Source organism: Nicotiana tabacum, chromosome 9, assembly GCF_000715075.1.
Source record: "Nicotiana tabacum cultivar K326 chromosome 9, ASM71507v2, whole genome shotgun sequence".
NCBI classification, from domain to species: domain Eukaryota; kingdom Viridiplantae; phylum Streptophyta; class Magnoliopsida; order Solanales; family Solanaceae; genus Nicotiana; species Nicotiana tabacum.
The window spans coordinates 93,500,315-93,572,403 of NC_134088.1; the positions used below are offsets into that span (position 1 = coordinate 93,500,315).

At 40.1% G+C, this 72,089-nt stretch overlaps 4 protein-coding genes across 4 annotated transcripts; 2 read left to right on the plus strand and 2 right to left on the minus strand.

The window, feature by feature from the left end:
* The first annotated feature begins 12,508 nt into the window (after positions 1–12,508).
* Positions 12,509–17,979, plus strand: LOC107787978 (translation initiation factor eIF2B subunit gamma). The gene is made up of 13 exons (XM_075221859.1): positions 12,509–12,691; positions 12,779–12,874; positions 12,976–13,053; positions 14,530–14,610; positions 14,687–14,906; positions 14,989–15,047; positions 15,955–16,004; positions 16,138–16,225; positions 16,324–16,584; positions 16,682–16,774; positions 17,074–17,178; positions 17,326–17,442; positions 17,626–17,979. Exons 1-13 carry the CDS (start codon positions 12,545–12,547, stop codon positions 17,698–17,700), a joined length of 1,470 nt encoding a protein of 489 aa, XP_075077960.1. The 5' UTR covers positions 12,509–12,544; the 3' UTR covers positions 17,701–17,979.
* Positions 17,980–19,697: 1,718 nt separating this feature from the next.
* On the minus strand, positions 19,698–22,676 carry LOC107787976 (feruloyl CoA ortho-hydroxylase 1-like). Its single transcript, XM_075221860.1, has 2 exons — positions 22,061–22,676; positions 19,698–20,487 (listed from the first exon to the last, which is right to left on the minus strand). The coding sequence occupies exons 1-2, from the start codon at positions 22,558–22,560 to the stop codon at positions 19,914–19,916; spliced, it is 1,074 nt and encodes a 357-aa protein (XP_075077961.1). The 5' UTR covers positions 22,561–22,676; the 3' UTR covers positions 19,698–19,913.
* Positions 22,677–36,868: 14,192 nt separating this feature from the next.
* Positions 36,869–39,791, minus strand: LOC107787977 (bi-functional coumaroyl CoA and feruloyl CoA ortho-hydroxylase F6H2-2-1-like). Its single transcript, XM_016609607.2, has 2 exons — positions 39,100–39,791; positions 36,869–37,609 (listed from the first exon to the last, which is right to left on the minus strand). The coding sequence occupies exons 1-2, from the start codon at positions 39,600–39,602 to the stop codon at positions 37,030–37,032; spliced, it is 1,083 nt and encodes a 360-aa protein (XP_016465093.2). The 5' UTR covers positions 39,603–39,791; the 3' UTR covers positions 36,869–37,029.
* Positions 39,792–55,344: 15,553 nt separating this feature from the next.
* LOC107789900 (uncharacterized) lies at positions 55,345–58,536 on the plus strand. Its single transcript, XM_075221196.1, has 5 exons — positions 55,345–56,090; positions 56,259–56,680; positions 56,777–56,875; positions 57,680–57,894; positions 58,186–58,536. Exons 1-5 carry the CDS (start codon positions 55,345–55,347, stop codon positions 58,534–58,536), a joined length of 1,833 nt encoding a protein of 610 aa, XP_075077297.1.
* The last annotated feature ends 13,553 nt before the right edge of the window (positions 58,537–72,089 follow it).

Genomic DNA, 72,089 nt, shown 5'->3' on the forward strand with positions numbered 1-72,089 from the left:
GGAGAGAACGCCCCAAGTGATTCACTTGGGGCAATAGAAATTGGAGGCTCCCCGTTGCTCCCCTCATTTTCCTTCTGAGATGATTCGTGAGGCACGGGCCTTGAAGACCCTTTCCATTGAAGGAGACCACGGAAATGATGATCCCTTCCATGATTATTTTACTGGGTCGATAATACTACCGGTCTGAGCGACTTGGAGGTCCCGAGGAAGGACTCGGGTGAGGCATCGAGCCTTTTTAACGAAGTGCAGCGAACTCTGAATCGGGTAAGCCTCAACTCCCTTTGTTGGTATTACCCTTGAGTTTGTTTCTCTTTTAACTTATTTTATTCTTTCTGCGTAGGCCTCAACGCTTCATCGGGAAGCATATCAAAGATTGGTTCTTCGGTTGTAGTATCTTTCGATCCGCTATTTTTGGGCGGCCAATCGAATGAGAGCGGCCTCTCGTCTTTCGTCCAATAATTCAAGGCTCGTGTCCATGGTCTCGTTATTCGACTCCTTTGTTGCATATCGAAACCTGATGCTAGGTTCTCCGACCTCAACCGGGATCAAAGCTTCGTCACCATAAACCAATAAGAATGGTGTTGCTCAGGTACTGGATTTCGATGTTGTGCGATATGCCCATAGGACCTCGGGGGCAATATTTCTCTCCATTTTCCTTTGGCGTTGGTCAATCTCTTCTTAAGATTTTGGATGATGGTTTTGTTGGTCGATTCGGCTTGTCCGTTTCCGCTGGGATGGTACGGTGTTGATAGGATCCTTTTGATTTTGTGATCCTCGAGAAATTTAGTTACTTTGCTGCCGATGAATTATTTTCCATTATCACATACAATCTCGGCTGGCACCCCGAATCGACATATGATGTGGTCCCAAATGAAGTCTATCACTTCTTTTTGTCTAACTTTTTCGAAAGCCTGTGCTTCAACCCATTTGGAAAAATAATCAGTCATAAACAAAATAAACTGAGCTTTACCTCGGTCTGATGGGAGGGGCCCAACGATGTCCATCCCCCATTTCATGAAAGGCCATGGAGATAAGACCGAGTGGAGGAGCTCCCCGGGTTGATGAATAATGGGCGCATGTCTTTGACATTTGTCACATTTTCGAACGAACTCCCTTACATCCTTGTTCATATCGGTCCAATAATATCTTGCTCTGGTTATTTTGTGGACCAACGAATCGGCACCGAAATGATTTCCACATGTGCCTTTGTGAATTTCACGTAAGATGTAATCGGTGTCTCCTGGTCCCAAACATATTGCCAGTGGACCATCGAACGTCCTCCTAAATAGCGTTCCGTCTTCGGACAAGGTGAACTGTGCTGCCTTTTTACGCAGAGCCCTCGAATCTTTTGGATCTGACGGAAGCTTCCCATTTTTGAAGTACTCTATGTATTTGCTTCTCCAATCCCAGGTTAAACTCGTGGAGTTTATCTCGGCGTGGCCTTTTTCGATTACCGATCTCATGAGTTGTATGACAGTCCCCGAGTTAAGTTCGTCATCTTCGACTGACGAACCTAAGTTTGCAAAAGTGTTGGCCTCGCTGTTTTGTTCTCGAGGTACATGTTGCAAAGTCCATTCCTTAAATCGAAGTAGAGTAACTTGTAGTTTATCCAAGTACCTTTGTATTCGATCTTCTCGGACTTCAAAAGTCCCGTTGACTTTATTTACCACGAGGAGGGAATCATATTTAGCCTCTATGACCTCGGCTCCCAAGCTTCTAGCTAGTTCGAGACCTGCAATCATGGCCTCATACTCGGCCTCATTGTTAGTAACTTTTGTAGTTCTAATAGACTGTCTTACTACATTACCTGTATGTGATTTTAGTTCGATGCCCAGTCTGAACCCTTTTGCGTTCAAGGCACCGTCTGTAAAAAGGGTCCAGACTCCCGAAGAGATACCCAATTTTATCAATAATTCCTTTTCAATCTCGGGTACGAATGCCGGCATAAAGTCAGCCATGAAGTCTGCTAAGATTTGGGATTTGATAGCGGTTCGAGGTCGATACTCGATGCCGTACCTGCCGATCTCTATGGACCATTTGGCCAATCAACCTGAAAGTTCAGGTATATGCAAAATATTTCGAAGAGGATAAGTTGTTACAACATGTATCGGATGACACTGGAAATATGGTTTTAGTTTCCTAGAGACACTTATCAAAGCAAGCGCTAATTTTTTTAAGTGTGGATATCTAGTTTCGGCCTCGCCTAAAGTTCGACTGACATAATAAATAGGGAATTGCGTACCTCGTTCTTCTAGAATCAAGATTCCATTTATCGCTATCTCTGAGATAGCTAAATACATATAAAGCTGTTCATTTGCCTTCGGGGTATGAAGCAACGGCGGGCTCGATAAATACAGTTTTAGCTTTTCCAAAGCCTGCTGACATTCCGGAGTCCATGCAAAATTGCTTTTCTTCTTAAGCAGAGAGAAAAACTGGTGGCTCCTATCTGAGGATATCAAAATGAATCGTCCTAGGGCGGCTATCTGCCCCGTTAATCTTTGTACGATTTTTACATTATCTACCACTGTGATGTCTTTGATAGCTTTGTTCTTATCGGGATTAATCTCGATTCCTCGATTGGACACCATGAAACCAAGAAACTTGCCTGAGCCGACCCTGAATATACATTTTTTGGGGTTGAGCTTCATATTGTATTCCCTCAGTATGTCGAAAGTTTCCTGCAAATGCTTTAAATGATCCTATGCTCGTAGGAATTTAACTAACTTGTCATCAATATAAACTTTCATTGATTTTCTTATTTGCTTTTCGAACATTCGGCTTACTAGGCGTTGATAAGTTGCACTAGCATTTTTTAGACCGAATGACATTATATTATAACAGTAGGTACCGTACTTAGTGATAAACGAGGTCTTTTCTTGATCCACCGGGTTCATCTGTATTTGGTTGTACCCGAAATAGGCATCGAGAAAATTGAGAATCTCGTGGCCGGCCGTGGCATCGATCATACGATCGATATTAGGCAAAAGAAAAGAATCCTTAGGGTATGCTTTATTCAGGTCTTTATAATCTATGCACATTCTAAGTTTGTTCCCCTTTTTAGGGACTCCTACTGCATTTTCTAGCCATTCGGGGTATTTTACTTCCCGAATGGATCATATTTTAAGAAGTTTGGTTACCTCGTCTTTGATGAAAGCATGTTTAACCTCGGACTGGGGCCTCCTTTTTTGTTTTACCAGGTGGAATTTTGGGTCCAAGCGTAGCCTATGAGTGGTGATTCCCGGTGGGATCCCTGTCATGTCAAGATGGGACCAAGCAAAACAGTTCATGTAAGCTATAAGAAATTGAATAAGCTTTTTCCTGAGCTCGGGATCTAACCTCGTGCCCAGGTATACCTTTCATTCTGGCAGATGTTCGATTAACATGATTTGCTCCAGTTCTTTGACCGTTGATTGGGTAGCGTCGGAATCATCGGGGACCACGAAGGATCGAGGGACCCCATGTTCATCATCTTCGCCAGTCTTCTGATTCTCTAGTTGGGTCGAAGCTGACGTTTGTGATTGCTATTTGATATTCCGTTCCCCCTTCGAATCCGATCCTTCTGTCGATGATAGTGAAGATATCAAAATTACTTCATCGACGACAAATATCTCTTTCGCGGCCGGTTGCTCTCCATAGACCATTTTGACTCCCTCCGATGTTGGGAATTTCAGAACCTGGTGGAGGGTCGAGGGTATAGCTCTCATATTGTGGATCCACGGTCTTCCAAAAAAGGCGTTATACCTCATGTCGCCTTCTATTACGTGAAACTTCATTTCTTGGATGGTTCCGGCCACATTTATTGGCAGAATTATCTTGCCCTTAGTAGTCTCACATTCCATATTAAATTTGTTTAGAACCAAGGTTGCGGGCATGACCCGATCCTGTAAACCGAGCTACTCTACGACCTTCGATCTAATAATGTTGGCTGAACTACCTGGATCAATTAACACACGTTTAACTTGAGTTTTATTCATAAGTACAGATATTACCAGTGCATTGTTATGGGGTTGCATGACTCCTTCTGCATCTTCATCATTAAAGGACAATGTTCCTATGGGTGCGTAATCCTAAGTCCGAGATCGCTTCTCTCTTATGATCGACATCTTAGTGCGTTTAAGCACCTGCCCCTGGGGGTATCGATCCCAACAATGATCATGTGAATGATGTATTGTGGCTCTTCTTGTTCATTTTGTCTACTGAAACCCCTATTTTTGAAATGGTTTTTGGCCGGTCACTTAAAAATTCTCGAAGGTGCCCTTTATTGAATAATCGGGCTACCTCCGCTCTCAGCTACCTGCAATCTTCCATTTTGTGGCCTTGAGTGCCATGATATTCACACATTTGATTGGGATTTCTCTGGGCAGGATCAGTCTGCAGAGGTCGAGGCCATTTAGTATCTTTGATGTGTCCGATAGCCGACATGATGGCGGATGCATCGATGTTGAATTTATATTCCGATAATCATGGTGCTTCCTTGGGTCTGGTATGCCTGTCGAACCCGTTCCTGTTCATCATCCCTCGAGACCCTTGGCCTCGATCACCTCTTTTATCGCCTTATACGGGGTTATGGTTCGTTACCCCTATGATCTCCATTATACGACCATTATATGTCCCTGATCGGCCTTGATTCTCGATTGATGTCCCTTTTAATAACGGACCCAAAACCCAACCGGTCGTCTTCAACTCTGATCTTCGATTGATACCGATTGTGTACATCGGCCCAGGTAATAGCTCGGTACTCAATCAGGTTCTGCTTCAACCACCGTGAAGCCACCGAGCTTCGTTCGTTTAGATCTTGAGTGAAAGCTTGAACAGCCCAATCGTCTATGACTGGCGGTAGATCCATTCGTTCCATTTGGAAACGAGATACGAATTCCCTTAGCATCTCGTTATCTTTTTATCTCACCTTGAAAAGGCCCGATTTCTTGGTCTTGACCTTTATGGCTCCAGCGTGTGCTTTTACGAAAGAATCTGCAAGCATAGCAAAAGAATCGATAGAGTTAGACGGTAAATTATGATACCATATCATTGCTCCCTTTGATAGGGTTTCACTAAATTTTTTCAATAATACAGATTCAATCGCATCGTCCTCTAGGTCGTTCCCTTTAATGGCACATGTGTAAGAGGTGACGTGTTCGTTGGGGTCTGTCGTTCCATTATATTTAGGAATTTCTGGTATGCGGAACTTATTGGGGATCGGTTTCGGGCCTGCGCTCGGGGGAAGGGCTTTTGTACGAATTTTTGGGAATCCAAGCCTTTCAATATCGGTGGTGCCCCCGGGATCTGATCAACCCTGAAGTTATACGTTTCCACTTTTTTGTCATTTGCCTCAATCCTCTTTTCTCCTGACTCTATTCGTTTTGTCAGTTCCTCGAGCATCTTAATAATTTCGGGATTAGTCCCCGATTCTTGCTCATTTGACCTTACTATAGCTGGGCCCATTTTGTGGGTGACTTATTGGGGTGGACTAGGCTCGAGCCTGGTCGGTGCCTGGGTTTGGCTGTGCAACTGGGCTATTTCTACTTGTTGAGCTTGCAACATTTCGAAAATCATACGCAAGTTGATTCTGTTTTCCTCATCGTTTTGGGTATTTCGAGCTGCAGATCGAGTTTCACCATGAATGTTATTTTCAGGGTCGGAACGTTGGTTTGCCTTGATAGCCACATGTGAATTAACGTCTATTGGTTCTTCGACCCGAGCTCCAACGGGATCGACAAGTGGACTTTCACCCCGGGCGTTAAGTTGTTGTTCTCATCTTGAAGGCTAGTTTCGTTGTCGATAAGTATGGCCATTAATCGTGAATTCGTCATTTTCAGCGTGAAATCAAAGATATTTCCAAGAGCAAGTATAAAATAGTGTGTTTCATAGAGATTCGTACCAAATAACCACTATTATCCTTAGCCTCACGGTGGGCGCCAAACTGTTTACCCGAAAAATGGATAGAGTTAAATTTATACGTAGTTCTAAGGATACGTGGTATAGCTTGGTACAAATCGGAAAAGTATGTAGATAAATATCGAATATTGACTGTAAAAAAGGAATGAAATAAAAACCAAACTAAATAGAAAACGATTTATGGATAAGCAAGATGAATCAATGTACAAGGCTCACAAAAGGATAATTTCTCATGTATCTATATGTGAATATCAATAATCTTTTCAATAAGGGAGTGTGTAGATGCCTTAATGTTCCACCTTTTACAGAAATGATAGCCACTCTTTTATAGTGGAGGAATCCTACTTTGGATATAATAAAAAATACATAGTGGGAATCCCATGATAGATTAGTTATTTTAGCTTTTCCTTAATTCCTGCCGAGATTCTCTCACCAAGTGCGGCTACAACGACTCTTGTCTCTTAGCTCGATCTTGGTTGGACTTGATATTGGTCGATTCCCAGATTTCGAGCTCGATACTGACTCGAGCTCGATGTTGACTCGGGCTCGGTATTGAGTTCGATGACGCCACTTCACATCATAGTTCGATTTGGACTCGAGCTCGGTATTGATTGGTCCCTGAATCTTGAGTTTGGTAACCTGGCTTCGGATCTCATCTCGGTATTATGAAAATGACCCTCGGTCCATCATGTTCTAATCTTGACTAATCACATGAAGAGCAAAATCGGTTTTGACCGTATACAATAATGTATGTATTATGTAAGTTAATTGATTCATTTACTGATTATTTCTTACATAACCAAAATATTATGATGACATTTTCATCAATGTTTTATCAATTATCAAGCATAAAAGCATATTAATATAGCTCCAACGATAAAATTATATAATCGTAATTCCCATAAAACATACTTCACTATGGTATATTGTAAATACTTTTCAGTTTTATTTTTTAAAAATCGAAACAAACCAAAAATTTGAAAAAACTATTATAAATATATTATATTATGAATGTTCATTGAGTACTCTGTTGTAAATAAGCTTCCTGAAGAAACTTATCTATATGAGACTCCGCCGTAAATATGTTTATCCATTTAGTACTCTATTGGAAATAAGTCTCCTGAAGAAGCTTATCCTTTCGGTACCCCGTTATGGATAAACATTACCCCCGATAGAAGATTATCCATATCTCGTACCGTTATGGATAAACATTACCCCCGGTAGAAGATTATCCATATCTGGTATAATGCGTTTATCCTTTCGGTACCCCGTTATAGATAAACATTACCCCCGGTAGAAGATTATCCATATCTGGTATAATGAGCTTATCCTTTCGGTACCCCGTTATGGATAAACATTATCCTCGGTAGAAGATTATCCATATCTGGTATAATGAGCTTATCCTTTCGGTACCCCGTTATGGATAAACATTACCCAGGTAAAAAATTATCTATATCTGGTACAGTAGCAACTTATACAACAACTTACAGAAGCAGATTACACAGCAACTTGCTTTCTTCTATAAAACTAGAGAAAATTTCAGTTCATTATGTACATAACTTTAAAGTTTGAATAATATATCAGTTTATCTCTATACTTGTCTTTACTTTACAGCCTTTATTTTATAACACGTTATCAGCACGAGACTCTGTCATCTCGAGCAAATATTTTGAAAGTATTAGAGGTACGAACTTTCTTTTTCTAAATAATGTCAAATCTTTCTAAACTTGAATTTGTTGCCCTGGATATATCGGGCAAAAGCTACATGTCTTAGGTGCTTGATGCTGAAATTCATCTTGATGCGATGGGTCTAGCAAACACCATCAAGGACAAAAATCAAGCATCAAACCAAGACCGTGCCAAAGCAATGATATTCCAACGCCATCACCTTGATGAAGGCTTGAAAATGAAATATCTCACTATTAAAGATCCAGTCATACTGTTGAATAATTTTAAAGATAAATATGACCACCTGAAGATGGTCCTTCTTCCACGGGCACGTTATGATTAGACTCATCTAAGGCTACAAGATTTTAAATCTATCAGTGAGTATAATTCTACTATGTTCAGAATTATTTTCCAATTGAAACTATGTGGTGATAATATTACTCATCATGATATGTTGGAAAAAACTTTCACCATTTTTCATGCCTCGAATATGCTCCTACAGCAGCAATATCAAGAGATGGGATTCAAAAGGTATTCTGAACTTATCTCACTTCTTCTTGTAGCCGAGAAACATAATGGGATATTAATGAAAAACCATGAAAGCCGACCTACAGGTTCTTGTCCGTTCCCTGAAGTGAATGAGACGAGCTTCCACCAAGCTAAGCGTGGAAGAGGACGTGGCCCCAGTCATGGTCATGGTCGTGGTCGGGGAAGAAACACTAATCATGGTAATAATAATGCACCAAAGAACCCTCCTCACCCCCAGTAGTGGAAAGGGAAGTAACAAAAGCACAAAGCGGTCCAAGCGGCAAAGGTAGAAAATGCATGTTGTAGATGTGGAGGAAAAAGGCACTGGTCACGTACCTGTCGTACGCCAAAGCACCTGTTTGAGCTATACCAAGCCTCCCCGAAGAAGACAGAGAAAAATGCTGAAGCAAATTTTATTTATGAAGATAATTTAGACTTCATGCATTTGGATGTAGCTGATACTTTGCACTCCCGGAAGGAGAAACAAGTCATGTGATCGGTGATGAATCTGTAGAAATGTAAATATTTTAATTTTTGTTATTTGTAGTAGATAATATGGTTATGTAATTGTTGTGCATAAATAAAAGTTATGCTTTGATAATGATGTTTACTATCATATTTATTTTGTTTATGAAGAAATTTTCTCTCATGATACCAGAAGTGTGTGGGCAATATTTGATAGTACAAAATATATCAACAACCCCTGAAGAGCTAGTTGTTTGTCTAGAAGACATATGCCACCAGTAGTGTCCGATAAATATTTGATTGTGGATAATAAACGAAGGCTATCGAAGAGCTTATGTACAAATATGTCATTTATATTATATGATTATGGTCAAAACATATGTTGTTGTAAACCTGAAGTTTACTAATACAAATGGTTATCATATTGAGACTACAAATGATTGGAAGATTGAAAATCTTCATGTTTCCACAATCATAGGGGGGTAAAATAATATGTATGTGAGAAGTGACCTGCCTTATTCTTCAATTTGTACTATATCATGTATCACAGTAAACCAGAAGTTTACTAATACAAAAGCAATCACAGTAAATCAGAAGTTTTACTGAGGCAAAGAAGTTACCCGCCTTATTCTTTAATTTGTACTATATCATGTATCACAGTAAACTAGAAGTTTACTAAAGCAAAAGTTTATGCCATAGTAAACCAGAAGTTTACTAAGAGATAGCACATGACATGATAAACTTGAAGTTTTCATTTGCCATTTTTAAATGAGCTATTTGAAAATTCAGATAAGCATATACTAAAGAACTAGAAGATTCTTCAGGAATTCTCATGTGTTGCTTGTTCTCATAATGAATTGATTATACCAGCTAAAGTTGGGACTAAGACCCTTGAATTATGGAATATATAAAAGGTGAATATGGGCTCATTCACCTATTATGTGAACCACTTATAGATGATATATGAGATGGTTACATGTGTGTTTATTGTCAACCTGCAGTTTGGCATTTGAAATTGCTTTTCTCAATTAAAAACATAATTTTAAGATTATGAAATCAAGATAGTTCATCTTGATGATACTGGTTTATATCCAAGCTAGTTTAGCGTTGAATAACTCCTATTAATGGCTAAACTATTGCTTATGATAACAAAGCCTCATGTGTTAGTCTAAGATTTTCTAAATTGCATACAACAACACTTGTATGCATCAGACCAACAAAATATGATAAGTCCTCCCCTCACAATTGGTTTAGGATCAGAAACCAAATATTTTTACTATCTAATAACTTTTGATGTGTGGTATATGATTAAGTTATCTACCACAATGCACAAAGATAACTTTTCCAAAGAAGATTGGGGATATGTGTTAGTTTTTCTAACATTTGGTGGATAGAATAAACAACTGAAAAATATGCTATATGAATCGAATTATCATTAATATGATCCTCACTTAGAATATATTTCAAGTCAAATGCCAGAAGCATTTGCTGATCCAAAATTAAATATCATATTTCAGTTGCAAATGCTCCTATTAAAATCAAAGTCCCTGAAGGATAAAGTTTACTGCACGCATGAAGCGTAGTAAACCGATTCGTTCCAAAGGTAACAATCCTTAAAAAATGATGGGAGCAAATAATCAAAATGATCATAATGAGGAAGAAATGAGCTCTAGAAGAACCCACGGCATAACATTTCATGAAACTCCAAAAGAAGTTCAGGTACCTGAAAATAAAGAAAGTGATGAGATCTCAACAAGTTATGTCGCTTAGGAACCGATACAAAATGATCGTCGACGTTATATTTGATACAATATAGTTCATAATATTGTAAAAGATTGTGAGGATCGGACCTGTAATCCAGACACCTGAAGATGTCGTGCCATCTAAATGCAAGTCATAACCTATATGACTCATTTGATTAAGCCTATATGAAGATCCCTGAAGGATTTAAAATGCCTGAAGCAAATCCAAAATCTCGGAAAATGTATTCAATCAGATTACAAAGATCTTGTATGGTTTAAAGCAATCTGGGCGTATGCGGTATAATCGCCTTAGTGAATATTTGCTGAAAGAGGGTTACATAAAAGATGATATTTGTCCATGTATTTTTATAAAGAAAATGATATCAAATTTTTTTATACTTGTTGTTTATGTTGATGACATAAATCTTGTTGAAACTCTAGAAGAGCTCCAAAAGATAATTGAATATCTTAAGAAAGAATTTGAGATGAAAGATTTTGGGAAGACAAAACTTTATCTTGGTCTGCAAATTGAACATTTAGCAGACGGGATCTTTATCCATCAATCTGCCTATACAGAAAGGATCTTAAAACGCTTTTACATGGACAAAGCGCACCCATTGAGTACACCAATGGTTGTTCGATCACTTGAAGTGAATAAGGATTTGGTATGATCTCCAGAAGAGGATGAGGAACTCCTTGATCCCCAAATACCTTATCTTAGTGTAATTGGTGCACTTATGTATCTTGCTAATGCTACAAGGCATGACATAGCATTTTCTGTTAATTTACTAGCAAGATATAGTTATTCCCCTACACGAAAATATTGGAACGAGTATTAAGCATATATTGCGATATTTAAAGGAAACACTTGATATGAGTTTATTTTATTCTAATAAAGGTAGTGTAGATCTTGTTGGTTATGCAGATGCAAGTTATTTATCTGATCCACATAAAGCTCGATCTCAAACTGGGTACATGTTTACATGTGGAGGTACTGTCATATCATGGCGCTCCACAAAGCAATCTATTGTTGCTACTTCTTCAAATCATACTGAGATAATAGATATTCATGAAGCAAGTAGGGAATGCGTATGGCCGGGATCAGTGATTCATTTTATTCAAGGAAAATGCGGTTTGGAATGTGATAAAGGATCCACAATTTTATACGAAGATAATGCTGCATGCATAGCCCAATTAAATGGGGGATTTATAAAAGGAGATAAATGGTGACATTGATGTGCAATAAATCCGTTCAAGTGATAATCCGGCAGATTTATTCACTAAATCTTTGTCAACTTCAACTTTTGAGAAGATGGTATACAAAATTGGAATGCGGATACTCAAATATTTGAAACATGATTTTTATCAGAGGGAGTAAAATACGCGTTATACTCTTTTTTCCTTATTAAGGTTTTTCCCACAGGGTTTTCCTTATAAGTTTTTTTAGACAACTAGTTATGCGTATTATTAAATATGTGTACTTTTTTTCCTTCACTAGAATTTTTTTCCCACGAATTTTTTCCTAGTAAGGTTTTAGTGAGGCACATTATCTTTTAATGAACATCCAAGAGTGAGTGTTATAAATATATTATATTATGAATGTTTATTTAGTACTCTGTTATAAATAAGCTTTCTGAAGAAGTTTATCTATATGAGACTCCGCCGTAAATATGTTTATCTATTTAGTACTCTATTGGAAATAAGTCTCATGAAGAAGCTTATCTTTTCGGTATCCCGTTATGGATAAACATTACCCCGGTAGAGTATTATCCATATCTGGTATAATGAGCTTATGCTTTCAGTACCCCGTTATGGATAAACATTACCCCCGGTAGAAGATTATCCATATATGGTATAATGAGCTTATCCTTTCGGTACCTCGTTATGGATAAACATTACCTCCGGTAGAAGATTATCCATATCTGGTATAATGAGCTTATCCTTTCGATACACCGTTATGGATAAACATTACCCCGGTAGAAGATTATCCATATCTGATATAATGAGCTTATCATTTCGATATCCCGTTATGGATAAATATTATCCTAGTAGAAGATTATCTATATCTGGTACAGTAGCAGCTTACACAACAGCTTAGAGAAGCAATTTACATTATGTACATAACTTTAAAGTTTGAATAATATATCAGTTTATATCTATACTTGTCTTTTACTTTTCGGCCTTTATTTTATAACAAAGATTAAATTTTTTTGACTGTGTACTTCATCAATCCCTTTTACGTTAAAATGACCAAAAACTCCTTAAACCTCAACGCCATCGCCCCTCTGAAGTGTGAAAAAGCTCTTCTCCGCGGTTACTTCATACCCATGGATTTTCAAGTGGTAGTATTAGCAGGTGGCTTCTCAAAAAGCCTTGTTCCTCTTGTTTCCAAGGTCTCCTCCTTTTACCCTTTTTCTCTTTTAGCCCTTTCCCATTTTTTCCTATTACTTTTATAAGTTCTTCTCCAATAAAATCTGCAGGAGGTGCCCAAAGCGTTGCTTCCAGTGGCAAACCGGCCGGTTCTGTCTTACGTGCTGGAGCATTTTGAGCAAAACAATCTCAAGGATTTTATTGTTGTGAGTTAATTGTGTTTTGAGCACTGAACTATTTCTTGTGTTAATTATGGAAATTAGGGTTATTTAATTGAATAGTGTGGTTGATTGTGGTATTTTATCAGGTTGTTGAAGGGGAAAGTGCAGCTCTTCTTGTTGGGGGTTGGATTTCAAATGCTTATGTTGATCGCCTACATGTTGAGGTAATTCTTGGATCACTTTATGTGGCAGTGTTTGAGTGGACATGGAATTTAAGAAAGAAAAAAATAACTTTTGAATCTTGTGGTCTAAAACAAGCTATAGATATTTATAGGGTTATAAATCATCTCAGCAACGGTAAAATGAGAAGTTTGAATTGTTTCTAAATATAAAAAAGTGCATTCTTTTTGGGAAGCGAGGTGATATTGTGAAGAAAACTATGAGGGTTATAAGTGCGTGTTATAGTACATTGTTTCAGCTGTCAAGTGAAATTTGGCAATATTGATATTGCAGACATGATAGGTGATTCCCCTAACAATTTTTTGTTCTAATGTATGTAACTAAAGAGAAATAGTAATAAGATTGTTAGAAACTTAGAATAGTGTGGATACTTTTTGTTTGATGATTCAATTTTGTTTTGGCATATAGCTCAAAGATTATGAGTAGGTTCTTCAAGGATGTGACCTATTGATCAATGAAGCGGGAGAACCATGAGATCTCAGGTTCAAATCCCAGCGGAGATTAAAAACATTAGGTGATTTTTTCCCATCCTAAGCTTTGATGGCAGAGTTACCCATACTTGTATTGGTCCGAGGTAGTAGATACCCAGTGAAGCGTGCAAGGTGGTCCTGACACAACCATCATAAAGAAAAAGGTCTTTGAGCATCTTCACGCTTAACAACAGAGAGAAGGGCTTTGGTAACTAAGAAATTTCATGCTTCTAGTGGAATCCAGTTGCTTTGCAAGTCTGCCAACTGCACTCCCCAGATGCAGCCTTAATATTTTTGATAGGTTATGCAGCACTACTATCGACTATAGGGAAGCAAGGAAACTAGCTTTGCGCATATCAGTTTTGTTTATTGTTGTACATAAACAAATTACAAGTCTTGATTTGGCAAGGCGCTGATCACAATCCAAATAGAGACGGGCTAGAATGATTCTCCATTGACAATCTGCACGCCTCAATTTCCCAACTCAAGTCCCAAATCGAGTCCCAACTTCGAATTCCAGTTCAATCCCAAACCTTATTATTATTGGTCTTTAAGAAAATACTAATGAAGAAGAAGAGAAGAGAGGAGGGGGCAGGGGACAAGTGAGGAAGACGTGGTGAATTTGCAGAGAAAAGTAAATTGTCTAACAGTGCGGGAATATGGTTAAAGGGGCAAATAAAATGGGAGTTGGGCTATTTTGTGCTAAACTTAAGGCCGAATGGCCAAGCAGTGCCAAATTATTATTATTATTGTTATTTCTTTTGTTATGAGCTTGCTCTTTATTAACGTTAATGCTCCTCAACAGTTGGACTCTAAATAAATTTATTTAATGCTCCCTGTTGACTGTTTTGAGCAGGATGAATCTAGTAGTTTTACCATTAAAAAGTTCACTTGATAAATCTAGTGCTCATCCTTATACTTATTTGGCCCATGTTAACTTAGTATGGTTGTTGCTACAAAGGGCTTATTTTGTTGTTACTTTGTCTTCAGGTTGCAGCAGTCCCTGAGGATATCGGAACAGCTGGAGCTCTTAGGGCCATTGATCACCACCTGACTGCAAAAGACATTTTGGTTGATGTTCTAATCCGAATTGCTTTCCAACATGGTCGCATGCTTCAATGAGCTAATTAGTTTGATTCTTATGCAGGTTGTGAGTGGTGATCTTGTTTCTGATATTCCTCCTGGGGCAGTGGCAGCTGCTCATAGACGACATGATGCTGCAGTGACCGCTATGCTTTGTTCTACTCCTGTCAGTGGCCCATCAGAGTCAGGTTCCTCTGGCGGAAAGGACAAAGCCAAGAAACCGGCACGCCATAACATTATAGGACTGGACCCCACTAAACAATTTCTGTTGCATATAGCTGCTGGTGAGACCCCTGCATATGCTTTTACATCCTTCATGCATCAATTGGTTTTATTCCCTTACGAGGCATCTTTGATATCCTCTAGGAGCTGAAGTTGAGAAAGATATTCGTGTCCAGAAGAGCATTCTCCGGGCGGTAGGCCAGGTAAATGATGCCAATCAGTACGAACTTCATAGCTAATGAAATCACTAAGATGGGAGTTTTTTCTGATATGTTTCTCTTCTACTCATGCACCTTTCCTCTTGTCTGATTCCTGTTACTTGAGAAACTAATGGGAAAAGAGAGGGGAAATAAGTGAAGGACTGGTAGATTTGCTTGAAGATGTAGTATTCTTCTTCTCCTCCTCCAAATCTATGATTCAGCTTGGCTATGGCTTGCCATTATTTTGGAATTTTTCCTTCATATGATCTATCTCTTTCATTTCTTCTATATCCAATGCACGAGTTTTTATGTTTTTCATGATCACATGTATATCTGTTATTTTTTTTGGGTAAATAAAAGAAATTTTATTACCAATGACATTCTGTAAATATACAAACACAAAAAACTGCATACTGTTCCATCCAAAATGCAGAAAACAGCTACTCAACTAAAACATCAAAGAACTCCACAAACAACTATTCTGTAATGCAATACTATCGAGGATAGAAATTAAGTTGTCTAAGTACTGCAGTCGGCCTATTCTTCATTGGTGCTCTATAAACACTTCTTGAATAATCTTCCTGATAATGATCTCTGGTTCAGTTTGCTTCCCCCGAAAAACTCTTTGGTTCCTCTCTATCCAAATACGATAAACACAGACTGCCTTGTATATGTATTATTGAATTTTGCTTATTAACCAACGTGAGATACTGGACTTACTGCTCTCTGCAAGAACCTTTTCTGTTGTTTCTTTTTGCCTTTTTTCTCTTTTCACATGAAAATATGATATTAGAATTTAGACCATTAGAAAAGAAGTGCATGCGTGCACATACATCCAAATATACGATCTTCTCCCTAATTTTCGGTGGAGTTTTCCTTCTCCATCTTATCCTTTTTCTTTAATCTGCAGATGGAGATTCGTGCTGATCTAATGGATGCTCATATGTATGCCTTCAAGAGGTTCGAGGTGTTTCTATCTGATTTCAAGTAGTTTTAGTTGATGTTGTTTATCCATTATGCTTGGATATTCTCTAAGATGGTTTTTCGTGGGTATGTTCGAAAATGGTCGTCATTTCCATGTTTTCTCCTGTAGAGCCGTTTTGCAAGAGGTTCTGAATAAGAAAGAAACTTTTCTGAGCTTGAGGCGCGACGTGTTGCCTTATCTCGTGAGGAATCAGCTAGTAAGTCTTATAACACATGATGTTTTTCTGCCACATGTTAACTTTGTTTACTTCCCATCTAAGATTCTCCATGAGTTGATGATGTTGAATTATATTAGAGATCTGAGTTATCACAAAATGGAGTGCTAGCAGAAGAAAATGGGCATCATAAGGATTTTTCTGAGAGTAGTACAGTTATGCTGTCACAACTACTGACCAATGCATCTACACAAAGTTTTCATGAACTATACGCTTTGGGTCCTGATGGTTCTGCTCCGTCTCCAAGAAAGACTCACAAGTGCTGTGTATATATTGCCAGCAAGAGCAATTATTGTGTGCGCTTAAACTCCATTCAAGCCTTCAGTGACATAAATCGAGATGTGAGATTTACTGTTTAATCTTGTATTTTTGCTTATCTCTAAAGCAGATGTGTTTGCTTATCTGCTAATGAGCTAGTTTACTTTCTCTATGATTTAGGTCATAGGTGATGCAAGTCACCTGTCAGACTATTCTTTCTCTCCTCAGAACAACATCATTCATCCTACAGCCGTGCTTGGTTCCAAAACTACAGTGAGTTGCAACTTACAGTTATATATGCAGAATATTATGTTGTTGCACATGTTGTGTCATCTTTATTTTTTATTTTTTATTTTTTATTTTTGTTAGTGCCGAAGAAAGAAGTTCATATTGCATCATACCTTTCCTTTAGGTTTTAATTTGTCTTGTTGGATCTTGATTTGTTTTATGGGAATATAAGAAATTTATATATGATTAACTTGCACTAAGTCGGTGCGACAAAAAAACACAGTTACAAATTGTGCAAATTTTTGGATCTTGGTTCTCATGACTGAGGTATTTATCTAATTTAGGTTGGACCGCATTGTATGCTAGGAGAAGGTTCACAAATGGGTGACAAGTGCAGCGTGAAAAAGTCTGTCATTGGTCGGCATTGTCGGATTGGCTCAAATGTGAAGGCATGATTCATTCTTTACCTTTGATAAAAAGGAACACAGATATTGTTTGCAACTTTCTGTCGCACAAGGATGCAAACCTCAGGAAACGCAGCACATGTTGTTCCTAGCTCGTTATTAAGTTGCTTCCCTTCTTGCTTGTTTTTGCAGGTTGTCAACTCAGTCATCATGGACCATGTCACCATTGGAGATGGTTGTTCGATCCAAGGTTCTGTTATTTGCAGTAATGTACAGCTCCAAGAACGTGCTGTACTGAAAGATTGCCAGGTATTGTGCTTTTCTTCTTTCGCCTACTTCTATTTTCTAGAACAATAACACTAATTATTTGTTACTATTGTTGTTGACATTATTAAAATTTTGTTATTGCGTGCGAGCTTAGGGAGTAGGGAATGAGTTAATGTTTGCATTTGTTTTCAAGTTTGAGTACTTCATTTTGCACGTTCGACACAGGTTGGAGCAGGTTATGTGGTCTCAGCAGGCAGTGAACATAAAGGAGAATCCTTGGCAAAGAAAGAGAAACAATAACTATTTATATTGGTTACTTACAGTGTGATCAACGGGACCCTGATTTCTTTAGGATTTTTGTTGCTTTGGCCTGCCAATGATATGCTCGTCCAATGAACTCCATGTTAACCAATAGAGCAAAGGCAATTTTGTTTGGCTTTCTTGCCTTGTCTGAAGATTTGTTTCCATATTAAGTTTTGTTGTTAGGGTGAATCTGTTGTAGAGTTTACGTGTTTGAAAATCAAACAGCAGAACTCGACAATGCTCCATTTGATATGAAAAGTGACTGCGTGCGCTCTCTCTCCTCTCCTTTATTAATAAACTAGTTTAGTTGACCGTAAAAGACATTTTAAATTTACGAAATATATTATTTTTTTAATAAAACATAAAATTTTCAATAGAATGATTAAAAAAATAGCTATCTATCATCTTATATCTTATAGACTTGGTAAAAATTATCTATTGTTAAACCAAGTGAACATTCACTTGAAACAAAACCATCAACTTAGTTTGAAATGTCAATTGAAGTTTTTACTTTGAGAATTAACTAAACCAATATCATATCATGATAAATACACATTTAAAAATCTAATATAGCGTAACAGAGATCTTAGTACTTTAGATGTTCGTCAAATTGTACGATCTCTCAACATCTTTTTAATCTACGCTTGGCGTGGTATTTAAAGACATTTCATCTTGCAAGCATCAATCATAAACAAAACTTCATTTTTAACAGACACGAACAAAACTATAGTAGTCAACTTAAAATTATTTTTCACTTAAATATGATAATGGACAATCAAAGCAAATTTAAAAGAGACGCGCTAAGTGCCTTCTTCTTTCTTTTCCTGCAATGACTACTATCTTTGTTAAAAAAAATTAAATAATCAAAACGTCAAAAAATTTGAAAGGAAAAGAATTCATAAACCTTATTGCATTCATGGACATAGACACACTCATATTAGATACTAACATATGATTTTTAAAAAAAATATATTTATAAGGAACAAAATAAAATAAAAATATATACTGTGGCCCAAATATACCAACTCTCTCAAAATCATAAGACAAAATACAGCCTTATTTTAGCAATCAAAAGAAAACAAACGAAAAGTACGTAGAATGAAAAAAATCTGTTACAACTTGGATGCCTTAATTTCTCTTACTTGTCCACTATTTTCTACCCTCATCCATTCTACATAAATAACTGACATCATCCGAATTTGTTATAGCAGGGCTCAATGGTGATTTGCTTATACACATAGTGATTTAATTCTATACCTAAGAAATAAAAAACTGTAAGAGAACAAAAAATGATCGAACGTTAAGATAGAGAACTGCTAACTGAATTGATCTAAAAAAATAGAGAATGTGTTAGGGAGACCTGATCAAATAAGCATGTCTTTTTGTTTCTATGTGGCTGCAGTTGAGTCCATTTTTTTTTTTATGTTATTGAGATTACTCCCACTGAAGCCTGAGAGATGAAAAAGTATTAATGAATCTCAAATGGTTTTGCAAGTTGTTAAGCCTTCCAAAAATGGACCAATACTTCAAAAAAACTGTCCTTTGATAGTGGTCTTTGCAATTTCTGCTTTAAAAAAAATTATGTATGCAACTATGCATTTATAATCTAACAGAACCAATTGAGAAGAAACTCGGTTTCACCAGAAAAGCCATTTGCTTCTCGTAGAATATATAAATTGATACCCAAATAAGAAATCAGATTTGAGGAGGAAGAGATTCAATGATAAAGAATGTATTTGCATAAGAAAGGAAAGAGAGAGTTGAGGTAGGGGAAATTACAAGAAAAAGACAAAACCAAAAGGAAGGGAAACATAAAACGTATTGTAACCGTGGCAAAGGAAGGGCAAAGAGTTGTGTCTATTTAATATAAGGTTAATGACAGTTAACGTTTGATTTACAAAAATGAGGGCAAAGGGTAGTGTCTATTAAAAATAATTTAACGGTGAAATAAGAGGGGAAAGAAAAAAAATTGTGGAAAAAGAGAAATGCAATTCCTGCTAAATGAGCCTGCCACGTCACCGGGCAAATGGCTCTCAATTATATATATATAGATCATTAACATGCTTTATTTTGAGTACTATAGTTCATAAAAAGAGTTACAAGTGGAGCATCGTTTTCCCTATGATGTAATTTTAGGAAGGGAGAATAGTGATCCCTCTCCACTATCTATATGTAGATGCAATGAGGGTAGAATCAGAATCAGCAAATTGTCATAGCTTTGCAAATTCAATTGCCTGCTTGCCCTCATGGCCTTTACTGAAGAAATAATTGAAATAATCTGAATAAATCACCTGCTTATAAAACGGTTTCTCTCCATTTTCTAGCACTTGTGGCAAAGGACCAAAAACTGCATCAGGCGCTGGATTCACAAATATTGGCACTGATACTCTGTTTCTATTGGCATTTACTATCACGCGATGCTCAACGCTCTTGTACCTATCGTTGCTCATGATCTGAAGGACATCCCCTATATTGATAACAAGTGCCCCTTTGACTGGGGGCACATGAATCCAACCATCGCCTTTTGGCTCTCGCACATAAAGGCCACCAACATCGTCTTGTAGGAGCATAGTGATTGAAGAAACATCAGCATGACGGCCAGCACCGGCAGCGAGCTCAGGGTTCGGGCACTTGGGGTAGTGAATGAGGTTAACAATCAGACTTCCCATTACAACAGATTTCAGTGCTTCATCTATCTGTTTCACATTTAGTCCCTTGAGCAGCACCTCTAGGAGCTTTACTATAACAGTTTTAGCCCACTTCATGTACTCAAGAACCTGATCTCTGTAGAAGTAAAATGATATTAGCCCAAAATATGGTCTAGACGGATACAACAACAACAACATACCCAATATTGTCCCACACCGTGGGGTCTGGGAAGGGTAGTGTGTACGCATACCTTACCCCTACCTTGTGAGGATAGAGAGACTGTTTCTAATAGACCCTCGGCTCAGGAAAGCATAAGCACCACATTAATGAAAATATAGACAAGAAGGGACAACACCAAAAAGTTATATAAAAGCAGAATAAAAACAAGAAGATAGTAAGGTGATCAATAATGAAAGAAAACAACGGTTAGTCATAAAAACCTACTACCAGCAGAAAGCGAGACTGCGTGCCAATATTACTGTTATGAACACTCTAGACTACCTACTCTACTACCCTAATCCTTGACCTCCATTCTTTCCTATCAAGGGTCATGGAGGAATAATGATATTGAATAGCAAAGGAGCTCAACAACTAAGAGCGGTCGCAGTACTGTTTGAGGGAATGGTCTGGAAGGCTAGTGGTCATATTAGCCATCGAAAGGGACATGCCTAGAGCTGCTTCAACATTGCCTTTCATAAGACCTGGCTATGTGGAGTAGACCTCACTTGCTCTTTGGCTCCGGCCTTTGGGCCCCTATTGGAAAGGGACCTTGGTTTATTTTATTATAAAAGAAACATCAGGAGTTACGTCATATTCCGGAGGAGATGTTTGATCTTCCTAGTCTAGGGGCTTCTTGTCAGGACTAGATACAGCCACTATACGGACTAGAGTTTGCAAGAGCAAATTAAATGCATATTTTGTTTATGCTTGGTACTAGATTAGCAAATGCAACTTGATAATACTCTCTCTCGCTATGTGATAATAGTTCTCTCAACATTTTAAACAGACAATACTACTTAGATATCGGATAAGTATTTCCGAAGGCTAAGCCACAATAGAACTTGCAGCTTTTGCTAGATTTACCAGAGAGCTTTGCTAGGATCTAATAGCTTACTATCAATTACATACGGATAAGTTATCTAGCAACGATATTAGTGCATTTTGTTAGGAATTCTTATGCCTTCAAAGAGCTCTTTATTTTGTTTTATTTTAATCTTAAATAGCATTAGTAGAAGTTCTCAAGCAGTATCACTTGGAAATTTGGCATTAACCAAGTTGAAAAGCTAGCAACTTCTTGTTAGTCTGCAAATGCTAAAGGTCCTGTAAAAAAACACATTCTCCCTTTTCCAGCTTTTCCAGTCATGACACAGAATTGATAAAATGATCTGCACAAATTTAAATGTGTTCTTCAAATTATAGTCTAGACACTGTATTTTGTCATACATCATTAATTCATAACTCTCATAATATAGAGTAAGGTCTGTAGATAATAGTCAAAAAATGTTTAAATATTTTGCCATTGATGCCAAGTGAAGAAGAAGTATATAAGTAGTAGCATTTCCTTACTGTTCTTTTTTTATTTTTACAGAAGTTGTTTATAAGATAGCAAGATGCAAAAATTCCGACTCATGATAAATTTACTCTAAAGAGCATTCCAATTGAGTTTCAGACAATTAGGTTCATTCCAACTCTGGTTGTTGTCTCTTACTTGGAAACAGCAGGCCACAACATAGTGCTGCTCTCATCCTCAGAATCATAGATATGAAAAAGGTAATCTTTCCACTCCAAAACCTTCTCAGCCAAAGGGCTAAAGCTGGTCTTCAACTGCACAGTGTGAGTAGGTGAATTCTCTTTCAAATACTTCCTTCTTTCCTCAACAGGCAACTCAAAGAACTTATGTCCAGCTTCTAACACATTCTCAAGAACTTCAACAGGAATACCATGATTTATGATCTGAAAGAAACCCCACTTCTCTGCTGCATCACATATTGATTCTGCAACTTTTGGGTCATCACAATTTGAGAGATCAATTATGGGTATGGACTCTGAGGAGACTATTTGGGTAAAATCTAGTCTTTCTTCTTGGGGTTGAATGAATTTTTCAGGTACGTTCTTGAGACCAATTTGGGAAAGACCCTTTACTTCGTTGCCTTGGTTTACTAGAAAATCAATGAGATCTGATGCTTTAGAAACTTCCGCTATTGACATTGTTTGGGAAAAAATCACTTTGATATGCTGACTGCAAAATGCTCAGGACTCACGAGGAACAAAAAGGAGGGGAAAGTGAGAAAATAGTTATTTGGTTTATGGACAGGGTCGTTCAAGTCAATATAATAAAACTAGATGAACCGTAAATTAATCTATGGTTAGCCTGGTGCACAAATCCTCTATGCATGGGTCGGGAAGGAGAGTCTGTTTTCAAGAAATCCGTGATCTCATGGTCATACTTACCTCCCCATATTATAATCTAATCCACTTAAAAGTTAGTGTCCGTTTGATTTGTTATGATTTGGTGTTATATTTATAAAAGGGAAAATGCATAAGTACACACTTTATATTTGCGAGGGCCTATTATCTCCTAAATATTACCTGAAATGTTATTATCACATTTGTGTTTAGGGTAAAATACACGCGCATGACACATGTATTTCTACTAAAATTATTTTTTTTCATCTACTTCTTTTCCCAACTAACCTTTTATTTTTTTAAATTCTTTTCCCTTTTCACACACCCCACCTTCTTTCATCCCCTAACGCATAAGTGAAGCAGTGAAATTTTTTGGTTGAAGAAGCAGATCGAAAAACGGTGAGCTCATAGAAAATTTTCTGGCAATAAACAATTAACAACCAAATTCTTCTTCCTCGTTCTCTCTTTTTTGTAAATTTGATTAATTAAAAAAATAGTACTCCCCCCACCTCACTACTTGAAACAGTGAAAGGCCAAAGGCCCCCATCAGAAAACGTTCTCTCTTTTATGTAAATTTGATTAATTAAAAAAATACAACTCCACTCCCCCACCGTACTACCTGAAGCAGTGAAAAGCCGAGAGCCACGATCAGAAAATGGTGAGCATGGTGAGAATATTTTTTACAACCGACAATCAAAACACTTCTTCTTTTTCAACCTTTTCTTGTACACTTGATTAAACAAAACCCATATTAAAACTTTTGCTTCAACAAATAAAACTTCTTCGATAAATTATGACATCACGGATCTGTTATGTGGGTGGTCGAATGCCGAAGAAAATATTTGTGGGCGTTTTCTAAGTTTAATCGAAAGTTGATCTTGGGACTATATTTTTTCATTCCTTTCAGTGAGAAGCCATTACTATTGAAAGTAAATGGTTAGTGAAGAGATTAGAAGTAGTAGTAATCCTCCATAAAAGTGTAGTGAAATATGGAGAGGAAAGAATAAACTTGCAACTCGATCTCGTCGGAAAATATGGAGAATGCTGGATCTAACTTCCGGCCAAGTTTATAACTAACGAAACTTGAGGAAAGAAAAAGAAAAACAAGAAGGAAAAAAATAGTATTTTATAAAAATATTATAAAAATAAATTTCAACATTCTCTCTCTTTCTTACTCTCCCAAAGAGGGTGACATACACTTATGCCACATTAGCATTAAGGGTATAATAATTCCATTTAAAAAAGGTTTAGGGGGTAATAGGACCTAGGCCTATTTAAAACCGAACCGAAGCCGTTAATCGAACCGAACCAATAGCTTATTGGCTTATTGGTATAAGATTATTGGAGTAATGGATGGTAAACGGATTGAGATTTTATAATTAACGGCTTAACAGTTTGGGGATGGATTACTCAATTTTCTTATCGGGTAAACCGTTAACCCGTTAAGAATTTTTAAATTTATACTTTTACCCTTATGTATATAAAGTACTACTGAGAAGTCGCCAGTCACCGGAACTTAGAAAATCTTTCTGCAGTTCTGCAACGTAATTTAGATGCCTTCTGCAATGAAAATGTCATCTAAGTTACTTAGTTTCCACTTAGATGCCTTAGAAGTTACGTTCCAACAGATTCAGACTATGTACTTGCAGCAGATTCAGACTATGTTGCCTTAGATGGCATTTGGACTAAGTAACTTAGATGCCTTTGTAATAACCAAATGAAAAGTAAGTGGAAACTAATAAGAAGTTAGAAATGCATCTGTATTCTGTGCAGTAGTGATAGAACTATTTTTTTTCATAGCAGAATTTTACTAGCTATATAATACAATTGTTTAATCAATACTTTCCATAAAATATGCATGAAAATTGAGACGGTGCAAATACAATTCCAAGATAGAATCAAAGAAGATATCAACACAACATCTCACGATAGAACTAGAGAAAGAGATCTATGATAATGGCCAGAACTGGAAGTAATTTGTAGATCCTCGATGGAATTGATTTGAAACCGTTTGGTATTGATTGAATAATTGTTCAAAACATTTCTATTTGACTTAGCCGATAAATCGTCCGATAATCGTTAATCCGATACCAATCCGCCCGTTGTCTTATTGGATGGCTAGCGGATTACTACATTTATAATCCGATAACCGATAAGCCGAACCGTTAAGCGTAATTATTCACCCGATCCGCCCGATAAGCACCCCTAATAGGACCCCCACAAAGATAAATTGTGTAGTTAAAAATCCGGCTATAAGTCAGGGGGTACTTATACATTTTTCAAAAAACAAAAAAAATTTGGTTTGAGCTAATATTTTTTAAAAAAGAAAAAAAATTAAAATATTTTCGAATAGAATGACAATATATATTACATTACCATTTTTAACTCAAACATTAATATATTGTTGTATACGATCGAAATCGGGCATACCCGATTTCGTTGGCAAGGGAGTTGCCTCAAGGGTAACCTCATAATAGATCGGGTTCGAGCTCGAAGATAGAACATCACACTTGGAGATCGAAGTGTTCATTGAGATCGAGGCCAGCAATAATCGAGATCGAGCGTGACTAACTTCGAGTAAGGCATAATAACGGAATAACGAGATATCAGTAACCGGTCGAAAGTCAGGGCGGAAATTCCGGAACAGATCAAATCAAAGAGGTTATTAGCGCCAATCATGGGATCTACTTCCGTTATTAGAGTTGTACCTTATTTAGGATTCCTCTATTATATAAAGAGGGATCCCATTCACTTGTAAAAAAAATATTATTCACTGATAAGAATATACATATACACTGCTTTATTTGTTTTACATACTGTTTATCGCTGTTTGTTCCATCCTCCATTGTTCTTATTAACTAACCTCGAGACTATCTCGAATTGAGGTCGAGGTATTGTTTGCGGACCTGTTTGATTTATTTTATTGTCTAAGTTATCAATTTAATTCGTTGTTTATCAATTGGTGCTAGTTTAACTCATATATCCTTAAAACCACAATATAAGTTTAGTTGTTACTCAATTTTTAGAATAAACAGTTTGGCGTCCACCGTGGGGCTACGGATAATAGTGATTGTTCAGTACTGATTCTGATAAAACACACTATTTTACGCTTGTTCTTGTCAAGTATCTTTGCTTTCAGGTTAAAACATATCAAACTCACAAAACGCATCCACACACGGTGACAATGGCCTCAGATTCCACGATGAAAACGAAAATGTGATTGCTCCAGGAGTCGAGGTGCCACAGGTTAATCTCGGGGGAGCACCGGTTGCCAACCCAGTCGATGTCAGTTTGCATGTTGCTCTAAACGCGGATCTAGGCGCAAATCTCGATTTGAGCGTACGCAGAGAAGGCCGATCTAGTGTCCAAGGAACACAAGGCAGAGGAGACGAAGGAGTCAGTCTCCAAGTGATATTCGAGATGCTTCAGGCTCAGCAAGCTGCTATTGCTCAGTTACAAAATCAACATAGAGCTCCGAATAGGGTCGATCCAGAAACTACCCGCCGTACCGAGCCAATACCGGAAAGGTCAAATGGTAACAAATCGGGGACTGATCCCGCAGTAATAAAAATACTCGAGGAGCTCACCAAAAGAATTGAATCAGGGGAGAAGAGAATCGAAGCCAAGGATAAAAAAATGGAGACATACAACTCTCGAGTTGATTAGATACCGAGGGCACCGCCAATCTTGAAAGGGATGGATTCGAAGAAGTTTGTACAAAAGCCGTCTCCTCCAAGTGTGGCTCCGAAGCCTATTCCAAAGAAGTTTCTTATGCCAGATATACCTAAATATAATGGGACCACTAATTCCAACGAGCATGTTACTTCATATACATGCGCTATCAAGGGTAACGATTTAGAAGATGATGAAATCGAATCTGTGCTGTTAAAAAAATTCGGAGAGACCCTTTCGAAGGGAGAAATGATTTGGTATCACAACCTTCCACCAAATTCCATCGACTCATTTGTCATGTTAGCAGATTCTTTCGTAAAGGCACACGCCGGGGCCATAAAGGTCGCAACGAGGAAATCAGACCTTTTCAAGGTAAGACAAAGGGATAATGAAATGCTGAGGGAGTTCGTGTCCCGATTTCAAATGGAACGCATGGAGTTGCCACCAGTCACAGATGATTAGGCCGTTCAAGCTTTCACCCAAGGGTTGAACGAGCGAAGTTCGATAGCATCACGTTAGTTGAAACAAAATTTGATCGAATATCCAGCTGTAACTTGGCCAGATGTGCACAATCGATATCAATCGAAGATCAGGGTCGAGGACGACCAATTAGGAGCCCCTTCCGGTTCAGTATATCCAAACAGTCCAGCAGTTAAAAACCAAAGGGACGTTGACAGGGAGCCAAGATCGAACAGAGACCGATATCAACCATATACCGCAGATTGAAGGAACAATGGTTCAGGACGCAATTTCGCCCGGAACGATTTAAGAAGTGATCGAGGACAGAATTTTCGGGGACTTATGAGCAAAAGTGATTTTGACAAGTATGCCGATCCCACAGAGGCACCTCGGTTATCGAAATATAACTTTAGCATCGATGCATCAGGCATTGTATCGGCAATCGGAAGGATCAAAGATACTAGGTGACCTAGACCCATACAAACCGATCATTCCCAAAGAAAATCAAATTTGATGTGCAAGTATCATGGCACGCATAGTTACAAGACTGAGGATTCCAGGCAATTAAGGGAGGATATAGCCTGTCTATTTAACGAGGGCCACCTTTGAGAGTTCCTCAGCGATCGAGCCAAGAATCATTTCAGAGAAAGGGACGCCAATAGGAAAAATGAACAGGAAAAACCCCGACATGAGATTCATATGATCGTCGGTGGGGTCAACATCCCACAGGGACCCATATTCAAACGCACTAAGGTATCGATCACTAGGGAAAAATGAACCCGAGATTATGTGCCCGAAGGCACTTTATCATTCAACGAGGAAGAAGTAGAAGGCATTTCTCAGCCCCACAATGACGCTCTGGTAATTTCTATCTTATTAAATAATGTTCAAGTTAAACGTGTTTTAGTGGATCCAGGTAGCTCGATGAATATCATCCGATCGAGGGTCGTGGAGCAGCTCGGCCTACAAAATCAAATCGTGCCCACAGCTCGGGTCTTAAATGGCTTCAATATGGCCAGTGAAACAACTAATGGGGAGATTATTCTACCGGTGAACGTGGCTGGAACAATTCAAGATACCAAGTTCTACGTAATCGAGGGCGACATGAGGTACAATGCCCTACTCGAAAGGCCTTGGATCCACAAAATGAGGGCATTCCCTTCGACTCTCCACCAAATGATGAAATTCCCGACGTCGGCTGGTGTAAAAATAGTATACGGGGAGCAACATGCCGCAAAAAAAATGTTTGCGGTCGATGAGGTAACGCCGATATCGACACTATCAACCTCGGAAAGGTCGAGTATCAAAGGTAAACAGGAAGTCAAATAGCAATCACAGCCACCAGCCTTGACTGAATCAGGGATGCAGGAGACAAAAGAAGAAGAGGAGGATTTTCTGACCCCTCGAACTTTTATTGTTCCCGAAGATTCTGACGCCACCAAATCAACGGTAGAAGAGCTATAACAGGTTATATTGATCGAGTACTTACCCTAGCGAAAGGTATACCTGGGAATGGGATTAACCCCCGAACTCAGGAAAAAGCTTGTTCAATTTCTTATTGATAACATAGATTGTTTTGCTTGGTCCCATTTAGACATGACAGGGATCCCACCGGAGATAACGACGCATCGGCTAAGCCTGGACCCTAGGTTTAAACCGGTGAAGCAAAAGAGAAGAACCCAGTCCGAGGTAAAGCACGCATTCAGAAAGGATGAGGTAACTAAACTCCTCAAAATAGGGTCCAATCGGGAAGTGAAATATCCTGAATGGTTAGCCGATGTAGTTGTAGTCCCTAAAAAAGGTAACGAACTTAGAATGTGTGTAGATTATAAGGATATAAACAAGGCATGCCCCAAAGATTCTTTTCCACTTCCTAACATTAATCGCATGATCGATGCCACGACCGACCACAAGATCCTTACTTTTCTCGATGCCTATTCCAGGTACAATCAAATCTAAATGAACCAGAGGACCGAGAAAAGACTTCATTTATCACCAAGTATGGAACATATTGTTATAATGTAATTCCCTTCAGGCTAAAAAATATAGGAGCTACTTACCAATGCCTAGTAAATGAAATGTTCGAAGAACAAATAGGTAAATCAATGAAAGTTTATATTGATGACATGCTAGTTAAGTCCCTGCGCACAGAGGACCATTTGACTCATTTGTAGGAAACGTTCGAGATTTTAAGGAAATATAACATGTAGCTCAACCCCGAGAAATGTGCTTTCGGGGTAGGTTCAGGCAAGTTCTTTGGCTTCATGGTATCGAATCGGGGGATCAATATCAACCCCGATAAAATCAAGGCCATATAAGACATCACCGTCGTGGACAGTGTAAAAGTCGTACAGAGGTTAACTGGACGGATAGCTGCCTTAGGCCGATTCATTTCGATGTCGTCGGATCAAAGCCACGGATTTTTCTCTCTGCTAAAAAAGAAGAACGATTTAGCCTGGAGCCCGGAATGCCAACAGACATTAGAGGTATTAAAGCGATACCTAACGACCTACCACTTCTTCACACTCCAAAGGCAGATGAGAAACTTTACTTGTACTTGGTAATATCGAAAATCACGGTAAGTGGTGTCCTAGTTCGAGAAGAGAAAGGTACGCAATTTCTCGTTTATTATATAAGTCGAACCTTAGGAGAAGCAGAAACTAGATATCCACATTTGGAGAAATTGACACTTGCACTGATAAGCGCCTCTAGAAAGTTAAGACCATACTTTCAATGTCACCCTATATGCGTATTAACCACTTACCCACTTCGTAATATTTTGCACAAGCCTGAACTATCGGGCCGATTGGCCAAATGGGACGTCAAACTCAGTGGGTACGGTATTGAATATCAACCCCGGACGACCATCAAGTCTCAAATTTTAGCAAACTTCGTGGCCGACTTCACGCCAACCCTCGTACCCGAAGTCGAAAAGGAACTCTTGTTAAAACCGGGTACATCATCGGGGATATGAACCTTTTTTACAGACGGTGCTTCGAATATGAAGGGGTTCGGGCTAGGCATCATTTTGAAGCCGCCCAGTGGTAGCACTATTAGGAAATCTATCAAAACTTCTAGGTTGACTAACAATGAGGCCGAGTACGAGGCCATGATTATAGGTCTTGAGCTAGCTAAAAGCTTGGGAGCAGAAGTCATTAAAGCCAAGTATGACTCTTTACTGGTAGTGAACCAAGTAAACAAAACCTTCAAAATTCGAGAGGATAGAATGCAAAGGTATTTGGACAAGCTGTAGGTAAACTTGCACCGTTTCAAGGAATGGACTTTACAACATGCACCTCGAGAACAAAATAGTGAGGCCGATGCACTTGCAAGTTTAGGGTTATCAGTCGAGGAAGATGAGTTCAGCTCGGGGACTATCGTTCAACTCTCAAGATCTGTGATCGAGGAAGATCATGCCGAGATAAAATCTACAAGCTGAACCTGGGATTGGAGGAATAAATATATTGAATACCTGAAAAACGAAAATCTCCCATCGGACCCTAAAAAGTCGAGGGCCCTACGAACCAAAGCTGCTCGATTCACATTGGCTGAAGATGGAACATTATACAGAAGGACATTCGATGGACCATTGGCAGTATGCTTAGGACTAGGAGACACCGATTATATTCTACGAGAAGTCCATGAAGGCACTTGTGGGAACCATTCCGGCGCCGAATCACTCATTCACAAAATTATTAGAGCAGGATACTACTAGGATAGCATGGAAAAAGACACTAAGGAGTTTGTTCGAAAATGTGATAAATGTCAAAGGTTTGCACCGATGATCCATCAACCCGGAGAACAACTTCATTCAGTCATATCCCCTTGGCCGTTCATGAAATGGGGAATGTATATCGTCGGCCCTCTGCCATCGGCCCAGGTAAAGCTAAGTTTATTTTATTTATGACTGACTATTTCTCTAAATGGGTTGAAGCACAAGCGTTCGAGAAAGTGAGAGAAAGAGGTTATAGACTTCATTTGGGATCATATCATATGTCGATTTGGGATACCCGCCGAAATAGTGTGCGACAATGAAAAATAATTTATCGGCAGCAAAGTGACAAAATTCCTCGAAGACCACAAAATAAAAAGGATGTTATCAACACCATATCACCCTAGTGTGAATGGACAGGCCGGATCGACGAACAAGACTATCATTCAAAACCTAAAGAAAAGGTTGGACGACACTTAGGGGAAATGGAGAGAAATTCTACTCGAAGTTCTTTGGGCATATCGAACAACATCAAAGTCTAGTATGGGGGCAACCCCGTTCTCCTTAGTATATGGCTCCGAAGCCTTGATTCCAGTCGTAATACGGGGAACCCACTCCCAGGTTTCGACATACAACAGAAAAGTCAAATCACAAGGCTATGAATACTAGCCTCAAATTATTGGATGAAAAATGAGAAGCCGCACTCCTTCGAATGGTTGCACAAAAGCAATGAATCGAAAGATACTACAATAGGAGAGCCAACCTTCACCACTTCAGAGTCGGGGACTTAGTCCTGAGGAAAGTCACCATCAACACTCGAGATCCTAATAAAGGGAAGCTCGGCCCAAATTAGGAGGGACCCTACCAAGTCCTCTACATCGTCAGAAAGGGATCTTATAAGCTCGGCACGATGGACGGCGAACAACTACCAAATAATTGGAACATATCGCTTCTCAAACGGTATTATTACTAAAGGTATGACTTTATCCGCTTTTTTCATTTATATATTCGACACTAACTCACTGCAGGTGTTCGATCGAAGACATCGAGACCTCAGGTTTTAAAGCACGCGTTGCACTCTTTTTCCCTTAGATCGGTTTTTGTCCTAAGTGGGTTTTCCCGGCGAGGTTTTTAACGAGGCAACAATTATGTGCTACATGAGGACAATTCAACAGTATCCAAGGCTTATTTATAATCAACCTCGAATACTGGGGTCATCACCCTCAGATGTTACACTGTCGAGGAAATTACTTCGTGTCAAAGGGTCTCGATAGAGAAACTTTGTAATGGGCCAATCGGTCGAATGAACCGTGTCCGTATAGATTAGTCGAGCCCCGATGGCAAAACATGTACGCATGTATAAATTATACAAAGAAGCATTCTTTCTATATCAAACATCTTGTGTCTCAAAGAAAATTTTCTATTATACAAGCTCCATACTTATGATTTTGTGAGAAATGGCTCAAGGGCCAAGTGCAAATATACCTCGTACACTCGGGGTCTTCCATCGATGATCGACATATTCAAGTAATCTAAACTAGACCTCAAAGAGGCACCCCTCGATCTATAGGCCAAGGACATCACTCTCGGGGACTAACACTTCGAACAAGTTCGAAGTGTTATTGGGAAATAATCCCAAGAGGCATACTCAAAGGCTACGGCCAAATTAAGGCGGCTCAGAGACATACGAATCCCGCAATAAAAATAGGCCTTCGAATTTTTTGAAAAACCGGTTAAAAAAGGCTACCCTCGGCAAAAGGGCTTTTGATGAAATCAGCCCTCGAAAAACCTTAAGAGGTATCAAATTATCTTAACACAAACATGCTAAGGCACAAAAAGCAAAGGGGTTTCAATCGATATCGAACCCTCAAAATACCTAATGGGTAAAGAATACGTGTTAAGGCATAAAGAAATTTTTACTAAGTCTTCTAAGCCGAAAAAGGGAAAAAGTAGCCATCTTTTAGAGGCCATATCGGCCCAATCTAAAGAGCCTAAGGGCCAATACACTTAGAGTTCGAGATTTTGTTCTCACTCAATTCGGACCTAAGGGTTTCACTATTCCGAGCTCAAATAAAATTGGCTTGAATATAGCTTGAAGATTCAACGTTATTTGATATAAAACCTTAAGGGGTCTGTTACTGTGAGTTCGAAATTTACTCGAATTCGGCTACAAAAACAGTACAATTACGACTTCAATCAAGCCATCCGAAATCAAAATCCTGAACATATTGTTGAGCCCGGGGACTCGCCTTCGCTTAACTAAAAACCTAAGGGTTTGTTCTACTCTGAGTTTGAGCTATTTCTCACTCGATTATAGAGGCTACAACAACCCGATTGCAACAAAGTTCTCACAAGACCAAGGCAAAACAAACTTTATCATAAATCAGAAATCAGAGACGAAATGGAAAGAAAAGGAATATTTCATATATGTAAAGTATTTACAAAGACCACACAAGGTCTTACACAAAAAACAAAAGGAGAAAAAAAATCCTAAGTGCCTAGTCCGCCTCGGGAGCTGCATCTTCTGGAGCTTCATCTTTATCTCCTCCATTCTCGGATCCACTCGCAGAGTCTTCATCATCGGAAAGCAAAGCTCCGGCCTCGTCCTCCAAAACTTTTGCACTCTCGATTTCAGCCGTGAGGTCAAAGCCACGAGCATGTACCTCCTCAAGAGTCTCTCTTCGAGACTGGCGCCTAGCATGCTCGGCAACACGGGACAATCTAACCTCAGCAGCGTCAGAAATTTCCTTTGCCTGAGTGTTAGCGGCTTCAGCGTAGGCTCGGTAAGAGGCCACGAGCGCCTCTACCTCAGATGTGGCCCTTGCAAGCTCAGCGGCCAACCGAGTCTCGAGCTCTTCAACCTTCTGGGCTCGGGCCAAGTTCTCCACCTTCACGCTTTAGAGTTGATGCTCAACCGAAGACAGTTGGGCCCGTACCGCATCTTTCTCCGAGCCGAGACGGCCCATGCTCAACTTCCACCCCAAAGTCTCTGCCTCTTTTATCTTGGCCTCCTCACGAAGCTGCTCAACCAATTCGGCCTTCTGCTGAACCTGCAGGATCAAAGTGTTAGTTGCCAATATCAAGTTAATACATAATAAGCTCCCAAAAATTTACATTACCCATTTAATGAGCTCGGTCTGATCTTGATTAGTTCTTGTCAGCTCAGCTCGAATGCTCATGATCTCTTCTTTTAGCACATAGAGGAGTTTGAGGGCGTTTCTCTCCTCCGTAAGCTTTTTGAGATCAGCCTCATATCGGGCCAACTCAGCTCGGTACTTGGAAGACGCTTCTCGATGGAGCACTGTAGCCTGTACAAAAAGAAAGAAAATCAGACTTAGAGAAATAAGAACTAACGCAAGCATGGTAGCATGAGTTAAAACTCACTTGGTTCAGAAGCCGCTGAGCAGCCTCATCAAAAATGAGTGATGCGTCAAGGTCGGAAATATCATCGACCCCGCGAAGCAACCACGAAATATATCATCCCCTTCGGGGGCCGTCCCCACATTGGGGGTCCCCATGGACCGGGCATCCCGAAACTTCCCCTCTGAGAATGTGGGGCCGGGCGGCGAATCGTCAATATTAATTGCCCCGAGCGAGTCACTTGGGGCATTCTCTTCTTTTTTAAGGGCCTCAGAACTAGACGCTTCGGGCACACCCGTCGGTTGCTCATCACGGCAGGAGGCATCATCAACACCCGATGATTCGGGAATTCTACTCGGACCTTCCCCCGAGATCACCTCAGTCTGCGGCTGAACCCCCTCGACTTTCACCGGCTCAACAACTTTCAAAGCTTCGATGCTTTCCCTCTTCCAAGCCACTAACAGGCAGTTAGTATCTTCTCCCTTCTCGTCTTCATCTCGTAGCGTTTCGACTACATCGGCAGGCAGAACGGCGAGATCAGTCTTCGACTTTCAAGCCCTGCTTTTTTTGGGCCTTGGGGTATCTACTGGCGAGGCCTTTCTCCTTTTCTTATCTTTGGTCGGCTTCGGGACCTCCTCTTCCCCGAGGGGAGGCGGCCTCAAAACGACATTATCTCCAAAACCTGTATGAGAAGAAGTCAAGTTAAAAGGAAGTATTTCACAGGAAAACATCAAACACGGACATGGGAACTTACCATGATTTTTGGCCTCCCATCGACCCTTGGCCAAATCACGCCACGAGCACTCAACATACGAAGAGGTTGAAACCAGTTGTCGAACCCAACCTGCAAGGTCCGGGACTACACCAGGAAACCAGGGGGAAGCTGCACCATAAAGAAGAATATAGATGAGAAGAGGGAAAGGAAACATAACAAGTAATCAAACGTTATCGGTGAAGTTCTACTTACGCTTCATGTTCTATTCTTCGAGGAATGGCATATTCTCAACGGGGCTTAAATCGGAGGTCCTGACTCGGACAAACCGGCACATCTATCCTCGGTCCTTGTCCTCATCTATGCTCGAGAATAGCACCTTCGTGGCCCAACGCTGAAGCCTTATCAGTCCGCCCCGATAAAGACGAGGGCTGTATAGCCTAATGAGATGATCGAGGGTGAAAGACATCCCCTCGATCTTGCTCGAGAAGAATCTGAGCAAAATGACAATGCGCTAAAAAGAGGGGTAGATCTGGCCTAGGGTTACCCGGTATTGGCGGCAAAAGTCGATTATGACGGGATCGACGGAACCCAGTGTGAAAGGGTAAGTATACACACTTAAGAACCCTTTTACATGAGTGGTGATGTCCTCTTAGGGGGTAGGAATCACCACCTCTTTATTCTCCCAGTGAATGTCCTTTTTCAGCTGCTAGAGATCATCCTTCGGATATCGAACAGATGTATCTAGACATGGGCTCGCATTGGCCAGGAACCGAAGAGGGTTTTCGACTTTAAAGTCGGAAGTAAGTTCACATGGCCCGGGGATGCACTCTTCGATACGTGGCTCCACCGGTGTTTTGTCACCGGCCGACCGCGATGAGGAGGCCTTTTCTTCTTGAGGAACGGTCTTTGATGTTTTTGCCATTGCTATATGAGGTTTAAGGAAGGAAAAGGCAGAATTTGCATTTTAATAAGAGATTGGCAAACGGAAACCGACAAAGTTGATGGACTTGAAGAGAATAAAAGAGCTTTTGAAGATTAGAAGAAGTTTGAAAAGATTATGAAGGCGGTCTATTTATAATAGCCACTTTGACGGTTTGAAAGCACTGGTGGCTGACCTTCAACTGGCGTTAATTAATGACCTTGGGAACTGTGCAAACGCGACGCTTCAATCGCTTTTGTCTCTTACGTCACGATGTTGATGTCATAATTTGATCGAGGTATTAAATCGAAGTCTCAAATTCATTTCTTCTCGTTACACTCCAAAAAACGAGGGGACTATTTGTATACGGTCAAAATCGGACATACCCGATTTCGTTGACAGGGGAGTTGCCTCGAGGGTAACCTCATAATAGATCGGACTCGAGCTTGAAGATAGAACATCACACCTGGAGATCGAAGTGTTCATTGAGATCGAGGCCAGCAATAATCGAGATCGAGCATGACTGACTTCGAGTAAGGCGTTATAACGGAATGACGAGATATCAGTAACCGGTCGAAAGTCAGGGCGGATTTCCCTGAACAAATCAAATCAAAGCGTTATTAGCGCCAATCATGGGATCTACTTCCGTTATTAGAGTTGTACCTTATTTAGGATTCCTCTATTATATAAAGAGGGATCCCATTCACTTGTAAAAAAAAATATTATTCACTGATAAGAATATACATATACGCTGCTTTCTTTGTTTTACTTACTGTTCATCGCTGTTTGTTCCATCCTCCATTGTTCTTATTAACTAACCTCCTGACTATCTTGAATCGAGGTCGAGGTATTGTTTGCGGACCAGTTTGATTTATTTTATTGTCCAAGTTATCTATTTAATTCGTTGTTTATCAATTGGTGCTGGTTTAAATCACATATCCTTAAAACCACAATATAAGTTTAATTGTTACTCAATTTTTAGGGTAAACAATTGTGTCTATATATATATATATATCTATAAGTTTTGGTTGAATACCGTGGCTTTTTCTTCATACTTGATTCAAATTGATGGTTTTTTTAACTTGCTTTATTGCTGATTGACATGTTATCTCCACAATACATATGCTTTAAGTGAAGGGTATATGTGAATTCAAGAGGAATTTGTCTTTGAAAATACTGCATAGTCGATTGATTCACAAGATGAAAGAGAAATAGTTAAGCAATAACTGAGGAGGCGATAATCATAATGAGAATTTTGTTCAATAGTGAGTTGTTGAGATCCGTATGAAACTAAATTAAATTCAAACTGATGAGGTAGTACAAGAAAAATTAAGAATTCAATTTATATTTTTGTAAGCATATCAATATGTTCTGCAATTGTAAAAATACATGCAGCTCTCTTCTCTTGACTGATGCAAACAAATGGTAACATCGTCATATTTTAGCAAAATCTAATGATGCTTTCCCCGAAGGACGCTTACTGAAAAAATACTCCCAATAATCAGAAAACAGAAGTTGTTTGTAAACTGGTTTCTCTCCATCAGTTTCCAACACTTGTGGGAAAGGACCAATGACTGTATCAAGCCTAGGATTCACAAACAACGGTATAGATATTCTAGCCTTGCTCGAATCGACAGCTGCACAATGCTCGACACTCTTGTATCGATCGTTGCTCATAATTTGCAGCGAGTCGCCAATATTAACAGCTAAGGCTCCTTTAACTGGAGTTACATGGATCCAATTATTGTCTTTTGTTCCTTGGACGAAAAGGCCTCCTGTGTCATCCTGAAGGAGGATAGTAATGCAAGAAACGTCGCAGTGTCTGCGACAACCGATTGTGAGGCTTGGATTTGGGCAAGGTGGATAGTAGTTTATGTTGATAGCCATAGTGCCCATCAATAGAGGTTCTAAAGTTTCATCAATATTTTCATTGACATTAAGGCCTTTTAATAGAATCTCCAGCAACTTTTTAGCAAGTGGTATAGCCCACTTTTCATACTCCAAGACCTGCTCCCTGCACAAAGGAATATAAGATCCAGAACTCCGCAGCACAAAAGGGAGACTTCATTCTTTATCTTGTGTGGCAGTGTTTGATTGAAATATTATTTTTGATACATTACCAACTACTTTTTGAATTTGTGATTTTAAATATGCCATGATATATCTTGGCTATAATACCATGCTGCTAAGGGCAAAATAAAAGGTCTAAAGTTAAAGCGGTTTCAAATATGAAAAGATATCATTCTTTTTTCCAGCAACTAAAAAAAAAAAATAATATCATAAAAATGGAATGTAGGAGTATATAATAGCTGCATGAATAATTTTTTTCTTCTTCTTTATGGACCAAATATATATGAGTCAAACTTTTGTGATTATCATTTTAGTTTCTAATGTCTAGCACTAGGCATTAGGAGTGTTTGTTGATTGTCACGAGAGGGTTTACATGCAGTCAAAAGAAAGGAATGATTGAAGTTCGAAATTTAGACAACTCAGATTCTTAACGACAACAATGAATTTGAATTATTATTTTATCATTTTATCAATTAATATTTATTATTGAATTTTTATTATAATTAATATTCTAAATAATTTAATAGTAAGAAAAAAAAGGTAGCTCGATCCATAAAATATCTCGCTAAAGAGCAAGTTTTAGTGACTGGTTACACGGCTCAACTCCATAACTTGTCACAAGGACAACAATTTTATCGTTGGTCTAAGGTTCCTTTTAAATAGTTTATTATATAAATATTTTTTTTATCCATCAGTATATATAACTTAAACTCATTCTAGGCTCTGTAGCTACAGGAAAAAGATTTGTAGCTAGAAGCAACCTAGGCTGAGCATAAGCACAACATCTATGACTGATGATACGTACACGTCACAGCGAAGTAAAGGAAAAAAGAAAGGGATTAATTATCAATAAAATTAAAGAGTAAGAAAGTATAACAAATAAGATAGAAAACAAAGTGGGAACATAAAAACCAAAAGTCACGTTAAAATAATTGAAAATACGAAATTTTATTTACAATAACAATAAAATTATCGTGTCGGATAAGTTATAATATTGTAGTGTTAAAATCTAATGACGTTACTTTTATATGCAACGACTAAATTTCAATTAATTTAATGTGATAACAAAATAATTTTCTAACTATACTGTTATAGTATGAAAATTTAGTGACTTTTTTGGAAAAAATAATTGTGAGTTTACTATTCCTTCCGTTTTCAATCTAGGGGACACAATGTGTATTTATTAGTCTTTTATTAAAAAAATAACACATTTTATATTTGAAAATAATTTAACTTTAAATTTTTTAATTTATTTACTTTACTCTTGGAGAAAAGTTTTTGTAGCCTCATAAATGTCATGACTCCTATAAAACTTTTGCCCCTTAATCTTTTAGGACTACATATTTCAAAAAATTTTTTTTTTTAAAAATTTTGTGTCAAGTCAAAGGGTATTATAGCGGATAAAGTGAATCAGATTATGAGAAAGCTAATTACCTGGTTTGAGGAGGCCAAAGATTGCTATCATCCCCAGGATTACAACCATGTTTTATACTATCCCTCCATTCCAAAACCTTCTCATCTTTCTCACCGATTGCACTCCAAAACAAGAGCACAGATTCATCAGGTCCAGCATTTTCCTTATAGTACTTGATTTTTTCTTCAGCTGGTAACTCAAAGAACCTGTGACCAGCTTCCTTCAAATTCTCAAGAACTTCAATAGGAATCCCATGATTGATTATTTGGAAGAAACCCCATTTGCTAGCTGCTTCTTGAATTGATTTTACAACATTTACATCATCCCAATTGGACAGATCAATGGTTGGGATTGATTCTTGATTGTCAATATGTAATTGGTTTTTGTCTAGTCTTTGATCTTTTGGCTGAATGCATTGTTTTGGCACATTTTCAAGGCCTGTGTCTACTAGGCCTTTTATTCCATTTGCTTTCTTGATCACAAAATCAAATATGTCAACTGCTTCAATTTTTGTACAACTCATTTTGATCTAATTTACTGTGGGAGAGAAGAGATGAGGTGCTTTCTTTTTATATTTTCATGGTTGAGGTTGAAGGATGCAATATTTCATTTTGGGTGTGGTTTGGTAGAAGAAAGAAAATAATTAGGAAATCAAACATAAAGAATATTTTTTCTATCAAAAGGGAAAATGATTTCCCCGCTTTTGTTTTTCTCTATTAGTCTATTTGAAATAGTTTTAATATTTTAGAGAATACTGGATAGTTACCTTATTTTATATGATGCAGTAACTGCTTAGAGAGTCAAAATAGTTGTTGTTTACTGTTATTTTTTTTATGTCTTTTAAATATTTTAAATTATTAATTATTGTAATTCATAATATTTTTTACATAATATTTTTATTACAAAAAATTAGAAGATTCTTTGTATGAATTCACACTGAAAATTAATTAGTTTGAAAACAAATAATATTTTTCGAAAATTATTTTTCCATACCAAATGTTTTACTCTTTTCTGTTTAATATGTTACAACAACAATGAAATATTTTATATTTAAAATATTTTAATTTTAATTTTTCATTTTATGCTTAATTGCACGCTCTAATTGTCATGAAAAATCTTAAGACGACATGTTCTAAAAGGGAACTTTAGGTTGTGTCAGACGTGTTTTCTTTCTTTTTAAAATTTCGTATCCAATTAAATTGTGAAAATAAAATAAAACGTTAGACTAGTTGTTGGTAGTTGATGTGGTGGTTTCTTAATGTCCACACGCATGAAGTTGTGGTGATATAAGTCGCGGTTTGTTTGAATAGCCTCCACATTTTTCTTGTCAGTTGTCGTGAATGATGAATAGTGTGTTTGGCCAAGTTTCTCGCCAAAAATATTATTTTTTTAAAAAAAATTTTTCCAAAAAAAATATATTTTTTCAAAATTAAAGTATTTGGTCAAATTTTTAGAAAGAAAAATACTTTTGAGCAGAAGCAAAAGCAGAAAAAAATAATTTCTTCCCAAAAGTACTTTTTTAAAAATAATTTTGAGAAAAATACACGTTGAAATACTTTTTAAAAGCTTGGCCAAATACTAATTGATATTCAGAAGTATTTTTTAAATTAATTAGCCAAACACAAATTATTTCTCATATTTTGAGAAAAATATTTTTAAAAAAAAAATACTTATCAAAATAAGCTGATTTTAGAAGTTTAACTAAACATGCTAAAAATTTAGGTAACATTAATAAAGTGACATTTAAAAAGAAAGGAAAAAAGTACTCTAACAGCAGTAGTAATAATTTGAAAAGAGCAACTTTGCTAACTGCCATAAATATTTCACACGCAACGACAAACCCTTCCCTCCCGATTGCGGAACTCAACAAGTCATTGTAGAACAAAATTTTCATTATGATTATCCTCATAAAAGGAGTCCACTTTAGGTCGCAAGTTTGAAAATTTTGAAGAGCAATTTATGCAAAATATCCATTAAACTTAAAATTATAATTCTTTTCTACCAATTTAAAAACTATTTACAATATATGCCTATCCAATTAAAATTAATTACTCCTACCTATCCACTTATTACCCATTTGGCTTAGCTTAGTTTGATTTGGCTTGGTTTGACGGCTTGATTTAGTACTCCTAGCTTAATTTGACTTTATTTGGTTGGTTTTGACTAGATATTAAAAACAAAATAGGTAGAGGGCAAACCATATGAGCAAGGGCTGGTAAATAGTTTCTCCTGCCCTGGTATTTGCCAAAGAACCCCTCGTTAAAATTTCTGACCGTGCCATTGGATGTTGGTCGCCTCCTAATTCCTCACTTGTTGAACATTTCTATTTCATCTTGTGAATTAGATAGGCTATCGTCACAGACCATTTCTTCTTGATTTCACATATACCATTCACTAAAAGCATATCCACTGTGGGGAAGGTCTTCATTTAAAGCACAAACAAAATAAATTCAAAAAAGCTGCTGAGGATTCAATCGGGTGGACAACTGCCTGAACATATTAGTATCCTTGCAAGCAATGAAGCCGACTCTAGAATCATACCTCTCTATAATAACATTCCTATATAACAACCATTCATTATAAAAGTTAAATTTTTTTGAAACCGATCTTTTATATTATATTATAATAATATGTATCTTCTATAATAACACTTCACTATAACATCCCAAAAATATAAAAAAGTTATAGAGATGTTTGACTATAATCCCAAAAATGAACCTGATGTCACGTGATAGCTAGCTAGAGTGTAAATTTAATAGCAAGAAGTTATGTAATGAAGTAATAATTAGAAGATGGTGTAATGTCTCTATTGTTGACCTCGGATTCTCTGATTCATTCAAGTATGAAAAAAGAAAGGTTTAGTTTTAAATGGATCGTAAAATAATATGAAAGCACTAAAGAAATCGGTTTACTACGAATAGAACAATAGAAGACCTGCTAATTAATACAATTAACCTGGCAGTCTAGGACTCTTGCCGTAAGTGATTGTGTACCGGTAAAATTGGGGATAAAATTACTCCCGATTTTCCGGTAAAGAAACGAGAGAAAAGCACAATCTGACATGACCTCGAGTAAAGTCGAGGGATTCCACGTCTCAGAGCTCGGGGAGGACGAATAGTGCACCCGGGACCAGACACGGCCGAACATTGGGCCCGAGCAGAGTGAAGAGCCAAGACTAAAGGAAAAGACGGTTAGACAAAATAAGTGAGGGGCCGAAATATCCGCCCTCAACCGGATATGATGGCGCAAATCTCGCCCGATATCAATTGTGTATCGATGTTTACTGGAATGAGAAGATTTTTTTTACCGTATTTAGATTTGTACTAGGATTGAAACTTCCCTACTATATAAAGGGGGAACCTTTTTATTTAGAGACCACTGTTGGCACGCATATCAAAATAATAAAGTTAATTTTTTTTTAGCTATTATTAAAAGTGTTCTTCAGTTGCTTGTTTATTAAGTTGCAACCGAGCTCGTTCCGAGGGCTGCATCAGACCGATTTCCAAACGTCCACTGCAAAGCTAGACTTATTCATCCATTACATTTGGTTTGATCGCTTTGATCTTTAATTCAATTATTTATTGTTCATAGTTCATTCGTTTGGGGCTAAGGATAATGGTGATGATTTAATACGAATCTCCATAACACACTACACTTGCTCTTTGAAGTTTGATTTCAAGTTAACCTAAAAATGTCAAACTCCCACTCTGCTCACTTAAATGTTAACGCTGAGTCAGGCCACCACAATGAAAACAATAATATAGTATCAAGCAATAACATAGCCCCTGTTGATCCTAATGGTGTCCCAATCACTGACCCGGTCGACGCTAACTCACAAGTTGTCATCAATATCAACCTGCCAACTTCCCGTAAATAGCATTCACGGGGTACCCCGACCATCGGTTCGAGAAGCACCCGAAGGGGAAGGTGATGGAGTTTGCTTACGATTGATTTTCGAAATGTTACAAGCTCAGCAAGCAGTAATAACACAGCTACAGACCCAAAATCACGCCCAGAACAGGATTGAACCTGAGCGGGTTAGAGAAGACACGCTAAAAGATGAATAGATTGTCGTAGAACCACGTGAGTTCAGGCCCGAAGAAATTTTTGAGGTGACGAAAATGCTCGAAGCGCTAACAAAGCGGGTGGAGTCTTGTGAGAAAAAGATAGAGACAAATGGCAAGAAGGTAGAAACTTACAATTCAATGGTCGATCAGATCCCGGGAGTGCCTCCAATATTGAAAGGGCCGGATTCCAAAAAATTCATTCAGAAACCTTCCCCCCGAGTGTGGCACCGAAGCCAATCCCGAAGAGATTCTGACTGCCCTACATTCCCAAATATAACGGGACTATAGATCCAAATGAGCATGTAACCTCCTATACGTGCGCAATAAAAGGCAATGACCTAGAAGATGACGAGATTGAGTCGGTGTTATTGAAGAAATTTGGGAAAACCTTGTCCAAAGGAGCGATGATATGGTACAATAACTTGCCTCCAAATTCTATTGATTCATTTGCAATGCTTGAAGATGCCTTCGTTAAAGCCCATGTTGACACCATCAAGGTCGAGACGAGGAAATCAGACCTCTTCAAAGTCAAGCAAAGAGATAACGAGATGCTTAGAGAGTTCGTGTTATGGTTCCAGAAGGAGCGAATGGACCTGCCCCCGGTCGTAGATGATTGGGCTATTCAGGCGTTCACTCAAGGGCTCAACCCCCGAAGTTCCATTGCTTCTCAACAATTGAAGTAAAACTTGGCAGAGTACCCCGCATTTCCTTGGGCCGATATCCATAACAGGTATCAGTCGAAGATTAGAGTCAAGGACGACCAACAGAGCCCCCTTCGGGGTCTGTTTACCCCAATAGAGTGAACTACCGATCTAAAAGAATTATGGACCAGGAGCCAAGGCCGGTCCGAGATGGGTATTAACCATACAGCTCGGATAGAAGGGAAAACGGACCCGGTCGCCACCCAAACAAGAACGACATGAGAAGCGACCAAAGACCTAGCAACCGGGGTCTGATGAATAAAAACGACTTCGACAGATCACTTGGGGGCAGGGAATCCCCGAGACTATCGAAATATAACTTCAAAGTGGACGCTGCGAGTATAGTGTCGGCCATTGGTCGCTTCAAGCAGACCAAATGGCCTAGGTCACTTCAGTCCGATCCCGCACAGAGGGATCACAACTTGGTATGTAAATACCATGGTACTCACGGTCATAGGACCGATGATTGTCAGCATCTAAGGGAGGAAATGGCTTGATTATTCAACAACGGGCATCTTCGGGAATTCCTAAGTGAGCGGGCCAAAAATCATTTAAAAAACAAGGACGCCAACAAATAAATTGAGTAGAAGGACCTCAACACGTGATCAACATGATCATTGGGGGAGTGGATAACCCACAAGGGCCCATGATAAAATGCACCAAAGATTCTATCACAAGGGAAAAAACACACCCGGGATTACATCCCGGAGGGATCCATCTCGTTCAGTGACGAGGATAACGAGGGCATCGTCTAGCCTCACAATGATGCATTGGTAATATCCATATTTATCAATTAATCTCGAGTTAAACGTGTGTTAATTGATCAAGGTAGCTCGGCCAACATCGTCTGATGGAGGGTCATAGAGCAATTGGGATTATTGGACCAAATCGTACCGGCAGTACGAGTATTGAACGAGTTCAACATGGCATGTGAGACAACAAAGGGTGAAATAAACCTACTAGTAAACACTATCGGGACTACCCAGGAAACAAAATTTTACGTGATCTAGGGGGATATGAGATACAACGCCTTGTTTGGGAGGCCACGGGTACACAACATGAGAGTGGTGCCTTCGACCTTACATCAAGCATTAAAGTTTCCCATTATAGGCGGAATCAAAATGGTTTAGGGGGAACAACCGGCAATAAAAGAGATGTTTGTTATCGAGGAAGTGATCCTTGTATCCGCGGTCACGACATCCAAAAGTGGGGGACTGGTCGAGGAGAAAGAAACTAAATAGTAATCAGTGGTCCCGGCCCTCACCGGGTCGGAAAATAGGGGGAGCACATAGCAAATGAGGATGATGATTACGGTGTCCCGAGATCCTTTATAGAATCCGATGATACCGATGCCACCCAATCAAAAATCAAGGAATTGGAGCAGATCATGCTGATCGAGTATCTACCGGATAGAAAAGTATACCTAGGCACGGGGTTAACTCCCGAGCTCAGGAAAAAAACTCATTGATTTCTTAAAGCTAATACCGATTATTTTGCCTGGTCCCATTTTATATATGATAGGGATCCCACCGGAGGTGACAACTCACAAATTGAGCTTGAATCCAAGATTCCACCCGGTCAAAAAGAAGAGGAGGCCGTAGTTCAAGGTCAAACACACATTCATCAAAGACGATGTATCTAAACTTCTGAAAATAGGTTTAATTCGGGAAGTTAAATACTCGAATTGGCTAGCTAACGTAGTGGTCTTGCCTAAAAAAGAAAACAAACTTAGAATGTGTGTATATTATAAGGACCTAAACAAGGCATGTCCAAAGGAATCATTTCCATTTCCTAACATCGACCGAATGATCGATGCGACGGTTGAGCACGAGATACTGAGTTTTCTCAATGCCTATTCTGGGTACAACCAAATTCAGATGGACCTGGGCGACCAAGAAAAGACCTCCTTTATAACCAAATTCGGCACCTACTATTACAATGTAATGCCGTTTAGGCTAAAGAATGCAGGTGCCACGTATCAACGCCTAGTTGACCGGATGTTCGAAGAACAAATAGAAAAATCAATGGAGGTTTATATTGACGATATGTTAGTTAAGTCCCAGCAAGTAGAGGACCATTTGAAGAATTTGCAGGAAACTTTCGACATATTGAGGAACTACAACATGAAGCTGAATCTAGAAAAGCGTGCCTTTGGGTCGGCTCAGGCAAGTTCCTCGATTTTATGGTATCCAATCGGAGAATAAAGATCAACCCGGACAAGTTAAAATCCATAAAATATCTCACCATAGTTGACAACGTCAAGGTAGTATAAAGATTGACCGGGCGGATAGCCGCATTAGGCAGATTTATTTCGAGGTCGTCCGACAAAAGCCACCGGTTTTTCTCATTACTAAAGAAGAAGACCGAATTTTCTTGGACCCCGGAATGTTAGCAGGCTCTAGAAGAACTCAAACGATACCTGTCAAGCCCTCATTTACTTTACACCCCGAAGGCGAACGAGCAGCCATACCTTACTTGGCAGTTTCCGAGGTAGCGGTAAGTGGTGTCCTGGTTTGGGAATAAGAAGGTATGCAGTTTCCTATTTACTATGTTAGTAGAACCCTAGGCGATGTCGAAACAAGGTATCCATACTTAGAAAAATTAGCACTCCCCTTATTGAGCGCATCTAGGAAATTAAAGCTGTACTTTTAATGTCACCGCATATGTGTCGTGACCTCGTACCCGCTAAGGAATGTTATGCATAAACCCAAGCTCTCGGGCCGCCTGTCCAAATGGGCCGTAGATATTAGCGGGTACGATAATGAATACAAACCCCGAACTTCTATAAAATATCAGATTCTGGCAGACTTCGTGACCGACTTTACTCTGGCCTTGATCCCCTAGGTTCAAAAAGCATTACTGCTCGCCTCGGGGACTAGCTCGTGGGTTTGGTCCCTATTCACGGATGGTAATTTTAATGCAAAAAGTTCCGGGTTGGGAATCGTATTAAAACTACCTACGATAACCTAATAAGGCAATCTATTAGAACTCTGAAATTGACTAACAACGAAGCCGAATATGAGGATATGATTGCAGGTCTAGAACTAGCTAAGAGCCTGAGTGCTGAGGTGATCGAAGCTAAGTGTGACTCCCCTCTCGTCATTAACCAAGTCAACGAGATGTTTGATGTAAAAAGAGGACCGGATGCGGAGATACTTGGATACGTTACAAGTGACCTTACACAAATTCAAGGTATGGACTCTACAACATGTTCCTCGAGATCAAAATAACGAGGCCGATGCATTGGTTAATCTAGGGTCGTTAGTCAACTCTGACGAATTCAATTCTAGAGCAGTACTGCAATTGATGAACTCAGTGATAGAAGAAGGACACGCCGAGGTAAACTCAACAAGCTTAACTTGGGATTGGAGAAACAAATATATAGACTACCTTCAATAAGGGAAATTGCCATCGGATCCTAAGGAATAGAGGGCCATACGTACTAAGGTTACCGTGTTTGGTTTGGTTGGTGGAAAACTATACCGAAGATCATTTTTTGGCCATTAGCAAGGTGCTTGGGTCCTGGGGAGACCGACTTCATGATAAGAGAAGTAAACGAGGGTACCTGTGAAAACTATTCGGGAGAGGAATCCTTGGTTCAGAAATTGATCAAAGCCAATTATTACTGGAATGAGATGGAAAAAGATGCGAAAGACCTCGTTAAAAAATGTAACGAATGCCAGAGGCACGCCCCAATGATTTACCAACCGGGGAAGATGCTTCACATGGTCCTCTCCCCCTGACCGCTCATAAAATGGGTGATAGACATCGTCGGTCCCTTGCCGTGGGCACCCGGCAAAGCCCAATATATATTACTTATTGCTGGTTATTTTTCCAAGTGGGTCGAAGCACAGGCGTTCGAGAAGGTTTGGGAAAAAGAGGTCATTAACTCCATCTGGGATCATATAATATGTCGTTTCGGAATACCGACCGATATCACTTATGACAACATGAGGCAGTTCATCGGCAGCAAGGTTAGTAATTTTTTGAAGACCACAGAATCAAAAATATTTTATCGACGCCCTACCACCCAAGCAGGAGCGGTTAAGCGGAATCAACAAACAAAACTATACTCTAGAACCTGTAGAGGAGATTGACCGACTCATAGGGAAAATGGAAAGAAATTTTGCTCGAGGTCTTATGGGCATATCGAACGACTTCGAAGTCTAGCACCGATGAAACACCATTCTCTTTAGTCTACATCGCAGAAGTTTTGATTCCGGTTGAAGTAGGTGAACCTAGCCTAAGGTTCCAATACGTTACGCAGACGTCAAATAATGAGGCCATGGCCACTAGCTTAAATCTAGCAGACAAAAGCCGAGAAGACGCCCTAATCCATTTAGTAGCCCAAAAGCAATGAATGGGAAGATACTACAACATAAGAGCAAACCTTCGATACTTCCAAGTCGGGGACTTGATATTAAGGAAAGTTACACTGCATACCAAGAACCCGAATGATGGGAAACTAGTCTCGAATTGGGAAAGACTGTACAGAGTCACCGGTAATAATCGGGAAAGGCTCATACAAGCTCGAGTCCGAGAACGGTGTATAACTACCCAATAATTGGAATGTGGCACACTTAAAGCGATACTACTGCTAAGGTATGAACACCATTTCCTTTGTAGTTATTACTCTTTGAACTAACCCGTACAGGTACTCAGTCGAGGTTAAATGTGAGGATTAGGTCTGAAAGCATGTGTTGCACTCTTTTTTTCTTGGACCAGTTTTTTTCCAAAGTGGGTTTTACGATAAGGTTTTTAACGAGGCAACAGTAAAACATGCTACCCTAGTTTTGAAGATCGGCCTGAGGCCAGCCGGGACTGGGGATCACTTGTATTAGACCAATAGTATTCGAGCCCTCACAAGTTCAGTATTGAATACTATGGGGACATCACACCCTAAGTCAAGATCCTGAGTTTAGAAATGTAGAAGGAATTTATAAGACCCTGAGTTCGGAAATTTAGGAGGCATTGTTTTCGATATTGAAAGCCAAGGCTTGAATATTAGAATTAATTGTAAGAGTCAAACAGTCAAATGAACAGAGCCCGTGTAGCTCATTATCGCCATGGCAAAAAGCTTTTTGTACCTTCGGTTATGTAATCTACATTCAAAGTAATACAAGAAGTTTTCCTTCTATGTTTCATCAGTTCATATTTGCACCAGCAATATTATCGTTATGTTACTTAGAGTCAATATTAGGTTCAAAACCCTTAAGCCTACGGGCCTCCCTGAACCGGGGACTGATACCCGACAACCAGATCGGGGAATTGGGGCTACCAAATCCCGAAGGCACAGAGCCTACCAGGCATGGCCCAAAACACGAAAGGCCATGACCAACTTAAATGGCTTGGAGATGTTCGAGTCCGTACATAAAAAGTAAGGTCCTTACACATTTTTTAATCTATGAAAGCTTACTTCAGACCCAGCCACAAAAAGAGCCACATTCGGCAAAGAATAATAGTGTCCGGTTAAAACGTTCAATTATTTTACAAAGACTTTATATTTTATCAGATCCTCTGAAGTCAAAGCAATTTGGGGTTGTTACTTAACTTAGGCCTCATCCGGGCTTTGGGGGGAACAAACAGTCTAAGTTATGTCAAATTCCATGCTAAGGCATCGATGACATATTTTAAAGACTAAAACACAAGTTAGAAGTCTTAAACATAATCAAATACTGAAAAGTAAAGGACACGATATATAACCGAAGAGAAATTTTTTATATACATGTACCAAAACGTATTTACAAAGGCGTCATAAAACGGCCCCAAAATACAAAAATATGTAGCTACAAAGAAAAAACAAAAATAAACTAAGGCATTTCTTGCCTAATCCCCGTCAGAGCCCGACTCGCTACCCGAACCCTCGGGCTGGTATCTCTCTTTGGCCTCATTGGAGGACGGAGTGGTGTTTGAGGACTTCATCTTTTGGCTCACAAAGAGCTTTGTACAGGTCTTTTTGCCGGACCTCCTCTTTAAGCTGAAACTCGAGTGACTCACCTCCATTTCAAGACCGATGGAAGCTCTCGTGATGAAGCACCGAGGCTCGAAGCGTAAAAAGGAGCAAAAATCATCAAAATCAGCTAAGACAAATGAACTCTCCAAAGAAATGAGGAAAAGAAAACATACCCTGTTCAACGTCTGTTGTGCCTTGTTGAAGAGGCTCGGCACATCCCCCTCTTTCATCTGCACGTCGGTCACCAAGGAGCGAAGATAGCTGGGCACACTAACTGGCCCGGACAGCATACTGGTATCTGCTAGTACCGTAAACACGATCGTTTTCTTGCGGTCAGAGTTTTAGCTTGGGGCGGGGAACTACTTCACAAGCTTTGGGTTTGAACTCGGATCACCTAACCCCAGGAGCGCATCCTTTCGCAGGATCTCCAGGTGGACAAAATCAGAGTAGTTCTCCAGCGCACCGACATCCATACCTTCAAAAAATAGCTTAAGGGTGGCCCGTGATGCCTCGGTCGGCTTCTCTGAAATGGCTTGAGCCTCATTAAAAAGAGGCTCCGTGTGGGACGGTGACTCCGAGACGTCAATGACATCGGAAACTTCTCTCAGAATCAGAGTAACTCCTCGAGAGGTAGCGGCCACAAGCTTGTCCTTGATCTCTTGAATCGAAGAGGGTTCGGCCTTGCAGTCGCCTCCCTCTGGTGCTACCCGCTCTTCTCCAGCGACGACTGGCTCATGGGCGACAAAATCCATATCATCATCTTCAGGGTAATCCCTGAGCCGGTAAATAGAATCAAGGTCTGGTACCCTGACCCGAGTACGTTTCTTAGTACTCTTTCGGACCCTGACCGTGATCCTCTTTTTCTTGGCCTCGGTGGGAACGTTCGAGGAGTCAGGGTACCTTTTCTTCTTCCTTATTGTTTCCTCTTTCTTTGCATCAGCCTCGACGGTAGGTTGTACCGAGGATGAGTGTTTTGCAGCTGGGGACAGGGCCTCATCCTCATCAACTGCGCGTAACTCTGTGGTCTTGGACAAATATATGGAAGGAATAAAGGGACTTAGTCAACATGACAGTGGAATGAAAAGGAAATTCAATCAGGATAAGAAGGACACTCACCATGGGAACGGGCCTCCCATTTGCCTTTTAAAAGTTTGTGCCACTCGCGCTCGGAGTATGTTAATTATTTGCAGATCCCCTCAACTCACTCCTTGAAATGGGGGACTACATTAGGGACTCGAGCGACTGCTGTAGAACGAGAAAGCCGGGCGATGAAAGAGAAGAATAAAATCAAAGAATTATTTAACAACTTAAGAGGAAATTGTAAGGACCCGTAAAAAATTTAACCAAAAACTCGGAGTTTCGTGGTGCCAAGTTAGATTATTGCGTTATTATAGTAGAAATTCTCGATTGAACAGTACCCTACGGACTAAGAGGAAAATATTTCGCAGAAGAACGCGTTTCTGCGGCCCATAATGCGGCCTCTTAATCACTCTGTGGACCGTATAATGGCCGCAGAGTGAAGCAGTAAGTTTGGCCAATTTGAGGTCAGTTTTGCGGTTGATTATGCGACCGCATAATCGATATGCAGACCGCATATCGGTCGCATAATTCCTCTTGTATTTCTGCGGAGGGAATTCTGCGATGCATTATGCGACTGCAGAACAAGTATGTGAACTGCATACTGGTCGCATACCTGAGCCGAAAGTTTAGGCCCCTGAGGTCCATTTCTGCGGTCACTCTGTGGACCGCATAACCATTATGCGGTCGCATATGCGACCGCAGACCTGTGTTGGGGCACCATTTAATTTAAAACCCGACTCCCATTCCGCTAAAACACCCCTTAGGTCTATTTTGAGCTCATTTTCTGTTACTTCTAGAGTGAAGGAGAGAGGGTTCAAGAGGGAGGGCCTAATTTTCATCAATCAATCTTCAACCATCACTCAAAGCTTGGAAATACTCAAGTAGAGCACCCAATATCTTCATCCAATGGGGCACCCAATTCCCCAGCTCTTAATTTCAAACATAACTATAATGGGACACTAGGGTAATACTTCATGGGTATGAGAGTGGTTCATCTTGCATGCATGTGATAAAGAGTGTGGGAAAAATAAAAAGTGAACTAGAACTATGAATATTTTCCTAATTTTGGGTTCAATTTGTATAGTTCAATTTGGATAATTATAGAATCTAAAGAAACGCAATTGAGGTATGTATGGCTAAATCTCTTCTTCTTAGAATCGAACTCCTGGTGTCCGAATAATTGGTGTAAGTTCCAAATTGATTATACTAGAATTGTTTGCCTTAGTGCGTCTGATTGAAAGATTCATGTTCCCTCATTGTTTTAGATGGTTACTGTGAGACCCCAGGTGTTTCTCTCTTCTCTTACGTAATATACGTAACGTGGCGTGGTTATATTAGGTATATATGATTGGGTATAGCACATTGGGAGAATAAGACTGAAAATGTGTGGTAATATCAAGGAACTAAACTAAAGCTTTAAGTCAAAGGAATCCCTTAAACAAAGGTTCATGGTTAAAGAAATGGCTCGGGTAGCACCCCGCGCGTTCGGAAGGTTTAAGTTAACTTGCACCTGTGGGATAAGACTAAGAGTGTATAATATGCTAAGAATAATGTGTTATGAGGTATTATAATATCACACTGGTCACATGTTAAGTTTTGGAGTCAAGCAAGTTGCGAAATAAAGGTCGGCAAAAGTTATCGTAAATTTCTCTAATAAATTTTCTAAACTTTGGGTCAAATGTATCAGATCATTTCTCCCAATATATAAAGATTTATGGGACCCACAACCTACCAAATCGAAGGTCTACGAGTCTAGTTTGCAACCAACGAAATCTCACATCAAACAGACATTGGAGTAAAAAGTTATGACTGCTTTACTGCGGACTGTCCGGGCTGAAATCGGGTCGCGAACCGGGTCGGGTCAAACAAGTGGTATAAGTCGGAAAATCCGACTTTTAAGACCCCAAAACATTTTATCTTCGTCCCAAAATAGTGAGAAAGCTTAAGAGAGGGTTTCATGGTGTTCTTGAGTGATTAAAGTGCATTTTTAACGATTTCTATCATTAAAGTTTGCCCCCGTGCCTAAAAGCGCAATCTCTACGCTTTGCAATCGTTTTCCCCTTCTATTAGCTGTGTTTGGAGCTATTTTTGGAAGATAGGAAATTGTTTTTCTTGCTGGTTCTTCAGGATTTATACTTGGTTTGCCAAGGTAATCATCTTAGGATTCTTTTATGATCGTTTTTACAAAGTTCTACAGGCGTTTCGTCAAGTTAGGGTCATATGGCAAATCTGCCGATTTAAACTCATTTATGAACTATTTATAGGTGCGTATAAGCTGCATATATATAGTGGTTTCGAAGCTTAGGACGTAAGGAACAACTTTCGTGAAGGAACTACAGGCATTCGGACGTTCGTTGGAGAGGTATGTTAAGGCTAAGCTTCGTCCTTCCTTTTAGCACGAATTTTGGAAAATTCCTAAGACGCCAAATGTGATATTTTACTATTCTGTTGCTAGAAAGACCTTCTGTGAAAGGCATTGGTATCGTAGCTGAAGTATTTTCATGATGCTATTAGGTTGATATTTCACTCGTTCGGTTAAAAAGGGTATTCGACATCTATATATGTCATTTTGTCGGCTTTCTTAAATATATATCAATATATATGAATTCTTATTCGTCTTTGGGTTGTGTGACTTAAAAATAAAGGTATTTAGTATTTGCGATCAGTCCTTCTTCCTTGTTAAAGTGTATTTTAAAATCTCTAAAGTGACACGTCAATTTTAAAATTTTCAAATATAATTTTTATGTTTAAACTACTAAAATATTTGATTTTTTTTGAAATACTTTCTTTTACTAATTATCAAGAAATCAGGTATAAGGACTAAGTGAAGCACCTTAAGCTTTTTATGAACATATTCACAGTTAAGTTATTTTTCTAAAAGTCGAGTTAAGTTTTCAAACTTATTAAAAAAGATATGAGGTTCCACGAGACATTTGTATGCGATACGAAGGTGATTATGAGATTATGAGAATAAGAGTACCAATGAGCCAAGGTTGGCTAAGTTCTTGTTATGGACTATTATGTGCATTCAAAGTTCATATCATACATGACATATTATGCATGGACTTCAAGCTATAATCGGAGGTAAGGGGCCTATTTGCCCGAAAGACTATATATATTGTACAGATGGCCACAGGTTGGCAATATGATACCGGTTAGCTACCGGGAGAGACCGCCATTGCTAGCATTTGGTTGGGTATGTCATGCATTTACATCAATATATATGTATTCACGACATACGATTACACGAGCATACCATGCATATTTTATTACTATGAGGTCGGATGTCGGCCATGGAGGCTATCAGAGTTTCAGTGTCAGGTGGTATCTTTATTACCTTTTTACATCAGCTATGTATGATTCTACTTTCTGCCTTACATACCAGTACATTTTTATTCGTACTGATGTCCCGTTGCCTGAGGACACTGCATTTTCTGTTTCGTGCGTGCAGGTCCAGGTAGGGACTCTGATCAACCCCTCCGCTAGAATTTCGGGGTTCAGCTGTGAGTTGGTAAGCTCCACCTCTTCCTGGAGCTTTCATAGGATGGTTACTTTTGTTGTACAGATTGGGTATAGTTGGGGCCTTATCTCGACAGTGCTTATGATATTCTTAGAGGCTATTGTGGACATAATATTCTGGGTTTCTTTTTTTTGCTGCTTTCAGTCTCCAGCCCATAGGCTTGGCATGTATATATAGGTGTGTAGGCATGTATGTCTTCAGTCGCGGCCTCGTCGGCCAGCTAGTATTTTATTATTTTGGCTTGTCTACCTATGTTTATATGGCTTATTGTTATTCATGTCATAACCTTACGGTCCAGGCTTAGTATTTCAGATGTTGTACTGCCCGATTTGTTGGGCCCCCAGTCTAGTTAGCTAGTATGTTTAGTGGCTAACTCGATCGAATACAGTATTGAGTGCCAGTCGTGCTTCCCCTAGTTTGGGGCGTGACAAACTTGGTATCAAAGCAGGTCGTATCCCAGGGAGTCCACAAGCCGTGTCTAGTAGAGTCTTGCTTATGGTTGTGTTGTGCACCACACTTATAATCAGGAGGCTATGAGGCATTTAGGAATGGTTACATTTCTTTCAATTAATAGATCGTGCTATAGAGCGAAGTTATAAGAACATATGAAATCTAAATCGTGCTTTGTGTTTCCTATCTAACAGGCTACCTACGCTTAGGAGATGGCACAGCAAGAGATAGGTATGGATCCGGGAGAAGGTACCAGTCGTTCCCCACCAGGTCAGAGGGATAGATTTCCCTTAGAGGTTCACAGTGAGTCTCCAGTACCCCTAGTTTCAGCTTCCCCAGCACTTGTTAGAGCCCAGGGAGATGCAGCACCCCCAGCCTCACCAGTTCCATTGGTACCTGAGGCAGCTAGAGACACAGGACCTCCAGCACCTATTGTTCCCCCATCAGAAACTGGGGAGCAGGGGATGAGGTAGGTTGTTCACTTGCTGACTAGGATGGTTTCTATTCATGAGCGACAGCTAGAGTCAGGAGCAGATGCTCGGAGAGATCGGATAGGAAGCTCGACGGTACGAGAGTTTCTTCACTTGGCCCCTCCATTATTTACAGGATCCAGTTCCACTGAGGATCCCCAGGACTTTATAGACCATATGTATAGAATATTGAGGGTGATGCATGCCTCTGTCACCGAGGCTGTGGAGTTGGCTTCTTTTCGACTACGTGATGTAGCCGTCCTATGGTATGAGGCATGGGAGAGATCTAGAGGACCTGATGCTCCGCCAGCAGAGTGGGAGGACTTCTCTGAGGCTTTTTTAGCCCATTATTTGCCATGGGAGGTTCGGGAGGCCCATCTTGACCAGTTTCTTAGCCTAAAGCAGAGGGATATGAGTGTGAGGGATTATAGCCATAAGTTTAATTCTTTGGCAAGGTATGCACCAGATATAGTACGTACCATGAGGGCTAGAGTTCATCATTATGTGGATGGTTTGGGAGATCATCTGATTAGAGACTGTAGGGTTGCATCCCTATTGGATGATGTAGATATTTCCCGCATACAGGCTTTCGCTCAGACTACAGAGGACCTTTCCCGTTGGATTCGTGATACTCGCAGGGATAGGGAGCAGAGTAAGAGGGCTCGTACTATGGGGTCTTATAGGGAGCCACGAGTTGATTTTAGGCCCCCACTCCATCGATATCCACCTCGGTCAGAAGGTAGTTTCCCACCACAGATGCAGGGCCAGCGGTTTGATCGTTATATTCAGTCAGGACCGGGGCAGAGCTCAGGCCAGCCTGAGGGCCATCGACAGGAGCGTTCTGCACAGATGAGATAGCTTACTTCTCCATGTACTCAGTGCGGTAAGCTGCACACCGGGCAATGTAGACAGGGTTCGAGTGCATGTTTTCATTGTAGGCAGACAGGACATTATATTAGCTGGTGCCCGGGGTTAGGCAGAGGTACACCAGCTCAGCCTTCAGGATTTACAGCAGCCTCTTCGCCCTCACTCCGTGATCTCCGACCAGGTCCACGGTCTACTCAGGGCCGTGGTAGGGGGAGAGGTGGAGGAGACACCTCAGGTTCTAGTGGTGGCCAAAATCGCTTTTATGCACTCACAGGCCAACAGGATTCAGAGGCATCCCCAGATGTTGTCACAGGTATATTGACAATACATTCTCATGCCATTTATGCATTGATGGATCCCGGCTCTACATTTTCATATAGTACTCCATTTATTGCTGGTAAGCTTGACATGAGATCTGAGTTGTTGCCACAGCCAATTGAGGTGTCTACACCAGTTGGCGACTCTATTGTTGCTAATCATGTCTATCGAGATTGTACAGCGTTAATTAATGACCGTCCAACCTCTGTTGATTTAGTTGAATTGGTTATGCTAGACTTCGATGTCATTATGGGTATGGATTGGTTGGCAGCTTGTTATGCTAATATTGATTGTCGTGCAAAGTTGGTCCGATTTCATTTTCCTGGTGAGCCTGTCCTTGAATGGAAAGGTAATGCAGCCATGCCCAAGGGTAAGTTTATTTCATACCTTAGGGCTCGGAAGTTTATTGCTAAAGGTTGTATATACCATCTGGTTCATGTTAGGGATATAGATAAGGAGCCAGCGACTCTTCAGTCGGTTCCTATTGTGAATGAATTCTCGACGGTATTCCCTGACGAGCTTCTAGGAATTCCCCCCGAAAGGGAAATTGATTTCGTTATAGATTTGCTTCCTGATGCGCAGCCTATATCCATTCTTCCCTATAGAATGGCTCCTGAAGAGCTAAGGGAATTGAAGGAACAACTGAAGGACTTGCTCGATAAAGGCTTTATTAGGCCAAGTACATCCCCATGGGGTGCTCCGGTACTCTTTGTTCGAAAGAAAGATGGGTCCTTGCAGATGTGCATTGACTACAGGCAACTAAATAAAGTCACTATCAAGAATAAGTATCCTCTTCCACGGATTGATGACTTGTTCGACCAGTTACAAGGTGCCAAATGCTTTTCGAAGATCGACTTGCGATCCGGTTATCATCAGCTACGAGTCAGGGATATTGATATCCCAAAAACAGCATTTAGGACGAGGTATGGCCATTTTGAATTCCTTGTTATGTCTTTCGGGCTTACAAATGCCCCAGCTGCCTTTATGGATCTTATGAACCGGGTATTCAAACCATTCTTGGATGAATTTGTGATTGTGTTTATTGACGACATCCTGATATATTAGCGATCGGAAGCCGAGCATGCGGACCACTTGCGAGCTGTATTGCAGACTCTCCAGGACTACAGGTTATATGCTAAATTCTCTAAATGTAAATTTTGGATAACTTCTATAGCTTTTCTTGGTCATGTTATTACCGGCGATGGTATCAAGGTTGATGGCCAAAAGATTGAAGCTGTGATAACTTGGCCGAGGCCCTTGAATCCGACAGAGGTTCATAGCTTTTTAGGCTTGGCAGGGTATTACCGAAGGTTTGTGGAGGGATTTTCCTCTATCTCTGCACCATTGACGAAACTGACACATAAGGGCGCTAAGTTTCAGTGGACTGAGGCATGTGAACAAAGTTTTCAGGAACTAAAGAAAAGGCTTACTACGGCACCTGTCTTGACTCTTTCGGATGGCACCGAGGGTTATGTTGTATATTGTGATGCCTCGAGAATTGGCCTTGGTTGTGTTCTTATGCAGCATGGTAAGGTTATCACGTACGCCTCCAGACAGTTGCGAAAACATGAACAGAACTATCCTACGCATGATCTTGAGTTAGCCGCAGTTGTATTTGCCCTAAAGATTTGGCGGCATTATCTATATGGGGTTCATATTGATGTTTTCACCAACCACCAGAGCCTTCAGTATTTATTTAAACAGAGGGAGTTGAACCTACGACAAAGAAGATGGATAGAATTACTAAAGGACTATGATATTGATATTTTATATCATCCCGGCAAAGCTAATATTGTTACTGATGCCCTTAGCCGGAAGTCCATGGGCAGTCTAAGCCATGTTGAAGCTGATAAGGTCAAGATGACCAAATATCTATGCCATCTAGCTAGTTTGCAGGTGTGTTTGGTAGATGCAGAGGGTGGACGCATTCTCGTTCAGAATACGGCAAAATCTTCTTTTGTTACTGAAGTGAAAGAGCGACAACACGAGGATCCTGAGCTTATAAAACTGAGGGAAAGTATTCCACAGTAGCGACAACCTTTATTTGAGCTAACTGGAGATGGAGTCCTTAGATACCAGGGCCGCTTATGTGTACCGTCAGTAGGAGAGCTCCGTGCCAAGATTCTTTCGGAGGCCCATTATTCTAGATATGCAGTTCATCCCGGAGCGACAAAGATGTATCGGGACCTTTTCTATTGGTGGAATGGAATGAAAAAAGATATCGCGGAGATGGTAGCCCAATGTCCCAACTGCCAGCAAGTTAAAGCCGAACATCAGAGGCATGGAGGCCTAACTCAGTGTATTGAGATTCCATTATGGAAATGGGACATGATAAATATGGACTTCATCACTGGTTTGCCTCGCACTCCACGGAGGTATGATTCTATTTGGGTAATTATTGATAGGCTTACAAAATCTGCTCATTTCCTGCCAGTCAGGACGACATATTCAGCCGAGGATTATGCCAAGCTTTACATTCGAGAGATTGTTCACCTTCACGGAGTGCCAATATCTATTATCTCTGATCGAGGGGCTCAATTTACAGCATATTTTTGGAAATCTTTTCAGAAGGGTCTAGGCACGCAGGTAAATCTTAGCACCGCTTTTCATCCGCAAACTGATGGAGAGGTAGAGCGTACTATTCAGACAGTTGAGGATATGTCACGTGCCTGCGTGCTAGATTTTAAAGGAAGTTGGGATGATCATCTACCTCTTATTAAGTTCGCTTATAATAACAGCTTCCAAGCTAGTATTCAGATGGCTCCTTATGAAGCACTATACAGGCGGAAGTGTAGGTCGCCGATCGGTTGGTTCGAGGTCGGGGAAGCAGAGTTGCTAGGTCCTAACTTAGTCCAACAAGCAATGGAAAAGGTAAAACTTATTAGAGACCGGCTGCGTACAGCACAAAGTCAGCAAAAGTCTTATGCAGATGTTCGACGACGCGACTTAGAGTTTGATGTAGAAGATTGGTTTTTCCTGAAAGTATCGCCTATGAAGGGCGTCATGCGATTTGGAAAGAAGGGGAAGCTCAGCCCCAGGTATGTTGGACCGTATAAGATTATTCGGAGGATTGGTAGGGTGGCGTACGAGCTTGATTTGCCTTTAGAATTGGAAGCAGTCCATCGTGTGTTTCATGTATCTATGTTGCGGAAGTGCATTGGAGATCCTTCACGTATTACGCCCATTGAGGATATTCACATTGCTGAAGACTTATCTTATGCAGAGGTACCAGTAGTTATTTTAGATCGGCAGGTAAGGAAGCTTCGAACTAAAGAAGTGGCTTCCGTGAAAGTGTTATGGCGAAATAACAACATCGAGGAAATGACCTGGGAAGCTGAGGAGGAAATGAGGAAGAAGTACCCCCACCTATTTATGACTTAAGGTGAGTCGCATTTAAATAATTGCCAATTATTTCTTTACAGCAACTTAATTGGATTTTAAATGACTTGAAAGTGCAATTTAATTTTTTTTATTGCGAGATAGCTATACGAAGCCTAGTAGTTAGAATCTTCAGAATTTGATTTATGCTTTGCAAATGTAACAAATATAGCCTCGCAAATAACGTATTAGTGGACAAGAAATGAAAACAAGGAATTGACTTGACCCATTCGCGGACGAATGTTCTTAAGGGGGGAGATTGTGAGACCCTAGGTGTTTCTCTCTTCTCTTACGTAATATACGTAACGTGGCGTGGTTATATTAGGCATATATGATTGGGTATAGTACATTGGGAGAATAAGACTGAAAATGTGTGGTAATATCAAGTAACTAAACTAAAGCTTTAAGTCAAAGGAATCCCATAAACAAAGGTTCATGGTTAAAGAAATGGCTCGGGTAGCACCCCGCGCGTTTGGAAGGTTTAAGTTAACTTGCACCTGTGGGATAAGACTAAGAGTGTATAATATGCTAAGAATTATGTGTTATGAGGTATTATAATATCACACTGGTCACATGTTAAGTTTTGGAGTCAAGCAAGTTGCGAAATAAAGGTCGGCAAAAGTTATCGTAAATTTCTCTAATAAATTTTCTAAACTTTGGGTCAAATGTATCAGATCATTTCTCCAAATATATAAAGATCTATGGGACCCACAACCTACCAAATCGAAGGTCTACGAGTCTAGTTTGCAATCAAAGAAATCTCACATCAAACAGACATTGAAGTAAAAAGTTATGACTGCTTTACCGCGGACTGTCCGGGCTGAAATCGGGTCGCGAACCGGGTCGGGTCAAACAAGTGGTATAAGTCGGAAAATCCGACTTTTAAGACCCCAAAATATTTCATCTTCGTCCCAAAACAGTGAGAAATCTTAAGAGAGGGTTTCATGGTGTTCTTGAGCGATTAAGGTGCATTTTTAATGATTTCTATCGTTAAAGTTTGCCCTCGTGACTAGAAGCGCAATCTCTACGCTTTGCAATCATTTTCCCCTTCTATTAGCTGTGTTTGGAGCTATTTTTGGAAGATAGAAAATTGTTGTTCTTGATGGTTCTTCAGGATTTATACTTGGTTTGCCAAGGTAATCATCTTGGGACTCTTTTATGATCGTTTTTACAAAGTTCTACGGGTGTTTCGTCAAGTTAGGGTCATATGGCAAATCTGTCGATTTAAACTCATTTATAAACTATTTATAGGTGCGTATAAGCTGAATATATATAGTGGTTTCGTAACTTAAGACGTAAGGAACAACTTTCGTGAAGGAACTACAGACATTCGGACGTTCGTTGGAGAGGTATGTTAAGGCTAAGCTTCGTCCTTCCTTTTAGCACGAATTTTGGGAAATTCCTAAGACGCCAAATGTGATATTTTACTATTCTGTTGCTAGAAAGACCTTCTGTGAAAGGCATTGGTATCGTAGCTGAAGTATTTTCATGATGCTATTAGGTTGATATTCCACTCGTTCGGTTAAAAAGGGTATTCGACATCTATATATGTCATTTTGTCGACTTTCTTAAATATATGTCTATATATATGAATTCTTATTCGTCTTTGTGTTGTGTGACTTAAAAATAAAGGCATTTAGTATTTTCGATCAGTCCTTCTTCCTTGTTAAAGTGTATTCTAAAATTTCTAAAGTGACACGTCTATTTCAAAATTTTCAAATATAATTTTTATGTTTAAACTACTAAAACATTTGATTTTTTTTGAAATACTTTCTTTTACTAATTATCAAGAAATCAGGTATAAGGACTAAGTGAAGCACCTTAAGCTTTTTATGAACATATTCAAAGTTAAGTTATCTTTCTAAAAGTCGAGTTAAGTTTTCAAACTTATTAAAAAAGATATGAGGTTCCACGAGACATTTGTATGCGATACGAAGGTGATTATGAGATTATGAGAATAAGAGTACCAATGAGCCAAGGTTGGCTAAGTTCTTGTTATGGCCTATTATGTGCATTCAAAGTTCATATCATACATGACATATTATGCATGGACTTTGAGCTATAATCGGAGGTAAGGGGCCTATTTGCCCGAAAGACTACATATATTGTACAGATGGCCACAGGTTGGCAATATGATACCGGTTAGCTATCGGGAGAGACCGCCATTGCTAGCATTTGGTTGGGTATGTCATGCATTTAAATCAATATATATGTATTCACGACATACGATTACACGAGCATACCATGCATATTTTATTACTATGAGGTCGGATGTCGGCCATGGAGGCTATCAGAGTTTTAGTGTCAGGTGGTATCTTTATTACCTTTTTACATCAGCTATGTATGATTCTACTTTCTGCCTTACATACCATTACATTTTTATTCGTACTGATGTCCCGTTGCCTGGGGACACTGCATTTTTTATTTCGTGCGTGCAGGTCCAGGTAGGGACTCTGATCGACCCCTCCGCTAGGATTTCGGGGTTCAGCTGTGAGTTGGTAAGCTCCACCTCTTCCTGGAGCTTTCATAGGATGGTTACTTTTGTTGTACAGTTTGGGTATAGTTGGGGCCTTATCCCGACATTGCTTATGACACTCTTAGAGGCTATTGTGGACACAATATTCTGGGTTTCTTTTTTTTGCTGCTTTCAGTCTTCAGCCCATAGGCTTGGCATGTATATATAGGTGTGTAGGCATGTATGTCTTCAGTCACGGCCTCGTCGGCCAGCTAGTATTTTATTATTTTGGCTTGTCTACCTATGTTTATATGGCTTATTGTTATTCATGTCATAACCTTACGGTCCAGGCTTAGTATTTCAAATGTTGTACTGCCCGATTTGTTGGGCCCCCAGTCTAGTTAGCTAGTATGTTTAGTGGCTAACTCGATCGAATACAGTATCGAGTGCCAGTCGTGCCTCCCCTAGTTTGGGGCGTGACAGTTACCATGTCATCATGCTATTTGAGAATGTAATTATGATTTTCCAAGTTCCTTCCCTTATGTGTGAAATGCCTTATGTGATGGTACTTATCGGCATGAATGATGATGTTATTTGAATAAATAAAAAGGGAAAGACTTGAATTGTAAAATGTGCCCAAGTGCCAAGAACTACTTAATAAATGAGGTTGTTTGTGCCATGTAATGAAGATGGGAAAGAAATGTGAATTGAGTGGACAGTTGAAAGAGGTTATGTCTCAAGTGAGATGGCTTAGCCGATCGGGCTGAGATCGGATGCCATGCTGTACACATGGTGGCATTTGTATTGGAATTATTGAATTACATTGTGGATATGGATATGTCTCACTTGAGATGGCTTAGCCGGTCGGGCCGAGACCGGACTCCGTGTAAAAATACGGTGGCATTGTGAGTTGTGGCTTGGCACTAAAGATTATTAATCTAAAAAGATAGAAAGAATGAATTGGAAACTATGTGATCCTTACTTGGTGTTTTCTTTGTATTTCTATGAAGTACTTATTGATTATTATGACTGCCTTCTCTTTGTTTCACTGTTCATTCTACTAAGATTAGTGTTTGCCTTACATACTAGTACTATTCGACAGTACTAACGTTCCTTTTATCGGGGACGCTACATCTTTGAATGGATGTAGGTGGTTCCATCGCAGATAGTGGTGCTCACTTTCTCTCCTCACAGCAGTTTTGGTGAGCCCCATTTCTCCCAGGGGTCATGTAGTCCTTCTTTTGTATAAGTTTTCACATTTTGAGGTATATCCGGGGCCTTGTTGCTGGCATTGTCATGTTGCTCTTTTGTTTCCTTAGAGGCTCCATAGACGTTTTTTTGTGGGTCATATATGTATGTTGGGGCGATCGTTGGTTCGAGTTGTATTTTGGAAACTTAACTATGGCATAATTCATATAATGAAAAATAAACTAGCAACGTTTATATATTTATATAACTGATCTCTCCCCTGTTTTACAAATGGTGACACATTCCCTTTTTTGGATCATGAATAAGTCGGGTAGGAAAGGTTTACTAGGCTTGCTCGACCGGGTTCACTCGGTTGAGCGCCGGTCACGCTCTCCGAGGTTGGGGCATGACATACTTGGTATCAGAGCTTAAGGTTTTAAAGTGTCCTAGGATGTCTCGGAGCCGTGTCTAGTAGAGCCCTTCTTATCGGTTTGTTGTCGACCACATCTATAATTAGGGGGCTACTTGGACATTTAAGAATGATACCCTTCATTGTTGTTCTATATCATTCGATAGAGCGGAACGTGAGGTTGTTTTCCCCTAACTCGTGCATTGTTCTAACTTTCAGTAAATGGCACCTAAGAAGAGAGTGAGAATTGGCCAAGAAGCCAATGTCACACCAGGAGTGGCTGTTGATCCCTTACTTGATAATGCGGGTGAGGATAATCCCACTACTATTACACTGCCTGATTCGTCTACTCTAGAATATACTACCCCAATTCCTACACCCGCGGAGGGTGCCACAATCCTTCCCGCCGATATACCTATTCCACCTCCAGCCCCAGCTCCAGGTCCCAGTATTTCTGATGGGGATCTTAGGGGAGCTATTCAGATGCTTACTCAGTTAGTAGCTTCTCAGGCCCAGAGGTCAAGTGTTGCACCCACCTTATTTAGCTCGCAAGAGGATTCTTCTAGTTCCAGGGTAAACAGGTTCCTTTAGTTAGACCCTCCAGTGTTCACAGGTACTGATCCCGGGGCAGACCCTCAGGATTTCATTGATGAGATGCATAAGACTCTCCGAGTTATGCGTGCTACTGAAGTAGAGGGAGTATAGTTGGCCTCTTATCATCTGAAAGGGGTGGCATATTCCTGGTTTGAAATGTGGGAAGATTCCCGTGAGGAGGGGAGCCTTACGGCGAGATGGAGTGAGTTTGCGGATGCCTTCATAGGCTATTTCTTGCATGCTGAGACTAAGGCAGACCGTGTTGTGGAGTTTGAGACCCTTAAAAAGGGTAGTAGGAATGTGTAGGAGTATCACATGGAGTTCGTGCGCCTGTCGAAGTATGTTGTTCATATGATGCCGACTATGGAGGCAAGAGTGCGTCGATTTGTGCAGGGCCTTAGCCCTTTGGTTATTAATAAGGCTGCCACAACTGCTCTAAATTCTGACATGAACTATGGAAGGATGGTGGCATTTACCCAAGCTATGGAGGCTCGAAAGTTAAAGCTCAGGATGGAACGAAAAAGTAGTAGTAGGGCCCGATCAGCGGGCAACCTTGGGGACTCATTCGGAGGTGGGAGATCAGCTTTTCGGGGAGGATCATCAGGGCCATCCCAGTCTTATGCTCAGTCTTCAGCTAGTGCCCCGCCATCAGGGCACGGTCAGCAGTAGGGGAGTCATTTTAGGCCCGATCAGGGCATCAGGGGGTCTCACCATCAGGGCCGATCAGGAGAGAGATTCCAGCAGCAGGAGAGGGCCCTATGCCCTAAGTGTGGGAGGATACATTCGGGAGTCTGCTACCTGGACATGCCAGTATGTTACGGATGCAGAATGAGAGGCCATATTCAGAGGGAGTGTCATGCATCCCATCAGGGTGCAGGCAGGGGCATAGCTCAATCATCCAGTCCTACAGCTGCCACATCTTCAGCACACCCTCCAGCTCGAGGCTCTTCAGCACCCGCAGGGCGTGGTACAGCTAGGGGTGGTGCACAGAGTTCGGGAGGACCCAGCCGATTCTATGCTATGAGTGGTCGATAGAGTGCGGAGGCTTCCCCGGATGTCGTCACAGGTATATTGACTGTTCAATATCATGATGTGTATGCCCTTATTGATCCCGGATCTTCTTTGTCCTATGTTACTCCTTATGTTGCTACGAGCTTCGGGATAGAACCGGAATATCTTCATGAGCCGTTCTCTGTATCTACTCCGGTTGGCGAGTCTATTATTGCCGCACGGGTTTATAGGGATTGTGTTGTCATGGTGCGTGGTCGAGATACCATGGCTGATCTTATTGAAGTAGGGATGATTGATTTTGACGTAATAATGGGAATGGATTGGCTTTATTCATGTTTTGCCAAACTCGATTGCCAAGCCAGAATCATGAGGCTTGAGTTTCCTAACGAGCCATCTGTTAAATGGGAGGGGAATAATGTTATGCCAAAAGGTAGGTTTATTTCTTACCTTAAGGCTACAAAGATGATCAGGAAGGGGTATATTTACCATTTGGTTCGAGTTATGGACACCACTGCTGAGGTGCCTACCCTTGAATCTGTACCAATTATGAATGAATTTCCCGATGTATTTCCGGATGAGCTCCCCGAAATTCCTCCAGATAGGGAGATTGATTTTGGGATTGATGTGATGCTGGGAACGCAGCCTATATCCATTCCACCTTATAGAATGGCGCCGGCAGAATTAAAAGAGCTAAAGGAGCAACTAAGGGATTTGCTAGAGAAAGGTTTCGTCCGATCGAGTGTGTCACCTTGGGCCGCATCGATTCTTTTTGTCAGGAAGAAAGATGGATCGCTGCGGATGTGTGTTAATTACCGGCAACTCAACAAAGTCACAATCAAAAACAAATACCCATTGCCTAGAATAGATGATTTGTTTGATCAATTACAAGGTGCTAAGTTCTTCTCCAAAATTGATTTGTGGTCCGGGTACCATCAATTAAAGGTAAGGGAGCAGGATATTCCGAAAATAACTTTCAGAACTCGGTATGGGCACTTTGAATTTTTGGTAATGTCTTTCAGGCTAACAAATGCCCCGGCAGCTTTCATGGATCTTATGAATCGAGTCTTCAAGCCGTTCCTCGACTCCTTTGTGATAATATTCATTGATGACAGCCTTGTGTATTCACAAAGTCGAGAGGATCACGCCGATCACCTCAGGGCAGTTCTGCAAACTCTTCATCAACACCAATTGTATGCAAAGTTCTCAAAATGTGAATTTTGGCTTGAATTTGTTACATTCCTGGGTCATGTCGTCTCCGGAGAAGGAATTAAGGTTGATCCTCAAAAGATTACAGCGGTGAAACATTGGCCTAGACCTACTACTCCAATAGAGATTCATAGTTTCTTGGGTTTGGCCGGGTATTATAGGAGGTTTGTGGAGGGGTTCTCCACTCTTGCCTCCCCATTGACCAAATTGACGCAGAAGACGGTTAAGTTCCAGTGGTTCGATGCTTGTGAAAGGAGCTTCTAGGAATTGAAATCAAGATTGACTTCGGCGCCGGTATTGACCCTGCCAGAGGGTACCGAGGGGTTTGTAGTGTATTGCGATGCTTCAAGGATCGGTCTTGGGTATGTATTAATGTAACATGGTAAGGTTATAGCATATACTTCAAGGCAACTTAAGAATCATAAAAAGAATTATCCAACTCATGACATAGAGCTTGCGGCGGTGGTTTTTGCATTAAAACTTTGGCGTCATTATTTGTATGGAGTCTATGTAGATGTATTCACAGACCACAAGAGTCTTCAGTACATTTTTAAGCAAAAGGAATTGAACTTAAGGCAGAGAAGGTGGCTTGAATTGCTCAAAGATTATGACATCAACATTTTGTATCATCCGGGGAAAGCTAATGTGGTGGCGGATGCTCTTAGTCGGAAGTCTATGGGTAGTTTGGCTCACTTGGAGGCATGTCAAAGGCCCTTAGCCTGGGAGGTTCACCAGTTGGCCAATTTGGGAGTTCGTCTTGCGGACTCTAATGAAGGGGGAGTGATTATGCAGAATAGGGCGAAATCATCGCTTGTGACGGAGGTCAAGGAGAAGCAATACAATGATCCAGTGTTGGTGCAGCTGAAGGAGGGGATTCCTAAACACAAGACTACGGCCTTTTCTCTTGGCGTGGATGACGGTACATTACTGTACCAAGGGCGACTATGTGTTCCAAACGTAGATGGTCTTCGGGAAAGAATCATGGCAGAAGCTCATACTTCTAGATATTCCGTACACCCAGGTTCTACAAAAATGTATCATGACCTCAAGGAAGTTTATTGGTGGAATAACATGAAGAGGGGTGTGGCGGACTTTGTGGAAAAATATTCAAACTGTCAACAAGTGAAGGCCGAGCATCAAAGGCCCGGTGGGTTAGCTCAGAGTATAGAAAGTAAGGCAAATTTGGGGCTGATGGTCTGTGGCATGACGGAAACTGTGTTAAGTGAACCTTGATCCTCATTCGAGGACGAATGATCTTAAGTGGGGGAGGATGTAAGGACCCGTAAAAAATTTAACCAAAAACTCGGGGTTTCGTGGTGCCAAGTTAGATTCTTGCGTTATTATAGTAGAAATTCTTTGCGGCGAGCTTGCGAGCCGCGGTTTGGACTTTTTGGATTGAACAGTACCCTACGGACTGAGAGAAAAATATTTCACAGAAGAACGCATTTCTGCGGCCCATTATGCGGCCGCATAATCACTCTACGGACCGCATAATGGCCGCAGAGTGAAGCAGTAAGTTTGGCCAATTTGAGGTCAGTTTTGCGGTCGATTATGCGACCGCATAATCGAAATGCGGACCGCATATCGGTCGCATAATTCCTCTTGTATTTATGCGGAGGGAGTTATGCGGTGCATTATGCGACCACAAAACAAGTATGCGGACCACATACTGGTCGCATACCTGAGCCGTGAGCCGAAAGTTTAGGCCCCTGAGGGCCATTTCTGCGGTTACTTTGCGGACCGCATAACCATTATGCGGTCGCATATTCGACCGCAGACCGGTGTCGGGCACCATTTTTCTTAATTTAAAACCCGACTCCCATTCTGTTAAAACACCCCTTAGGTTTATTTTGAGCTCATTTTCTGATACTTCTAGAGTGAGAGAGAGAGGGTTCAAGAGGAAGGGCCTAATTTTCATCAATCAATCTTCAACCATCACTCAAATCTTGGAAATACTCAAGTAGAGCACCCAATTTCTTCATCCAAAAAGGTAAGATTTCATCACCCCAGCTCTTAATTTCAAACATAGCTATAATGGGGTACTAGGGTAATACTTCATGGGTATGAGAGTGGTTCATCTTGCATGCATGTGATAAAGAGTGTGGGAAAAATAAAAAGTGAACTAGAACTATGAACATTTTCCTAATTTTGGGTTCAATTTGTATTTTGAGCTCATTTTCTGATACTTCTAGAGTGAGAGAGAGAGGGTAGTCTAAAGAAGCGCAATTGAGGTATGTATGGCTAACTCTCTTCTTCTTAGAATCAAACTCCTGGTGTCCGAATAATTGGTGTAAGTTCCAACTTGATTATACTAGAATTGTTTGCCTTAGTGTGTTTGGTTGAAAGATTCATGTTCCCTAATTGTTTTAGATGGTTACCATGTCATCATGCTATTTGAGAACGTAATTATGATTTTCCAAACTCTTTCCCTTATGTGTGAAATGCCTTATGTGATGGTACTTATCGACATGAATGATGATGTTATTTGAACAAATAAAAAGGGAAAGACTTGAATTGTAAAATGTGCCCAAGTGCCAAGAACTACTTAATAAATGAGGTTGTTTGTGCCATGTAATGAAGATGGGAAAGAAATGTGAATTGAGTGGACAGTTGAAAGAGGTTATGTCTCAAGTGAGATGGCTTAGCCGATCGGACGCCATGTTGTACATATGGTGTATACATGGTGGCATTTGTATTGGAATTATTGAATTACATTGTGGATATGGATATGTCTCACTTGAGATGGCTTAGCCGGTCGGGCCGAGACCGGACTCCGTGTAAAAATACGGTGGCATTGTGAGTTGTGGCTTGGCACTAAAGATTATTAATCTAAAAAGATGGAAAGATTGAATTGGAAACTATGTGATCCTTACTTGGTATTTTCTTTGTATTTCTATAAAGTACTTATTGATTATTATAACTGCCTTCTCTTTGTTTCACTGTTCATTCTACTAATATTAGTGTTTGCCTTACATACTAGTACTATTCGACAGTACTAACGTCCCTTTTGCCGGGGGCGCTACATCTTTGAATGGATGTAGGTAGTTCCATCGCAGATAATGCCGATCGCAGATAGTGGTGCTCTCTTTCTCTCCTCACAGCAGTTTTGGTGAGCCCCATTTCTCCCAGGGGTCATGCAGTCCTTCTTTTGTATAAGTTTTCACATTTTGAGATATAGCCGGGGCCTTATTGCCGGCATTGTCATGTTGCTCTTTTGTATCCTTAGAGGCTCCGTAGATTTTTTTTGTGGGTCATGTATGTATGTTGGGGCGGTCCTTGGTTCGAGTTGTATTTTGGAAACTTAACTATGGCATAATGCATATAATGCAAAATGAACTAGCAACGTTTATATATTTATATAACTGATCTCTCCCCTGTTTTACAAATAGTTACGCATTCCCTTTTTGGATCATGAATGAGTCGGATAGGAAAGGTTTACTAGGCTTGCTCGACCGGGTTCACTCGGTTGAGCGCCGGTCGCGCTCCCCGAGGTTGGGGCATGACAGAAATAAACTTACGTGTCGAGTTCCACTTCTCCGGGAACAGCAGGAAATCAGAGGGAATGAGGTCTTCGGTCTTAACCCGAATAAATCTTCCCTACCAACATCGATCCATGTCCTCGTTGATGCTTGAGAAGAGAGCCTTCTTTTCCCGTCGGGTAAGCTTGATTAACCCCCGTCGGAAGATTCGGGGGTTGTAGATGCGTAGCAAATGGTCGATGGTGAACCAGTACTCCTCCGTGTTATTGACAAAATGACGAAGGAGGATCACGATCCTCCAGAAAGATGGGTGAATCTGTCCGAGACAGACCTCGTACATTTTGTAGAAATCGAGGACTATCGTATCCATCGGGCCAAGCGTGAAGGGGTACGTGTAAACGCTTAAGTATCCCTCCAAATGCGTGGTGATATCTTCATCGGGGCCGAGGATGACGACTTCCTTACCTTCTTACTTACAGTCCTACTGAACCGTCGGGAGTGTATCTTCGGTGACGGAACAGATATACCTCGACACCTCCTCAACCCGATCTCCCTATTTGGAGGCTTTTTTGACTTTAAAGTCGTTGTCTATTGAGCAACCCCCGGGGATAAATCCTTATGTGAGGTTCCAGGGCTGCTACCGGGAGGATCACCTCGACATCAGCAGTCGGGGCAGAAGTTGAAGGAGCGGTATGTTGAGGCACAGATTTTGAAGTTTTTGCCATCGTTATCTGGGAATATGAAGATTTGAAGACTGGGTATGAAGGTTTGAAGATGAGTATGACGATTTGAAGGTTTGGCTTGAAGATTTAAAAGTGAAATATGAAAATTTGAAGATTAAGGATGAAGAAATAAAGATATGAAGAACAATTCGTGAAGATTTGAGGAAATGATGAACAAGTAAAAATTTTGAGGGTAACTCAAGAAGATACGAAATCGGAAAATAAAAAATTGAAAAAAAAGGAAACTGAAGCTTTTATAGGAGGGAAATGTTTAATGCACGACGTTTCGCATTCAAGGATGGTCAACCGGCGACTGACACATGTCCGAAGTCAGAACGACGTGACTGATGGGACGCTCCGCTAATTCATTAACCCATTTATAGTGTACGGAGAAAGAAATCGGGGTCAATTAGTCACTTCTCATCATTTCGATAAATCTACTCTTCGAAAAGTAAGGGGACTATCTGTGTACGGGTAAAATCTGACATGACCTCTAGTAAAGTCGAGGGGTTCCACGTCTCAGAGTCCGGGAAGGACAAATGGTGCACCCGAGACCGAACACGGCCAAGCATCGAGTGTGAGAAGAGTGAAGGGCCGAGACTAGGAGAAAAGACAATTAGGCATGCCATAATAATTGCCATCAGCCGGATGTTACGACACAAATCTCGCCCAACATCAATTGCATATCAATGTTTACTTGAAGGAGAAGAATTTTTACCTTATTTAGACTTGTACTAGGATTGAAACTCTCCCTACTATATAAAGGGGGAACCTTTTTATTTAGAAACCACCGTTGGCACGTTTATCAAAGCAATAAAGTTACTTTTTGTTATTTAGCTATTGTTAAAAGTGTTCTTCAGCTGCTTGTTTATTAAGTTGTAACCGAACTCGTTCCGAAGGCTGAATCGGAACCGATTCCCAAACATCCACTACAAAGCTAGACTTATTCATCCATTACATTTGGTTTAATCACTCTAATTTCCTTTAATTCAATTATTTATTGTTCATAGTTCATTTGTGTTAAATTAAATTGTATATCTTTTAATCGCGTATAAATTCAGTTGTTACTCATTTTAAGGGTAAACCGTGATCATTTATAGAGACTCAAATTGTTTCCTAACTAGTGTTTGAACTGCAACAAT

Excerpts from the sequence above, each read along its gene's own strand:
- LOC107787978 (XM_075221859.1), top strand. The coding sequence starts at position 12,545 with ATGACCAAAAACTCCTTAAACCTCAACGCCATCGCCCCTCTGAAGTGT. Across the intron at positions 12,692-12,778 it reads TTGTTCCTCTTGTTTCCAAG|GAGGTGCCCAAAGCGTTGCT; the intron begins GTCTCCTCCTTT and ends TAAAATCTGCAG. Across the intron at positions 16,585-16,681 it reads TCAGTGACATAAATCGAGAT|GTCATAGGTGATGCAAGTCA; the intron begins GTGAGATTTACT and ends TCTATGATTTAG.
- LOC107789900 (XM_075221196.1), top strand. The coding sequence starts at position 55,345 with ATGGTTTCTATTCATGAGCGACAGCTAGAGTCAGGAGCAGATGCTCGG. Across the intron at positions 56,091-56,258 it reads CCACAGATGCAGGGCCAGCG|GCAGACAGGACATTATATTA; the intron begins GTTTGATCGTTA and ends TTTTCATTGTAG. Across the intron at positions 57,895-58,185 it reads CTAAGTTTCAGTGGACTGAG|AGCCTTCAGTATTTATTTAA; the intron begins GCATGTGAACAA and ends ACCAACCACCAG.
- LOC107787976 (XM_075221860.1), bottom strand. The coding sequence starts at position 22,560 with ATGTCAATAGCGGAAGTTTCTAAAGCATCAGATCTCATTGATTTTCTA. Across the intron at positions 20,488-22,060 it reads TTGTGGCCTGCTGTTTCCAA|AGATCAGGTTCTTGAGTACA; the intron begins GTAAGAGACAAC and ends TTACTTCTACAG.
- LOC107787977 (XM_016609607.2), bottom strand. The coding sequence starts at position 39,602 with ATGAGTTGTACAAAAATTGAAGCAGTTGACATATTTGATTTTGTGATC. Across the intron at positions 37,610-39,099 it reads CTTTGGCCTCCTCAAACCAG|GGAGCAGGTCTTGGAGTATG; the intron begins GTAATTAGCTTT and ends TCCTTTGTGCAG.